Source organism: Carex rostrata, chromosome 13, assembly GCF_964058835.1.
Source record: "Carex rostrata chromosome 13, lpCarRost1.2, whole genome shotgun sequence".
NCBI lineage: Eukaryota > Viridiplantae > Streptophyta > Magnoliopsida > Poales > Cyperaceae > Carex > Carex rostrata.
Window position 1 is genome coordinate 4,674,850 of NC_135930.1, and position 61,449 is coordinate 4,736,298.

Sequence of the window (61,449 nt, forward strand, 5' to 3'; positions counted from 1 at the left end):
TTTGTTTATCTAAGCTTATGATGTTGTCAGAAGCTGGACAGTCAACATTGTTGTAATCCTATCCACACATGCTTAGCACTGTATGTGTGAATAAGCTAGTTGGGCTAATTAATTTCCTTCCTAATTGGATAAATGATTGATCTGTTTGATTATAGCCAATGAAGTACCTCAGCAGATTCAATTTTTTGGTCGGCTTCAGCTATTCCTTTGGAGAAGTTGCCAATTTGTTTGGGATAGCACATTGGAGGAATATCGAAGTAGCTGTTCTGCTTAATGGCATCTTCAATAGACAAAATTGGTGACCCCAAATTATCCATGGAGTATTCAATTACTGCTTGTTTGGCTGCCATGTTGGCAAATCTCTGTGTTTCTGCAATCTAAAGGAGTGTTATTTTTTTATATATATGAATTAAAAAATTAAACTGATCTGGCATAAGATAATGAAGTAATGTAAGTACCACAAGACTAAGTGGTTGACCGGCATATTCAGCAAGCGAATCTGCAAATATTGGTTCAGTTCCAAATAACCATCCAAGACCAACATTTTCTCCTCCTTTCGGGATGTCTTTGGCAGAAATAATCGAGACCACTTTTGTTGATGCCAGAGAAGATTTGAAATTAATTCCCTTTACATGAGCTAGAGGCTTTGAGCTGTAAATAAATGCTCCATAAAGGCAGTCCTTTGGAGTAGGGATATCATCCACATAGACTGCTTCCCCTGCCAAAATAGGTCAAATTTTCATAGGTTTATATCAACTGTAATTAATTCTAATCACTACCAGTAAATTTTGCATCTCTGTTACAGAAAATTTAATTTTTAGATTTCCCCCTGCTAATAGATATGATCTTAGTTGGATGTACATATGAACAAATAGAACGCAATCGTCTTGCATGTTCACCTTTAACTTATTTCATACAACTCGATCAACCAAAGTAAAAGGCTATGAAAAAGAGAAAACTAGTTGCCAATAATTATATATGCAAACCACGTTTCTTTTGTTCAAGGTAAAAGGATTGTAGAGTAATTAATTATGAAACTCTATATATAATTAAAAATTGTAATTAAACCAAAACCTTTAAGAAAATATAGGTGTAGTACCTGAAGCTTGAAGTTCTGCTCCAGCTTTCTTAATTGGCTCACCAACTGGGCTAAACTCTGAGTTTACCAATAATTCTTGCCTTGAAGAGAGAAAAATGTCATCACCATTTTTGGATTCCATGTGTGACTCACCATTTTGGTAATCAACAGGAACAACTTTTCCAGGTTCAAAGAGACCTTTGGCAATGGGAGATAGAAACTTGAATAGAAAACCAACAGCCAAGCTGACTCTATACTCAGGATGAACTGTGCTATTTGTCGGTACAATCACTTCTCTGAGTAACCTTATTGCTTCTAGTAAAATTGATGCAGTGACAATTTTACCCTTCAGAAAATCCTCAACCTTTCTTGCTCTAATTGCATGCTGTGTACCATAGGCACCAAAAGCCATCTGTATGTTATCCACCACAACATCTCCTGTTTTTTCATCGATTATAGTTTGTGCCAGAAAAGCAGAGTTAACATAAGAAACAGCATTACCAAGAGGGCGAGGAGATGCCCGGTATGTTTCAAAACGGATATTATTGGATGAAGCCCAAGATGGGATAAACATGCTCAAAAGAAGTGTTCTATAATCACATGGAGGCCTCTCCAGGAATTCCTCTAGTGTAAGAGTAATCCTTTCTGATCCCTGCTGGATAGAAACATTTGAGCTGGCAGCAAGCAAGATGGTTGCAATGTCCGACTCGAATTGTTTTCTTTGTGCTAAAATTAGATTCCCTCCTACACTTGCTATGTTTCGAACAAATGGGGATGCTACTTTGTTCATGTGATTTGCAATGTTTTTAAAAACTAAAGTAGCAACTTTCTCTTCCCTTAAAACTTCAATTGCTTTTGAAATGGTCACTGCTGAACCCAATTCTACTCCATCATTACTACTCTTAATTATTGAAAGCTCTGGAATACCACGTAGATCAATAAATTTTTCATACAAATCTTGATCCTTGTATATACCACTGCTTGTATTCCCAACAACAAGCTTGACAGTGTTTGCACTAAACAAATTTGAACTAAAAAGTGCATGCAAATGTTCAATACTTTTCGGTCGGTACCAACCATGTTCTATGATTTCAGCCTCCGAGCCATTTGAAGTACTTAATAATGTTGATTTAATCTCAGCTTTTAGGAAATCAGGAAATGTGCACACTCCCCCAATTGAGTAATTTGGCAAGTTTTTTGCACATTCAACTTTGTTCCCTTTCTTCCAAAAGGTATTCAACCCCAAATCTTCCAAGTCAACATCAGCTGCAAAGCTCTTACAAGCATCTACTAAGGGTCGGTAACCAGTGCATCGGCAGAGATTGCCAGAAATAGCCTTCTCTGCTTCGGAAACAGTGATCTTAGAGAACCCTTTTGGAGGCTCTGGCCTACTAACATCTTTGTCGGTATTTACGAGGGAGGAGAAAAGAGACATGGACATGCCAGGGGTGCAAAACCCACATTGTGAAGCATGAAACCCGGCAATCCTTTGGTGGATAGCATGGTACCCATCTTTGATATTACCAAGACCCTCTGTTGTTGTTACCGAATAGTAGTTTATGCTGCCCAGAAGTGTTAAGCAGGAGCTTGCTGACAAGTCGATCACCTCATCTGTTGCTGGGTCATATTTTGATAGAAGAACAACACAGGCCCCACAACCACCTATAAATTAAGGCATAAAAAATTATAGTAAAATTTATATAATTCTGGATTTGTGCTTTCCATATCCAAATTGTATGAAATTTAATACACAACTAGTAATGATATGTCCATATTTTTTTTCTTAATTGAATTATATTATTAAAATTGTTGGCAAATTTAATGTGAATTGATATTACATATAGAAATATTTAATTGTGAATAGATTCAACTCCAGTCAAAAGAAGAGACTAATAACAGTTACTGTATTGCTTCTTTTGTGTTTGTGTGTGTATTGCTTCTTTTGTGTTTGTGTGTGTGTGTCAGTGTGTGTTTGCCTAGATAACTAGTGCACTTCATCCGAAATTTTGATTAATATCCAAAAAATTAATAAATTTTAAATTCTACCCACTTTTGTGCAGGATTTCGAAAATTGCCCAAACAGGTTGACCGGTTTCAAGAAGGTTGACCGGTTTCAAGAAAATAAACCAGTGAGAATCAATTTTGTGTGTGTGTTTTTTTTCTTATACAAAGAAATTTTTTAATTTATTTATTTTTGTATTGAAATATTAGAAATTTTTAATATATTTTTTTTTAAAATAATTGGAATACAATATAATTTAATTTATTAGAAAAACTGTGACAAATTACCAGGATCAACATTTTTCAGGTCAAATTTTTCGCAGTTGTAAGAAAAATTAATATATTTCTTTATGTGTTATTGAAAAAAATAAATATGCTTTGAATTTGAGTTATTGATCGCAGTTTAAAAGTCACTTCTACATAATACATAAAATATTATGATCCTTCTAGTACATTTAATTTCTAAAAAGTTGTATATATTTTGAAAATTCTTTTTGGATAACAATCATTAAATAATTTAAAGTTTTTGTTTTTGTTTTTTTCAAAAAATAGATACAACTTTTTAGATATTAAATTTACTAGAAGGATGACAATATTTTATGTATTTACTTAGAAGTGACTTTTGAACCGGGATCACATAACTCAGAATCCAAGCTTTTTTTTTCAATAACATATAAAGAAATATATTTATATTTTTCTTACTGCTGCGAAAAATCGAACCTGAAAAATATTGATCCGGATTATTTGTTATAGGTTTTCTAATAAATCAAATTATATTGTATTCTTTCTATTTTCTAAGAAATATATTAAAACATTTTTAATATTTCAATAACAAAAATAAATTAATTAAAAAATGTATGTTTTGTAAAAGAAAAAAAAAACAAAAACAAAACAAAACCAGTGAGAATCTCACGGTCTCAATTCTTGAATCGGTGAGAAAATAACAGAAAAGAAGTTAGGAAACTGGTGAGATTTTAACCGGTTTTGGTAATTTTCGAAATCTGCGCAAAAGTGGATAGAATCTGAAAAAAAAAAAAATTGGATATTAATAAAAATTCCGGGCACTTCATTCTCTTCAAGGCAGTGCACCAATTAAGAATGTTCTTTGATGAGGAAGACATTATGTGGCATGTAGGAGACAGGAAGCAAATAAATGCAGTGAATCAGCCATGGTTCGATGGCTGGGCAATGCAAACAACTCATACAAATAGGCAGAGAGATGTCAAGGTTGCAGACTTAATAGACCCATTAATGGGGAATTGGGATGCGACAAAGATTAGAGAAGCACTGAGTGCAGAGGCTTTGAGAAAAATTGAAATGCTGGCCCAAAAACCGAATCCACATCCATTGATTGGTGATAAATTAATCTGGCTGAGTAGTGAAAAGGGTACATACACAACAAAGGAAGGATACGAAAAATTGCGGCAACGGGTGCAAACGGTACCCAACTACACTGACGAACAAGTAAAGGCATGGAAAGTGATATGGGGTAATAAAGGAATTATCCCTAGAGTTAAATTCTTCTTATGGAGGGCGGTACATGATGGGCTGCCAACCATGGGAAAATTACACTCCAGAATACATCACATAAATCAATCTTGTCCAAGGTGTGGTGGGGAAAACGAATACTTGATGCATACGATTTTCTTCTGTGATATATCCCGAGCAACATGGTGGGCGTCAGAACTTGGCCTAAGAGTAAACCACATACCCTTGAGCTTCCCTAGAGCTTTTCTGAAAATTACAGAAGCACTGAACACTAAGGAGGTGATTATCTTTGCAAACACAGCATGGTGCACCTGGAAGGCTAGAAACGAGGCTTTATACACAACCAAGAAACCAACTCCGACATCAACACTCAGGCAGGTATGTACTATGAAAGTAAGTTTGGATACCGGGGAAACAATGGGGCAAAGGAAACAAAAAAGGGGAGACACCACAAAAAATGGAGATTCTACAGGGTACAGAAGTAGTATTGGTAGACGGTTCATGGGACACCACAAATAGGGCAGGGTGGGGGTTAATTGGTTACAATATAGAGGGGACACTAAAGACAATTAAATATGGGGCAGTACAGGCAGTGGATGCCTTGCAAGCGGAGGCAGAAGGGGTATTGCAAGCATTCAGGCATATAGAGGAAATAAGAAGAGCCCAACCAACAACAAAATTTACAATTTTTTCTGATTGCCAAATTTTGGTCAAGGCAGTCCAACAAAAATTTAATTGAAGACTTACCGGCTTGGAGAACAGCGAGCATTGTGGCAGAATGTGGCAGACAATACCAAGCTTGTAAGGAATACATAACTCTGAAAAAAACAGCAAGGGAAGCACTGCAAGACCCTCACCAACTGGCAAATTGGGCTAGAAGAACGCGGCAGTTCTTTTATGGCACCGGAAATGAGGCGACAACACTCAATTTCACCTTAAAGGCAGAGTTAGACATGCAATATTTTGTCTGGAAGGGACCGAATGTAGAAGATAGAAGAATTTGCAACAACCCCCAAGTCTTACTGGCATGAAATTAGGCTCCATTGGAGGGTACAGGGCAGCATAGAACAAAACTGGTAATAGAATACCAGACTGTCGGAAGAAAGGATGGGTTTTCTTACAAAATTCCCCTCATGCTCTTCGCTTTTCACAAAAAAGGAAAAGGGCGGTAGTTTTAATAACTTTACATTTAAGTTTAGGTAGGTTCTTTTAATTTTAAATTAATATTTACTCTTCACTTTTAGTTTTAGGTAGAGGCACTGTAGTGACAGATTTTTTCTTTTTCGCTTTCTACAATGTAAGGTTTCAAGTACTTTGGCTTTCAATAAAATACATAAAATACACCCAAGGGTTTTTCTCAAAAAAAAAAAAAAAAAAAAACAGTGAGTACTGACCGAAACCGTACCAAACGAGACCCCAAATCAACGGTACGTGGTTTGCATATTTGTCTTCGTCTATTGAACAATTCCTCTTGCTTATTTAAAAAAAAAAAAAAAAAAAAAAATCCCTTGTCAATTTGAGATTTCAGTTTCGCAAGAAATAATAAGATTTTGGTTTCTGAATTTTGAAATATAAGAGAAACAGTCTGAAATAGCATGCGTTGCATATGCAACCACACGTCTAGCTACTTCTATATCACCTACTCGAATCACCCAAAGAAGAATAATAAAGAGAAATAGCTCTCAGTACCTTCACCGCAGCCGAGTTTGGGGCCTCTGAAACGGGTTCGGGTCCGGATGAACTCCAGCAAGGACATAGACGGATCTTCATCTGATACCTCGTATCTCTCTCCATTCAAAGCAAAGACGAGCCTCTCCGTTGCCACCACCATTTGTTTCCCTCCTTCACTCTCTTCCACTCTTTCTGGCGATGAGAGAGAAGCTATTCGGGCTATTCTCCCCAGTACTTTGGAAACTGTATTCTATTCCAAATTGGGTGTCTGATTTCCACCTTATTTTCCCTTATGCTTTACCGCTTTAGCCATCTAAAATTGGTCAGTTTCAAGAGAGAGAGAGAGAGCAGCTTTGGCAAGTGCCAACCGAATCGTATCCTCTGCATTAACTCAAAAGGGAATCTTTTGAGTTAATGAATTCTGACCATCCAATTTATTTTAAGATTCGTTCACACTTGATCCACACTAATATTAAAGGACTCCTTATATCATAATCAGGGACCGGATTGGCTCCGTTTAAAATCCGACGGTAACCATGCCAACTTTTCAAAAAAGTGCGAGAGACAAGAGAAGCTTTGGCGACCACTGCCAACTGTCCTTTTTTTTTTTTAACAGTTTAATTTTGGATATATATTGGCCCCCACATGATTCCCATTCTGGTTAATTTATATATTGGCCCCCACATGATGGACATCAAATCAAAGATCAAATAAACTTTGGAGGGGCAAACATTTATAATATAAGAACGAGAGAATAATATGCAGAACACTAAAGAAAATGTTAAGGGAATCTTTCTTCAGTGGAGAAACGCTATTTCACACTCCCAGTCGACAGGGATCACACAGGCGCTCAGCTGTCTGACCCTGATGGATTTATTCATAGTATGAGGAAAAAAAAAAAAAATTAATTGGTGGCAGACATGCCGGAAAGCACCCAAAAAAACTATGAAAAAAATAATTATAATTGGTGGCAGACATGCTAAAAAGGGACTGATCACCGGCCACAACAGCAGTTTATTTTTATTTTTATTTTAAAAGCAAAAGCTGTTTTTTTTTTTATTTAAAATTTGGATTGGTAGAATATTTTATAAATTAATGTAGAAATCTACTTGCGAATTGGATATTTTTCAAATTATAAGTGAAATTATTTGTCAAAATATTTGTTAATTATTTGAAAACATATAAATGTGTCAATTATAATTCTGATATGATAGACATTAATTGCGAGAGTCAATGATTTAAATTTTAGTCGCACTTGATATTAGCTTAGGCATTATATTTTGTTATGTATTCAATAATTAGTTTAGCAAGTTATATGTAGGTCTAAACACATATATTATAGTTTTCAATAATTCATACTTTTAATTTGATTTTAGAAATATTGTTAAGATTATCAAAATAATATTATTGACAAATAATTATACTTCTATTTTTTCTTTAAAAAAATTGTCTAAATTTAAAATAATTAATTCTGAATTTATTTTGTAATATTTTTCTATGTAATAAGCTATACAGTTTACAGTAAAAAATAAACTGAGATGTTATGAATAGTAGTTAGGGGTGTAAACGGAGCGAATTCAGAACAAATAATGCTAATATCAAATTTGTATTGATTTTTCAATTAGTGGATACGAATATGAATACAGATAGTACACGGTTATCAAATTTTAAAATCAAATATGCCTTAAACAAATATATATATATATGAATACAAAGCGGATAATCATCGAATACCGATAAAAAACGAATAATTGTAAAATAATTGACAGAGTCATATTAATTTTAAAATACAAATACTAATTGAAAAAAATGAACTGAAAAGCACAAGTCTCAAAGTTCGATAAAGACTGTAAATAAAGAAAGCCTGCAGCGCTGGAAAAGGGAATTACAGTCCGTAGTTTTCAGGTGTTAATCAATTAGTCCCACTAACAATATTTGATAAACGACTTTGAGACGTTTATTAGTGTTGTGCTAACGGGCCGGGCAAAATCCGTGGCGGGCGACGGGTACAACGGATCAGGCATCACGGATTATTTTTTTAAAAACCCTGCCCATCACGGATTCGGGGACAGGACGGTCCGGGTTCACGAGTAGACCGATCCGGGTTCAAGGGTAGGCGGGTTTTTTCTCCTTTTTTTTTCATTTTTTTTCTTCTTTTTTTGTGTTTCGGCGTCTGTTCCGGCCAGGCACAGAGGTCGAAACAGCATATTTTTTCTTCTTTTTTTTCTTTGTAAACCAATAAATTATAATCAAAATTCATTTGACATGTTTGCATATTTGAACTCAATAATTTTTGTTATAATAAAATATAAATCAAAATTTAATTATATGTATATATTATATGTAACTTAGGTTTTTTTACAATTATATAATATAATATAATTATATAAAAAGCTAAATTACTCTGTATGTAAACTAAAAAATTCTACAATTAATAATTATACTACAAAAACCTAAATTATACTAAGCAAAATATCGATCGTTGTACGTCTACCGTCGAACGAAAACTTAAACTGAGTTTTTGAGGCACTAAACAACGTTTTTTTTAAATTATGATGCTTTCGATACCTAGGAGTGACCCCCTTGGTGATATTTGGACCCGTCTCGTCACCCCCTTTCCGAAAAGTGGTCATACACGCAAATCCGACTCTCCTAGCCAAAGTTATGGCTGTTTAAAGTTTTAAAAAAGCCGAGCGTTTGGAAATTCATAACTAATTCTAGAAAAAAATTCAAATAAATTGAAATTTGTATCAATTATGTGTATTTTTCAATGCTCTACATGCTAGTGTAATCACTTTTACAATTTGGTCCTTGTATCAGTCTAGATTTGCTAATTTACCAACAGATGTCAAATTTGATATTCAAATACATATATTTAGTGTTTTAAATTGCGGTTGCATGCGCCGCATTTGCGGCCTCATCGGCTATGTATATATGTATATATAATATAATATATGTATATATAATATAATACATGTATAATATACGTATATACACAGTGTTTTAAAATGCGGCCGCATATGCGTATGCGGTCGGCAGCCGTGCTCAGAATGTCCATGCGGTTTTTCCATGCGGCCGCATATGCAGTCCGAATATGCGGTCATGCGGATTAAAAATGCGGCCATGTAATCTTCCATACGGTTTTGATAATTTGATTGTATTTTAATTAAAATTTATATAAAAAAATCAAAAAATTATTGTTGGTTATGTTATTATGTAAAAATAAATTCAAATATATGAATATGAATATATATATATATATATATATAGTTAGGCTGGGGTGCTATGGATAGCATAGTGGCCTCTATGCTACGGCTCAATATTTGAGTTTTCAAAATCCAAACGATCGATCCGAACCGTTCATCTTATTCTCCATATTAATATCTGCTTGGAGACCAAATTTTACATTTTTCTGAATTTTTTTACTATTTATTAAGTATTTTACAAAATTGTTGATCCAACGGTGGCTGCACAAAACAGTAAAACCGTTGGATTAGCGATTTTCAAAGTGGCTTAATAAATAGTAAAAAAATTCAGAAAATTATAAAATTTGGTCTCCAAGCAGATATTAATATGGAGAATAAGATGAACGGTTCGGATCGACCGTTTGGATTTTGAAAACTCGAATATTGAGCCGTAGCATAGAGGCCACTATGCTATCCATAGCACCCCAGCCTAACTCTCTCTCTCTCTCTCTCTCTCTCTATATATATATATATATATACATAAATTTTTATTTTAAAATCCACATATATAAATCCGCATATGCGGTATGCAGTGGCCTTTCGCATGAATGAACAAAACCGCATTTTAAAACACTGTATATACATATACATATAAGATGAATGCTAATGATTATTAAAAAAATTTATCAAATATCAATCTAATCACTAAATATTATCTACATATTAAAACTTAATAGTACACCAAATTACTATTTTATTCACATTTTTTGGCTTATTTTGATGAAAGATTTGTTATCATCAATGATATAGAAAACAATTAAAGTTTAACGACGTCAATAACAATATTTGTGGCTATTTTTGAGATGCTACCCGTAAGTTTGTAATCAAATTTAATATGAAATCTCGTTAATGTTTTAGTGTTGTCGAAAAAAAAATATTATTTTTCTATTAAAATGTTATATGTTTATAAGTGAAAAAAAAAGATTATATTGTTAATAAGTGAAAAAGAAATGTTAATTGACTCATTTTTTAAGTTTAAAGAAATCAAGTATTTGAAATTTGAATTTTTTAGAGGGGGGGGGGGGGGGGGGGGGGGATTTCCGAATTTTTCAAAAAAAATTTGAAATTTTTAAGCGGGTACGGGTATCACGGGTACGGGCATGGGTACACAGGCACGGACACGAAGGGCACGGGTTCATTTTCGGTCCGGGTTCCAACGGGTTTTTGCCCTAAGAACCGGGTCCGGCCGTTCTTATACTCGTACCCATGTACCCGTGTACCCGTGCATACCCGGGCACGGGCACAGGTTCGGCGGTCTGAATTTGACCCAGGCGGGTATAATCAAACCACTACGTTTATATATGCATATCATATAAGAAAAACAACAATCTCATACCTAGAATTCAAAACACAAATAAAATATTAATGATACAAACACAATCCATATTAAATATTTTATTTCGGATCATGTCTAATGCTTCATCTATTTGATTAAATTGACAACTCCTTGTTATATGATATGCATAATATAATCATCATTTAATTCAAATGCTGATTTTATACCGGTAATTAATTATCTTTGTTAATTACCAAGATTAAGAATATTTTAGAGTATTTATTAAGTCATTTATATAATTTCACAATTTCAAATCTTCAACCGAATGATCAACAATAAGATACTCAATAAATAAAATGAGAATCAAATCATCAAATTACAAAAACTAAATATAGAATAATTGACTTAATTGTAGATCACATTAACGCAGAAATAATTTTATCAAGTACATCGGAATGTTATTACATCGATCATTATTGCGATCTGCATGAGATTAATTTTGTTTATCCAAGATTAACCGATCTTCCACCGTCAACGCAGATGACTTGGCCAGTGACAAAAGAAGCAGCAGGCATGCAAAGAAATGCCGCAACAGCAGCCACTTCCTCTGGTTCTCCAAACCGTTTTAGGGGAACTTTCTCTAACACTCTCTCGGACAGTTCTTTATCATCAATCATCTGTACAAATGTATATAGCACCATGAATTAATTAGGTAATTTAAAGAATCAGACTTTGCAATTCTCATATAGTTGTTTATAAATTGTAAATGATAATATGAAGAATTAAGAACCACTACACAAATTAATGTCCATAAACAGAATCTGGATTCTCAGAACTTCACCAAAAATGAAGATGTTCGGATGGTTAATATCCGGAAATAAAATTCTCACAGTTGACAATCTGGTAATTAATAACACCATGTAACTTATAAAGCAATCAATATAAGTAGGGGTGTCAACGGGTACGATACGGGTCGGGTGGAGATATTTCCATACCCATAACAGTTATGATAACGAAAAAAAATCTTTATCCTTACCCGTCTTTTTTAATACGTTACGGGTCGGATAAACAGATAAAATAGTGTCATTAACATTTTGATTTGTGCTTTCAATAAAATATTTTTCAAAATAAGAAAAAAAATAATAAATACAAACTAATTTGTGTTATGAAAATTTAATAAAATAACAAACTTTATTGTATCATGTATCATCTTCATACAAATGTATATCTATATATATAATTCTTTTTTTTTAAATTATCTTATACGAAAACGGGTAAGATAACGGAAAAAAACCATTACTTTTATCCGTACCCAATTAGCTAACAGAAAAAAATATCTTACCCTCATCCGTGTTTTCGGATACGATACGGATCGGATAAAAGGATAAAAGGGTGCGATTGACACCCCTAAATATAAGTACATGATCCTTATTTTTTTCTGAAATAAAAAATTACTGCGCTATTAAATAATTAAGAAGCAACTTACCCACTGTGCCAAAGGAGTTCTAGTCGCTCCGGGTGCAATGCAGTTGACACGAATCATATCTTTTGCCCACTCACATGCTAGAGTTTTGGTGAGCTGAATCATAGCTCCTAATAAGGATGAGGATAAAACAAGAACTTTAAGCGACATTATTTATTTATTTTTGTGGAGAAAGTTGCATAAATCAATAGACCAACTTACAAAAAAAACAGAATTTGTTTGTTTGGTACTTATATTTTTTTAATTACAGAATTAGAAGCACATCGATGGTTCTGAAAATCAGAATTAGGTAGTCGACTCTTGATTCAAAATCGTAGAAATTGGTTGGAATCGGTCAAGTCAACTTGGAAAATCGGATTTATTTAATAAAATGTTTGTTTTATATTAATAAAATAGGAAAAAATTGTAAGAAAATAAATAGTTCAAAAATGATGTGAAGTCATTTCTTACACTGACATAATCCACTAATAAAACAAAATATGAACATTCAAAGCTAATCAAGTAATATGATTGATTCTCAAACATAGTAGAAAAACAAACAAAAATAGTTTGTTTTTGTATAAAAAAATATAAGAAAAGCTGAACAATTTGTTCAAATATATTAAAATAATTCCCCTTATATAATTCTTTAGTATAAAAAATGAAAACATAAGCATACAAAAATAATCTTGCAGAATTAATTACAAATTACATAGATATAATAAAATATTACAATCTAATAATAATTAACATACATAATATACATAACATTTAAGTTAGTACAGTTAATTTTTTTTTTTTTTTTTTGCTTTCCTTGCAGAATAGACAGATGTATAGATAATAGAATCGATCCACTAATTTATTTTATTTTGTACATGTCTTGTTTCTGTGACTAGTAATGTGGCAATTAGAAAACATATATAAAATGACCCGCTACAGTGAAGGCATTTAACACAGTAGTTCAAAAGAAACATATGAAAGAACTAAAATTCAATGCGTTCATATATCTAGGCGAACATGGTCTAAATTGAACCATGAAGCATATTTAAAATTGTTGGGGAATAATTTTATGAAACAAGTCTACGCAAAAGACAGATAAACATCTCCTCCAAAATACTCGTCACGTTTTATCCCAAATTGAAAACCTCTAAACAAAATTCCTCCTTCATTCTTCCAATTACTTAACAGACTCGGTGGTAATCGTTAAAATCGACGAAAATTGGGTGCTAACTCGGTTGAACTGGTCGATTTCGTTCCGACTCGGCTGAGTTTTGGAACCGTTGCACATCATTTTAGATACTATTTGTATAATTTCACAAAGAGAGAAGTATTTATGTGTAAAAAAAAAAAAAACAATCACAATTCATTGATGGTAGAAATATACCTTTGGCAGAACCATAGACAGCACCACCAGGTAGAGCTCCTATACCAGCGATAGAAGAGATGGAAACGACATTGCCTCTTCCTGATGCCTTCAAAAGAGGATATGCCAGTTGGCTCAAATGGAAGCATGAGTCAAAATTTAGTGCCATGGAAGAGTAGAATTCTTCAGTTGTGATTTCTACTGCCGGTTTAATATCACCACCTCCTACATTGTTTACCTGGATTTTGAAGAGCATATACATTTTGTTATTATCTTATGATACATTAGAACAAATTACCAGTACATTGATGAAAATTTGCAAAGAAGTCAACAATAGGTCATATTTAGTTACACTATTGTTTTAACTTACCAAGATGTTTAACTTCCCTTCAAAAATGAAGCTAACTTCTTCCATAAGTTTCTCTCTGTCAGTGTGATTTGAGACATCACAAACAGAACCAGTCACTTGCAAATTCATCGTTCGCCATTCATCTAATAAAGTGTTCAAATTTGGTTCGTTTGTGCATGTGTGAACTCTAACTCCAAATCCAGCTAACGCTTCTACAATTGCTCGACTACAAGTAATTAAGACACACAAATAAAGAAACTTAGCGCCTTACTTTGCTAATATGCACAAAAGAGAAAAAGATTTAAAATACCCAATTCCTTTGCTGCCACCAGTGACCAAGGCTGTGTTTCCTTGCAAACTCCATTTCTCCTGTTTTGTTAAGCTCTCCATACTCTCCGCTCAAATGGGAGAGATTTAGGTCTCGTGGGAACAAGCCGAGAGAGTACTGAGTAGCTTAAATTGAAGGGCTCCAGTTTAAAATAAAATAAATTTTGATCTTTCAACTTTTTAAAGTGTGAATCTTAAAGCTCTATGCCTCTCTTAATTTGTTCCTTAAATTCCTAAATTAATTTAAATTGGATTAATTTAAATTAATGCAAAAAGTACTCACATAAAGTGAGAGAGAGAGAGAAAATAAATGTGATTATAATATATACAAATACAAGCACATGGCCACATGGTTCTACTAAGTTTTTGAGGGGTATACATGAAATTTCCCCTTATATCTAAGATCAATTATACATCCTAAACAATTGACCAGGTAATTTGTCTTTATCGGTTGTCGATAGGGTTGCCAGCCTAGTTGTTCATCTTCATTCAATTAAAATACAACAATGAGATCCTGCATGGATGCACTAAAAAGACTTTTGATATTGTTCAGATTTTAACAATCATTCATCAATAATAAATACATAAATATCTCATAAACAATAAAATTCTGGTTTTTCTATCCAAACCATTTGTTGTAGAAGGTTGCCTGTCAGTGTAGTTCATATTTCTCGAATTCAAATATAACATGGAGATATATGCTAGCATGCACTAAAGTCTTTCAATATTATTAGAATATAGCAGTTATTCATCAACAAAAACCTGATGAGATCTAAATCTAATTAGGAATCCTTAATTTTGAGACTACAAAGAACATGGTTTTTTTGTCGATTCGTCCGTTCAACAACGAGCGGATGTACCGATTTTTTTATTTATATTCAAAAATTAAATCAAATTACAAAAAATAACCAAAGCACCATTGAATTTCGAAAACTACCCAATCCGGTTATCCAATAACCGGATTTGGGATAAATGTTCGGTTACCCACTCCCCGGACTCAAAATGCACAAATCCGGTTAATGGTTAACCGGATTTGTGCATTTTGCTTTTTTTTTTTTTAAACAGAAATTTCGAATTTTTTTATTTTTTGTATTAAAATATTAGAAATGTTGAATATATTTCTTTGAAAATAGATGAAATATAATATAATTTGATTTATTAGAAAGACTGCAACAAATAACCCGGATCAATATTTTTCAGGCTGGATTTTTCGCAGCTGTAAGAAAAATTAATATATTTCTTTATGTATTATTGGAAAAAAATAAAAATGCTCAGATTCCGAGTTATTGATCCCGGTTCAAAAGTCACTTCTAAGTAATCTAGAAAATATTATGATCTTTCTAATAGATTTAATTTATTAAAAGTTGTATCTATTTTTGAAAAAAAATAAAAACTTTAATTTATTTAATAATTGTTTTTCAAAAAGAATTCTCAAAATAGAAATAACTTTTTATTAATTAAATTTACTAGATGGATCACAATATTTTCTAGATTACCTAGAAGTGACTTTTGAACCGGGATCAATAACTCGGAATATGAGCATTTTTATTTTTTCCAATAATACATAAAGAAATATATTAATTTTTCTTACAGCCGCGAAAAATCCGGCCTGGAAAATATTGATCCGGGTTATTTGTTGCAGTCTTTCTAATAAATCAAATTATATTATATTTCATCTATTTTCAAAGAAATATATTCAACATTTCTAATATTTTAATACAAAAAAAAAATTCGAAATTTCTGTTAAAAAAAAATAATAAAATAATAACTTTCCGGTTTGTGAATAACCGGTTTTAAAAAAAAAAAAAAAAAAAAAAGCAAAATGCACAAATCCGGTTAACCATTAACCGGATTTGTGCATTTTGAGTCCGGGGAGTGGGTAACCGAACATTTATCCCAAATCCGGTTATTGGATAACCGGATTGGGTAGTTTTCGAAATTCAATGGTGCTTTGGTTATTTTTTGTAATTTGATTTAATTTTTGGATATAAATAAAAAAATCCGGGATGTATCACACAAAAATTAACAACTGAAAGATTATGATGGCTTTCACAGAATCTGTACGTATCCCTTAGGTACCGTACTTGATTGTAGGAAAAAGAACGATCTAGATTTAATCTCAACCAAGTTAAAAAAAATTCGGTGTTTATTATAAGAGAAAAAGTAACATCTCCCGGGCTACAGTCCTTCGAAAATTCCCGTGTATAAAAGCCTTCTCTTTTTAGCTTAGTTCTAACGCACTTTCAACTGCCATAATTTCAAGTACAATATGTATGTTTACAGGATAATATGTGTATGTTTACAGAATAATATGTGTATGTTCACAGAATAATATGTGTATGTTTACAGGATACTATGTGTATGTTCACAGAATAATATGTGTATGTTTACAGGATAATATGTGTATGTTTTACAGGATAATATGTGTATGTTCACATAATAATATGTGTATGTTTACAAGATACTATGTGTATGTTCATAAAAGGTGGTCCCCAACAGCTGTCACACGTTTTCAACAGCTGTCACGTGTTTTTAACAGTTTTCACGCGTTTTTATGTTGACAGGATTTGTTGAATTAGTTTACAGGATTTAGTATTGATGTTTACAGGATTTAGTATTGATGTTTACAGAATTAGTTGAAAATATCTGAGAATTTTTGGAGGACTGGAGTTGGGGGGACTGTTAGCTGCTTCCTTATTATAATATAGAGGGTTTATTTTGAGATCCGTGTCAGAGTTAAAGAACGGTTTAGATTTTAATTTGATAATTATACGCACAGTACAGGAGGTGATCCAAATTCCCTTTAATTTGGGTTAAAAGAACTTCCCTTTTTCTAATTAAGCAATTAATGGAAAAGTTTTTTTTTCATGAGAAAAAATATTTGATATCGCAACGAAGATTACTTTTTCATGTAGAAAAATGCGACCGAAATTTTTATTAATATCCTACAAAAAAAATTCCAAACGTGCCCTTCATTTTTAAAAATTCGAAAAAAAAAAAAATCTTACTGTTGGCATCCAATTTGTGCTAAAAAAAATATTTTCTCCCTCCTATGCACAAATCACTCAACCAAATCAAAAAAAAAAAAAATGAGAAAACAGGAGAAATTAATTAGAGTCATGTAGAAAAATAACTCGATACCAGAATGTGAAAAAACTTAACATCTTTTTTTTTTTTAAACCTTTTCACTATATAGAAATACAAAATAAAACTCAACTTGATAGAAATGCTACTCTTTGCAATACCAAACATATAGAGCTTCGAGTCCGAATAGAATTTTTTTATCTTGACAACATCTCATAAATTGAATTAGAATTCAAAATACACTGCCGTGGTGAAATGGTAAACACAATTCGCATAAATGGTACAAGCTAGTATTCATCAGTCATCACACACAACAAAACCATAGTTTTAACATGCAACCAAGCAAAAAATCAGTAAAACTTTAGATATGTGTCAGCTTCTCCTATCTGATGGCTGTCGCCATATCTAGCCATTATGACAATACATCAAAGCTGTTAACGGCTAAACGTTACAACGGTTGGGTGTGCAATACTTGACCGTTATCTCCATTCTATTATTAAGCACGTTGGGTGTCCGATCCGCCAACGGCTACGATTGAAAGATGAAACTTCGGATTTGATCTCAGCTCTCCAATTACATAATTTGTCTTCTTTTGATTAAATGCATCTGTTTTATGTACATGTATAGAAGTCTAAATTTAGTTAAAAACATACTCACCACATGTGCTGCCACACGACACGTTACAATTAAAATTGAACATACTCTAAAATTTAGCGATATAATTCTCTGTTTCCTTATTTATTTGTTTTCATATTTTTTCCCTCTTCAATTGAGAAGACTCCACTTTCCATTTTCTTATTTCTTTGTGTCCTTATTTCTTCTTCGTTTCTATACGGATCACAATGGAAATTTTTTTATTTTTTTATTTTCTTATTTCTCTTTCTTAGTTTCTATACATATTGTTGTGGGCAATTTAGAATATATTTCCAGTATATAATATATCAATGTGTGTGATATATATTTCTCTTATAATATGTGTGTGTATATATCCTATACATACACATGATAACACTTTTTATTTATGTTTTTTGAGAACATATTATATGTCGATATTGAATTGTTGTACGATATTTTATATTAGATTCGAATCAAGCTATTATTTGATATCATTGTTACCTAAAAATAAAGAATCATCAAATTGTTATCAGAGATCACGATCAAAGTTAATTAAAAATACATAATCATATAAATTTTCTATTAACACGTGTCTTAATTTTTGGATAATTATTATTTTCATTGATATATTTTTTTTCTTATAATATGTCCCCGTTGCAACGCACGGGTATGATACTAGTTAACTGTGTTGTGCATAAATGGAGATTTGGACTACTTGTTGGGCTGTCATGGGCCATTCACTTTATTTTAGTGCGACTTGTACGTTGCATCCAAATTTTATGTAAAAGGTGTCATGTTGTATTTTAAGTTTTGTGTGTTATATTTATAGGATAATATATTGTAATCCTAATTAAGGCATTTATTAGAGTAATGGAAAATTTTGTGTTTATAAGAAAAACTGGAATAATTGTAAAAGAAGGAAAAAAAATGAAGTTTTTCAATAAGTAAATTTATTCGTTCATACGAATAAGATATAACTTATATAAGAAGCTTAGCCAAGATATACCCCGATCCTAGCTAGAATTAAAATTAAAGACTTATGAAAGAAATAAGAAAATTTATAATTGATGATTAGATGTCGATCCGCAGCAAAACCCTACTTTAATTATTTCTACCATAATATGCTTGTATAAATAGTGTAGACTCAATTTATGCTATATAAAAGTAATTAATAACTTTGGTTCAATCTACGTATTACTTTTACATTAGTAAAATCACAAAAAAGAAGAGGAAAAAAAAAGGAAAACAAACAACTGGCAGCACACTTTTTTTTTCCATCCCATGTGATCCTCTCAAAATACTACACTACGTACACACATTCTTTAAAATCTTCTTTCAAGAAATAAATAATTTATTGTTGACTCATGCTTTCAAAAATATTTTTCTAAAAAGGGTAATGTCAAGATCATGCTTTCAAAAAATAAGGGTAATGTCAAGATCTTTCTAAAAAGATTTTTTTTTTTTTATCTAAAGAAAATATTAAAAAAGAAGAGAAAAAAGAATAGAAAGACTGCTGAATAGAAAATAATTAAGTTGATTAAATACTGAATAGATATGGTGTACGAGTGGTGCATTGTTTTGCTTGGAGAATATAAGTTGATTCTTTAATTATGAACTATGTCCATACAAGTTATATATTAAATAGACAAGGGACTGTCTATGCTGCACAAAATATATGTAATTTAATTCTTTGACTAGGATGTAAAACAATTCAATGATGTTGTCTAATGATTTTGTGATTGTACAAAATAGTTTAGTATCACCAATATATATATTGTTTTATCTTCATTTGCATCTATTTCAATGATTCCAAAATTTTATTTATGCACTATATTTTGTTTGTTTTAATACATCCTCCATAAAAATAATATATTTTTTTACATTAATCTTGTCTTAACATTATTTTGGTGACAATTTAATTTATTAGCCTTTTTTTTCCTATTTTTTATACAAAATATAAGATTCCGTTAAATTAAAAAATCCGAATTTCTGAGTTAATTCTACCGATTTACTCAATCTGATTCCACTATCAACTGATCGATTCTGATTCTAATTTTTAGAGCTATAAAAAATGAATTTAGAAAATCATTTGAATCAAATGCAACAGTCCAAAGGCCAAAACTAAACAGTCATTAAATCATATTCTACTATACATTAATTAAAAGGCTGCAACCATGGGCATGGTCATAACGCTCCACCCTTTTTCTGTCCCGAAATTTTTAAATATACCATACTTTTAAGATAAACCAAATCATCATAATTTTTGATAAATTTGAATTTTGACACGGCCACATTTCTAAGGTGCGGCCACCTTTTTGCGAGCCGTACTTAGAAGATGTGGCCACCTTTTTTTTTCGTTCAGATTGAACTACCACATAAGAAGGAAAAAAAAAAAAAAAAAAAAAAAAAAAAAAATGGGCCACATCCTCTAGATGCTGCCCGCAGAAAAGTGGCCGTCTTTAGACGATACGGCCGTATCAAAATTCGAATTTTTCAGAAAACCTAGTTATTTGATTTATCTTTTTTGAAGTATGATGTATTTAAAAATTTCAGTCTTCTGTCGGTCATCGATTTTGCAAAATTGTCCTTTCCGTGCAGTGCCCGGGTGTATTGCATCTAAAGGAAACACAAATCATCTTTCGTTTTGAGAGCTGCTCAATTAATGAGGAAAATTAGGGACACTTTCATTTAAAATATATTGGTCGGTATATATATATATATATATATACTAGTATCGTGCCCGTGCGTTGCAACGAAGACATATTATAAGAAATTATACAAATTTTCAAAACATGTTTTACCATATCTTGATGCATGATAAATGTATATATTGGTTTCTGCTATCAGACTATTTCAAGATCTGATAGTTTTTAAAATATTCTATGCCAGTTTAATTCAAATGAAATTTGATGTGTATTTAACATATATCAAGTGATTTAAAATTTCAATAATATGAAATTAATTCTCCTTGGCATTATCATTAAATAGTACAAAAAGTATATTTAAGTTCATGGGAAATTTTATAAATAACCATTGTGAGTTACCCTCTTATTTTTTATTAATACTACAACCAAACATAGGCGTTATAGGTATATATATCATTCACCAATTAATTTATATTGCTATTATTTGATAATTCAAGTTCTTTGCTTGCCATGGATCTGTAAACACTAACACTAATTTTTTTTTCCCTAATAATATCAAGGATATAAATGGGCTGTGGCTAATTTGCTGCCGGCAGTGCTACCGCTGTTTTTTTTTATTTTGTAATGTCCAAACAATAAATCCAAACCATTAGATTTTAATCTATATTATAATCTACTTGGAGACCAAATTTTACATTTTTTTGAATTTTTTTACTATATATTAACCTGGTTTGAAAACCGCTAATTTCAATACTGCAGAAATTTACTGAAATCAGCGGTTTTCAAACCAGCTTAATATATAGTAAAAAAATTCCAAAAAATGTAAAATTTGGTCTCCAAGTAGATTATAATATAGATTAAACATCTAACGGTTTGGATTTGTTGTTTGGACATCACACGGCTAAATATAGCCCCGGCAGCACCTCTGCTGAAATGCTGCCAGCAGCAATTTAGACAGACCCGATATAAATGTTATGAAAACTTAATTACACTTCTTTATCATAATACAATACACTATTTGAGAAAGTTTTGATCAATATCATTTTAGCAAACACCTTACCAGCAAGCCCAATCTGCTTCAATGCACAGAGCCCCTTGATCAGCGAGCCGAACATGATGGTATCAACACAACATCCTTCTCTCGAGGACTAACCAAGCACACAAAATGGAAGATCTGCTCGACCCATACGACACCAGCAATCCACGATGAGGCCCAAGGTACGGATGGTGGGAGAGACAATGTACAAGCATACCACTGTCAAGGAAATAAAGATAAACCACTCATGAATAGTAAAGGAAATAAAGATAAACCACTCTCATGTTGATAAACTTAAGATAGATTAAAATTATTTGTGGTAGAAATTAAAAGTTCAAGTACCTCTATTATGGTTACCGGTAAAAAAAGTAAGAAGTGAGAATGATAATATGAAACCTACCTGACAAAATAAAGGTCAATTTGCAACAGGAGAGCCTGCCCGATTTCTCAAATCCAACTGGGTCAAATTGTATTTTTTAGTAGAGACAGATCCACTGACCATAGTCAACATTCTTGTCAACCACCACAAAATGGTCGTTGCAACTATAATATGCTGTTGAATCCCTTGCTCTAACCTTCAATTCAAATTGAAACAAGCCATTATTAAATCCTATAACATGGTTTTGATACTGCCTACTGCTAACTTTTTAAAATAAAACAAGCCATAAATAAGAAATGTACGAATTGATGTAGGATTTCTTGCTCTTTACCTTAACTATAAGATAAAACAATTTATAAATAATTAATCAATTTACATGGAAGCCCTTTTGGAAGGAATATTTACATGTAAGCCCTTTGCAGTTGTATCAGGGACCCTTTGTACCAGAAAACCTAATACACTCACCCCCAAATTTACAATTTACATAGAAGCCCTTAGGAAGGAAGAATTTACATAGTTGTAGCCCTTAGGAAGGAATAATTAATCTGGATCGATTTCTAATTTTAACGTGGTGTGGAAGAGAGCTTACTCCTGTAACCAATTTCTGATTTTAATGTGAATTTGGATTGGATTTATTCTTCTTCTTCTTCTTTCCTTTCTTTCTCTACACCAAGAAGCACTGCTCTAAGCTTCTTTGGGGAAAAAACTCCTCCCATAAATCAAATACACCAACTCCCTAAACAATATTACAAATAGAAACAATATTTGAAAAAAGAATAGTGGTAAGATGCCAAATCCCAACACACTGTGACTCTTCTGTTTATTTTTTGTACTAAAGCCAAATAAAAAAAAAATTAAAATGTAAACCTAAGATCAAGGAAAATTTACTCATTTACCAGTAGAAGGTTAGTCTAGCACAAATAAAGCTGGTATATCACATTAAATTGCGAGCAGGTGGATGGCATGTATGTTACTGTGTTGCTTTACTCGGCAAACTACAAATGAAGAATTTATTATCTACATGTTTACTAATTTCAAGTGAAATACATTAATAGCAAGTTCTTGAAAAGCCCTTTGCACTATTGTTCAATACAAATTGAATAGAATAAATAATAATTCATTTGTTAAATTAAAAATGTAAAAGGATCAAAGAAACAATTGATATAATTCAATTACTCGATTGATTTATCAAAAAATTCCAGTAAAAATAAACAAAAGCAAAATTAGACAATTCAAGTCTAACCCAAGCAAAGCCGTGAGTGATAAGAGTGGCCGGTCAATCTAGTTTGTACGAACAAAACACAGATTAAGTAATCATAAACAATTAAAAAGAAAATTAATGACTACTATATCTGTTGCTTTTCTACACTAATTACGCCTCTAGCAGTATCCTATCAAATAAAAAAAATAACACTTTAAACCATATCTCAATGGCAATTAAAAACTTCCCAATGCATAATAAATTGTTTAAACTCAAATCTGATGCCAGGTTAGATGCCCTTTGACTTCTTGCTTATAGAAAAATGATTATAGAAAATGTAAATTATGGTATTTGGATGGTTTTAGCCATGTATTATCTAGTTCTTTACTTGTACAGATTCTGGTACAACAGAGCACCTGTACAAGCATGCATTTTTATGTCTCAAGAAATTTAACTTATTTTCACAAATGACAAAGATTACCTCTGGATGCAACTCTGCAACTCCACAATGGCACCTTTGGCAACTTAGCAGATAGGTCCCACACCTCCACTTCCCCTCGTCATGTAGTATCACTGATTTTACGCCAGCAAGCACTATGTCCTTTGTTGTTACAATGATTCAAAATTTATAAGTAATAAAATTATAAAAATGGCATTCAATATCTGACACTACTGACCAGGTGCACTCCACTGTTGAATTGTTTCTTACCAGTCTATGTACAAGCAAGTTCTTACCAGTCTAAAAACCAAGGTCTATTTTATAAACACAGTTTAAATGAATATTGGATACAAGAACAACACTAAATTTACCTAAATTTTCTATATTTACATCATTTAAGTTCAATTTCAGTAGCGACTTCATGTTTTAGTGGACACACCACAAACATTTCAATTCATATGTTACCATTCATAGTAAAGTAGTCCTCTTTTTTCATGTCAAAGCAACGCTTCTCTCTAACCTTCTCTTACTCGCCTTACTTGAAACCTGTCTATTAAAGTACCAGTCCTTAGGCCGCCCCATCTGAGAAGGAAAGCCTTAGATGGGACGATGAATCCATGGTCGAATCCCTTTCTTGACCTGCCCTAGGCCTAAGTAAGGGGTGGCTTTCCTAATTGACAAGTACAAAGCACCTAGTAGAGTATGAGAAGAGGTTAAATTCGTCCAGACAGATCCACCAAAACTATTGAGTATAAGAATGTGAAGAGACAAACGCAGATGCCCGGCGCTTCTGAAATACCACTAAAAGTTTTAACACATGAGAATAAATATTTTCCCGGCATTTCTGAAAACACCACAAAAGTATTCTCATATAAAAAAATTAAATTTATTAATGCATAAAGCCAGCATAATGAAAAGCAACCAAATCCTCTAAACAAATAAAGAGTTTTGATTCAATCTAACAAATTATAAAAGTCACCCCTCCTTTTGCCTTCATGGAAAGTATCTGAAAGAAAAAATGAACTTAATTATGACGATGGTATGCGGTAGTGACGTGCCGGTAGTGACACGTATAACATGTAGTTAATACCGGCATAGCTTGAAAGTAAGTCAAGGAGAATTTCAAATTATTGCTCCTTTTGACAGTCACAGTAAGACACCCCGACAAGCAATGCAATAGTATTATTTTAATCCTAACCATTAATTCAAAGCTAGTTTCACAAAATTTCAAATTCAATGGCTCAACTCTAACTCTTAATTCTCAATAAATTTAAATTCATGCTACAATTATATATACAGAAGCTATTGATGGTTAGAAATGAACATATAAATGATGAAAACAGATTCAATTGTTAACATATGGGACCCCAGCAGATGCATGTTCATCCTCGAGAGCTTTACCAGTGGGTCCCACGCCCTAAGATCTTGACACTGACTCATACAGATCCTCAATATCAGAGGCAACTCGAGTGAAATGTTGTTCCATAATTGTATTGAGGATTCAGCACAAAAAGCAAAAAAAAAAATTTTTTTGGAAAATTCAAGTTCTCAAAATATAAAAATAAGAGAACAAAATATAACACGTACCTTGGTTATCTCCATGGATGAGGCACCTATAGCAGCGTCGATGCAGATCCAGGTGCGGGGACCGGTGGTCGATCGCCTTTTGTGCGTTAAGGGGTTGAAGGAGAAGCCGGGGCAGCGGTGCTCCCGTACTCCATAGGGGCGAGATAGGGCGAAGGCGATTCCGGTGGTTCTGACACTTCTGACATCGGTGTCCGAGGCTGCACTTGAGGCGGCGACCACCCGAAGAGGCCGCGTGATGCCATCACGCTTCTACCTCATATTGTGTTTCTTCCCTTTCGCTCTACTTCTCGCTACTGGTATCGATACAGAGATGTAAAACCCTAGGTCGGGGCAAAACCTAGGGTTTGGTAGTGAGAATTGGAGAGGTCGGGGTGGGGGCATTGGTTGAAAAACAAATCGATCGGGGAGGGGGACTGGGAGAGGTGCCTCTGATCTCCGGCGAAAAAATTTACAAATCTCTCCATCTCTCTCTCTCTCTCACCTTTTATCCGATTAGGTTTTTTTTTGGGAAGAAAGGGTCGGGGAGGGGACGGCTCGCTGGGAGAAATTATTTTTAACGGATCAGCGAAAACAATTATGTGACGATACGTGTGGCGGGTATAAGTTTCACTAAATTTAGACTTCTACACAGAAAAATAGTGTATTTAATCAAAAGAAGGCAGATTATTTGTTTAGATGGTCTAGATTCAAATCCGAATTCTGTTGGATAAATCCCAGCCACATGACTTTCTGTCATCCAAAGTAATTTAAGGTGCATAATATAGAGGAGAGATTCGGTAATCTTAATTTAAAAAAAAAATAAAAATAAAGATCAAGTCTTCAAAATTTGTACCTTGTAATTTAGGATTTCTCTATCCATATTCGAGTTCATGACTTCCTCTATCACAAACCATGGTCAATTTAAATTTTAAAATAGTTAAATAAAATGTTAATTAATTACAGTGTTTTAATTTAATGAAGATATTGATTATTTTAAAAGTTTATATATGTACACTATAAATTTTTCTTAAAAAATAAATAAATATGAATATAAATAAACAAATAGAGGCTTTGCAGCCTCGCAGACCTAGTAGGCTAATATATTAACAATTGTCAACATCTCATACATTTCATCGTTGTTGTTTTTTTTTTTTTTTTTTTTTTTTTGATTTGAAACCCGTAGGTGATTTCGTCGTTGTACATCAACATCTGTGGCAAATCGATCCGGACAAAAAGCGTAGAATCAGCAAAGGAATCGGCCTGGATTCCTTTTCTTTTTCAGTTTGACGTTTGATGTTTCTTAAATGTTTCATGTGATTTTAAAGATCTTGGAGGAGAATTTGGAGAAAAATAGGTTGGTTTGCCAAACAGTTTAATTTATTTCGTAGCGGTCAAATAAACGGCTCTGATCTCTCCACGTCGAGCCATATTCATACTTTCCATTTATATCGTTATTGAAGCTTTGAAATGCTAACTCACAACAAATTTTGATACAAGTATTAATCTCCAAATATGTTGTGTCTTAATTAAATTAGTGATGCATATATCTACATGAAAGCACCTCTAGGATTATTGTGTTGAGATCTACTTGAAATATAAATGTGAAGAGCTGAAACCACCTTCAAATTAATCTGATCTATTTTGTGAGACCGATACTAAACACAACATGATTCGTGAATAGAATGTAGATGCATGGCTTCTGTTGATGCATTAGCATCAGTCATACACAAATACTAAACCATTGATCAGAAATAAATCTCTAGCAAAACCAATATTATTCAGCATATCTAATTTTACAGGATAAACTTCCACAGTACTTATTTAATTAACAAAAACACTTATTGATAATCTAATAATTCGAAAACTATATATGACAATCAACATAATATTGACCATGTATTTTGATGCAACTAGAAATGATGGACATCAGTTGCACTAATTTTAAGTACTTCAACATGGCCAATATATACAAATTGTAAACTACATATTTAGGAGTTTATTATTTTTATAAATAAATATCACGTTGATTGTCACATATATTAAAAATATTTTAAATATAACGACATAATAAAATTAATTAAAGTCAAATTTTGTAATAGCTTAAAGCGGTAGTATTGGGTTTCTTTGAGTGGTGGGTCTTGTTATAATCAGAAATAAGAAACTCCTTGTACAGTGGAGGATTCTCATCAGATACTAGCAATTTCGAAGGCCCAAAAGGTTTCTCCAAATCGGAAACTGGAGCAACAAAAGTTGCAACTGAGATCCTGGGTCCTCTTTTGCTTGCTAATACATGGTGCTCAGCGCTCTTGAACTTCTCATTGCTATAACACTAATTAAGCAAAACACAAAAAATATTTTATTAATTAAAAAAGATCTAATTTATCCAATAACCACTTGGTATTTAATTTGTACTTTGATTTGGGGAGGTCATATAAATTACTATATGAGGAGGGTTCAAATGCACCCAAATTTTTGTGCACCCAAATTTTTGTGCACCCAAATGCACTCTATCTTTCAAATCATTTTTCTCCGTTTTCAAAGTCCAAATAGTCAATCCGAACCGCTAGATGCCATCTATATATTAAGATGTGCTTGGAGACTAAATTTTACATTTTTTGGAATTTTTTTACTATTTATTAAGCCATTTTGAAAATCGCTGATTTTACATTTTCTGGACCGTTGGATCAGCAATTTTCAAAGTGGTTTAATAAATAGTAAAAAAATTCTAAAAAATGTAAAATTTGGTCTCCATGCACATCTTAATTTATAGATTGCATCTAACTCTTCGGATTGACTATTTGGACTTTGAAAACGGAGAAAAATAATTTGAAAGATAGAGTGCATTTGGGTGCACAAAAATTTGGATGCATTTGAACCCTCCTCTTACTATATATAACATGTCCAAATAACTTATCCAGAATAGCTACTTCACCGTGTGATACTATATATTTTCATTTCTGATCTCATCAAATCGTATTAAAGTTGTTCAAATTAAAAATGGAAATACATTAAATACATATAGCTACTGAATCCAGTACCTAAGCAAACAGAGATCTCCATTATTTCTTTCCAAAAACATTTTATAACTTTTCATAATAATCTTCTCCCCTCAGTTTTGTTGTTTTCTTAACCAAATTCAAAAGAACATTTAAATCATTATTAGTCTTTTATATATCTTTTTCAAAGGAGATAAAATTTCTACTCCCGAGGGGAAAAAAAAAAACCACACTCTTCAATCAGAAAGATCAAAAAATTTTGAATTGCCCAAAATATAATTAGCTCTTAAATATTTTCTTTTTTTCTAAATCATGTTATAAAAAGAAACTATTAAAATTCTTTGTTTGAATAAAATTGGAGTAGCTCTTATTTTTTTTCTAAATCATGTTATATAAAGAAACTGTTAAAATTCTTTGTTTGAATAAAATTGGAGTGCATAGTTTTGAAGATTCGTTGAAACTTTTGTGAAGCTCAAAGTTAATTTTCTTCATTTCTTCAAAAAGAGTATAGACATTTGTGATCTTCATCTCTTTCTTTGTTTTGTTCTCATGGCTTCATGCACGTATAACAAGTGGGGAGATAGTAGTATAGCACTGAAATGTTTCTATTTTCTATTTTTGTGTGTTTGGTTTACATAGTAAATAATTAAGGAATAAAATTTAATTCCTTATAAGTTTCGGGGACCATTTACAAACTCAAATAGTCAAAACAGTAATATTAATCAGATGGATAAAAAATACTTTGGACGGTGATATAGTCCAAATGGCTTCGGACATAATCCCCCTCCCCAATTATTATACTGAAAATTGAATTCAGATGTTGAAAAATAATTACGAAGCCTACTTTATTTGTAAATCTACAAGATATATGCATAATTTTGTACCAACTTAATTTAGAGAAGATAATTATGATCATATATATGTACCTGAAGAAGATCACCAATATTGACAACCAATGCCCCGGGAATGGGCGTGACATCAACCAAATAGCCATCATGAACTGCTTGAAGGCCACCGATATCATCCTGGAGGAGCACCGTGATGAAGGATATGTCGGTGTGCATGTGAAGACCCATTGTGAGCTCCGGCTGTGGACAAGCGGGATAGTAGTGTGAAAAAATTTGTGTGTTTGCATAGTCCATGCTTTTCATGCAGTCTGGAGGCAAGCCTAATGCCACTGATAACAACTCGTACAATATATCTACGACTCGAGATATCCTTTCTTTGTACTTCATAATTGCTTCCCTTAAAAAAAAAAAAAAAATCCGATGATCTCGATGGTTGATAGAATCTCAACTTGATATTACTACAGATATATATATGTATTTCATGAATCAAATGATGCCATATCTCATGTAGAGTTATAATAAACTGTTAGCTATACTTGTTGTACCATTTTTAAGAAAATAGCATATACTACAAGAACCTGTGAGTATCTGCGAAGGTAAAAAATAACTGTTTTTTCCGAATAAGTCGATAAAAATTGCTATTTCCAAGAGTAGTACTATTACCGATGTGACCAAGCTTATTGAATACTTTTACATTCACAGATACTCTCCGATTCTTGTAGATATCCTGTTACATATTTGTACTTGTCACCTCAAGATTTTTTTCTTTTTGTCGCTGGGGTTGAAATACTAATTTGTTAATTATGTACCCAAAACATAACTAGAATTAGAAAAACAAAAAGAAAAGAAGGATACGCATGATTCAAATTGGTATACGTATACATTTCTCTTGGATAGTAAGAAGTTTTTACCTACATTCCACCGGTATTTCAGTAGGATCCAGCGATCCCTCAAAGGAACAAACAAGCGTGTCGCGCCAAATGGCTGCACCGGACTGTAATAGGTTGGAGAGGAACCTCACTTTATTTGATCTATCGCGGCTGTAGAGCTTCTTTTTCACCTCCTGATTTCCCTCATTAAACTCTTTTATTTTTTTGATGACATTGTCTAACTCATCTTTCAGTATCCCATGATTCACCACCTGGAAAACTCCCCATGAAACTGAAGCTTGGTGTACCTGTTAGAGCAATGTTACAGTGTGCCCCAGGCCACAATAGTCAGTACCAAATATACGGCAGCTGACACAACAGTACACACAAGTGATATATAGGATCATTTATTACTATTAATTATTAGTGTCGTTGGTACCTCTTGAACAATCCGTTTATAGGAAGCTTCATCTTTGTCGATTGATTCAAGGTCTATGATAGGGACTTGGAGGCCGGGAGCAGCCTCTAAGGAGACTTTACGATGATGAACAAAAAGTTCGGGAATCTTGCTTATGCCGGAGTCGATGAGGCCTTTCACACCTGTTTTTCTCTCATCAAATTCCTCAAAACTTTTCGGAAGACTGTTGGCTTGAATGGGGCATCTATCATTTGTTGGTGGTGCCATAATGTTAGAGCTGATGAGTTTTGTGAGAGCTATGTATCTGGGGATTGAATTTATAGTTGCCACAAGAAGAAAGTGTAGTTAGTTTAACCTGATCGATGATCTTGTCATGTAAAAAACTTATATCACATGGCTAATATATTATGAGTTGATCAAGTTACTTGACGTGATAAGATCGACTAGACTAATATTTTTTACATGAAGTGACACACTCACGATTTTTTCCGAGTGTATATAAGCTGATTTACAGGAAAAAAATACTTAGAAGTATGGAAAAATTGTTGTTTGAATTTACAATATGATCGATTGAGAGAAAAAAAAAAAAATATTTAAGTTGATTTACCATAGTTCTATGTTTTCATACTTTACGCTTACAGACATGTACATAGCGAATAATAAATCATGAACCAAACAAACTCGTCACACGGAATAATCTGCAGACAACAAAGATACTGTAAAGAAAGGGAATTAATATTTTTCTTTTTTCACACCCCAACGAGCCGCACGCCTGCACCCGCAGTCTCATTTCCTCTACTCAGGCAGTCACGCATCCTAATTTGGTTTTAAAAAATCAATTAATTGACTATACATATGTGAGTATCATGCATACCTACACGTGCAACAAGAATTTGTTTTATTTGGGAAGATAATTTTTTTTTTTTTAAATCAGTATACTCGTAGATTCTTCTGTTGATAAAATAATAATATTTTCGATACTAATATTTTTTGTCTAACTTACTCTAAACAATAGTCAGTTTTATCCTTGCGGATAAAATAAATTATTAAATTGATATATCACATGTTGTTTCGTGATGTGTCCTGTCATATTTGGTCGACAAAAGACGTACTAGTCACGCCATGTGACCGCTTGCCAGTTGCCATCATATGGTTTTTGCCAGTACAGCATTTATTTGTCTACAATATGCATAGTATAATTCATCCTTTTTAAGTCAAGTTGGCATGTGCCAACTATCGCAACCATTATTAGAAAATTTAGCTCAATTATTTCCCTCTCGGCACGTACACGAGGGAGTTCACATGCCACATAATGTGAGCTAAATTAGCTACATGATACGGATAAGTATAGTTTTGGGTATTCGACAGTGAGACTCACAATTTTACAAGCTAGATTTACTTAATCCGATGTCTATTGTAGATGTTGGGGTTAACTTTAAGATTCGTGCAAGGTTAAAAGAACGGTCGGAAAGCTTGATAGTTTAAATTTGTTAAGAAAGATGAGTTCCAAAGAAAGAACAATTTAAATTTGTTATGTCCTTTTCTGTGTATGATCATTTAATTGGATTTGTTGTTCCCACAAGAAAATACTGTAGTTATCCCACTTGGCCATAATTAAATGAATAATCATTTCTGTACCCGCGCTACAGTATTCGCGTTACAGTAACTACATTTAGAGGAATAATGTATTATGGTCCCCACTAATTATATTGTGTCCACTAATTATATATTATTCTAAAAAGATATTATATAGTATCAACTAATTATTATTCTAAAATCCCAACAGTACCCTTTCAAAGCCTCGGCACTAATTCCGCGTCAACATTTCTCTAACAAAAATAGTTGACATCATAAAAATAAATACTTCAGTGCATAGATATAAATACTTTCAGTACTTAGATATTAATACTTTCAGTGTCATATGTAAAAAGAGGAGGGATCTAATTACAATATTATGGCAGTTTAGGTCCCCACAAATAGTTATGTAAAAATTACAACATTGTTTATTATATAGATATAAATACTTGTGTTCTTTGAACTATATACTTCAAGAGTTGACTATTAATATTAAAAAAAAAAGTTATAGATCTGGAACGATTGCAGTCCCCGCAAGCAATTATGACAATTTAGGTGCGGGTACGACGTCAGAAATTTCAAAAAAAGGTGCGGGTACGATTATTTAAAAATAATTAATTTATCATTTACATTGTTTACTTGTGTTCTTTGAACTATATACTTCAAGATTTGACTATTAATATTTTCAAATAAAGTTACAGATCTGGAACAGTTGCAGTCCCCACAAGCAGTTATGACAGTTTAGGTGCGAGTACGACGTCAGAAATTTCAAAAAAAAGTGTGGGTATGATTATTTAAAAATAATTAATTTATCATTTACATTGTTTACTATGTAGATATAAATACTTGTGTTCTTTGGACTACATACTTCAAGATTTGACTATTAATATTAATAAAAGTTACAGATCTGAGTGCAGTTATGGCAGTTTGGTCCCCACAAACAGTTATGACAGTTTAGGTGTTGATATTGTAGCGCGGGTACTCATATCAGCTTCCTAATTAAATCAAATTTTCGTTGTCAAGAAAAGCATTTTTATTATATCACAAAAGAAATAATATGTGTCTTTTGGTAAATATTGCAACAGTACGCACTTGAAAAACTATCTAGCTACCCGTTGTATATATTAAATGCAGTTACATAAAATTGATTTTACTCTTGAAAACCTATAGATGAAATTAATTTGAATGAGAATGACTATTACAAAACTGTTAGCAATAACTTCAATTATTTTATATATATGAAATATAATTTGAAAGGGAATGACTAATTTAACCCTACATTGACCTGTCAAGGAAGATTACATGGCGTGGTGTTTCTACTATTTTCAGCTGAGAATAATCATGTCATATAACATATGAGTTACATCACACTGATTGTCGCACATGACATGACGTGACGTGTTCTATTGAATCACGAGATGATTATTTCCTTCCTTATATGCCATATTAAAGTCAAATTTTGCTTCTTATTTCAATCATTTTTTTTATTTTTCATGTCATTGTCTTTATATGTAATGATTATATTTAATATTGTTCCCTCAATTAAGAAGATACTGTAGTGGGCAGAGGTGGAATGGTTAATTGTTATACTATTCTTTAGTTTGGCGTTGTAAGCAGTAAAATCGTAATTTATCTAGTTGTAAGAATTTTAATGCACACAGAGATGAAATGGTTCTTATACTATTTTAGGATACCTAGCTAGTTGTAAGAAAATTAATGCACAGAGATAAAATGGTTGTTATACTAATTTTTAATTTTGTGTTGTAAGCCAGTAAAATCCTAAATTAGCTAGTTGAGAATTAATTTATTGACATAGATGATATGATTGTTATACCAAGTAATTATAAAATTTTGCATAACTTAATAAATAGCTTTCATATTTTCTCAACACGTGGTACGTTTTCGTGGTAGAAATTATAAACTTCAATATTACATAAGTGTGAACCGGCCTCTCTGAAATCCGGATGGAAGAATTCTCGTGGATATTAAATAGTTAGGTGATTTGACCTAATCAAATATTTATTCACAAAAAAAAATTACATATATTAATGTCACATATCATTTTCAGCGTTTAATCAAGTACTATGTATATCAATAAAAACGTAATATTTATATGTGCTTGATGTAGTTAATTGATAAGCTTGAGTATAGGAAACTCATGAGTTAGGAGCAAGATTCTAAATAATGATTATAGCGGTATAGCGGGAAGATAAAATAAAAAAAAACTATTGCGAATAGCATAGCTATAGCGGAAGCTATCATGTATAGCGATTTTCCCTTTCAAATTTTATATTCTATATTTCTACTAATTATCAACATAATCAATATTAGAGAATTGATGTAACAACAAAATGACAACTAATCTAAGTTTATACTTTCTATCAATTACGCAAATAAGAAGGGAAAAAAGATCTAGCAAAAACGTAACATTATTTAATAGTTCATACTTCATAGTATTACATATTATAATAGACAAACAATAATTAATTTTATATGGTAAATGAAGTCAATATACATATTTAAACATTTTATATATTATAATAACAATCAAAATCAGCTTTCAATTGAAACGAACAATAATAATTTTACAAATAAATATTATTCGAAGAGCAATCAAAATGAAGAATTAATATTTGAATATTTCTCGATATAGAATGATAGAATAAATCACAAATAAAAATAGAAACACATAGTATGGTTTAATATACTTATCGTAGAAAACCATGTAGCATTAGAAATAAGAATAGAAATATAGAAGTCCATAAAAATTACAAAAAAAAATCCATGTAGCATAGTGGTAGCTATAGCGGATCGCGTATGGCGGTAATTGCGGTCAGCTATTATAGCTATAGCGGTCGTAGCTGAGTTAGCGCACTTTTATCTCATAGCTTAATGTTTATGGTCTGAAAAAGCTATAGCGCTGCTATAGCTAGCTATTTAAAACACTGGTTAGGAGTGATGTCATTATTATTATTGGACTGTTTTGTTACATTAGAGATTGTTTCCTGACTCTATCTAATAGATGAATCAAAGATTTTGTATAGTGGGTAAAATGTAGAATGAAATATTGTACAACAAAAGAATTGTTAACTATTAGTTGTTCAAAGAAGATAACTCAAATTCAATGTACTTTTATATAGAATTCACTCTTTTATGAGTTCCACTGTAATTAATTTAATTTTTTATTTCTGTTCTTTAAAATTTCTAATTTTACATTAACTAATATTATTTAATTCTCACAAAATACAATTACATGGCACCTTTTATCTAGCTAGCCTTCTAATATTAAACCTGTTTATATATTTAAAATTATATATCAAAATGTGTGGAATTCACCTTTTTGTAATTTAAAACTATGTTTATAATCTTTAGCCAATTACTAAATGATCATTCTCTGAATGAGTGTTCTCATTTCCCATTGTGAAACTAATTGTTGGGGAAAAATTTTGTGTACGTATACGCATTGCCTTGTATGCAACAATCAGGGTCAAATCAATAATTTTACAACTAAACTTAGATGGTAATTAGTACACTATATTTTTTAAAGTATATTCCAAGCATTTCAAAAAAAAAATTTAAGTATATAATTGTTATGGGGCAAAATATGACATCTTAATGTGGATAAAATTAATTATTTCGATAATTTATATGAGGGCTTTTTTTTAAAAAAAAAAAACCTTGGCAGTGGCTATCAAGTATACACGTATAATTTTGTAATGAAAATTATGAAAAATTAAGTCAACAAATTTTATATGTGATTGATGTAGTTGATAAGCTTGAGTATAGGCAACTGATGAGTTAGGAGTAATGTCATTATTATTGGACTGTTTTGTTACATTAGATATTGTTTCCTGACTCTATCTAGATGGATCGAAGATTTTGTATTGTGGGTAAAATGTATAATGAAATATTGTATAATAAGATAATTGTTAACTATTAATTGTTCAAAGAAGATAACTCAAATTCAATGTACATCTATATATATAATTCACTCTTAATTTTATGAGTCCCACTATAATTAATTGAATTTTTTTTATTTCAGTTCTTTAAAATTTCTAATTTTACATGAATTAATAGTATTTAATTCTCACAAAATAAAATTACATGTACTTTTTTTTTAATCTAGCTAGCCTTCTAATATTAAACCTGTTTATACAATTAAAATTAGGAAAAATTTCTAGTGCGCCTATACAAACTTTTTGACAATTTAATTTGTTATCACTTTTTCCATTTTGTTATAAAAATAAGATCCTGTCAAATAAGTCTAAGTTTCCGACCTGATTTAGTTGAAGTCTGATTCCGATTCCACAATCAAATAATCTATTCCAATTCCGCTTCTAATTTTCAGAACCATAGAAAAAGAAATTTATAAAATCATTTGAATCAAACCTAATAGTCCAAGAGCCAAAACAGCTCATGAAACCCCCTTTATGTTATCTTTTGTAAGAACAAGACCAAACACAACAATATGATTCGCAAATATAATGAATGTGGTGGCTTCTGTTGATGCATAGCATCAGTCATACAAATTTCAACAATATAATTTTAAATGTTAAAATCTCTAGCTAGCAAATTAAACCAATATTATTCAGCAAATAAAATTTTACATGGAAACTTCCACCGTTATTTAATTAAGAAAAACATTTATTGATAATGTAACAATTCAACAACTATATATAACCATCAACGTAAAATTTCATCAAAATAAAGAAATTAAATATTGACCATGTATTTTGATGCAATAACTAGGTATAATATGATGGAGATCAGTTGCACTAATTTTAAGTACGTACCTCAACATGCATGGCCAATATATCTAAATTGGAAACAATATATATATTAGGAGTTTATTTATTTATTTTATTTGATAAATATATTTCACGTTGATAGTCACATATTAAATATATTTTAAATATAACCACACAATACAATTAAAGTCAAATTTTGTAATAGCTTAAAGCGGTAGTATTGGGCTTCTTTGAGTGGTGGGTCTTGTTATAATTAATCAGAAATAAAGAATTCCTTGTACAGTGAAGGATTCTCATCAGATACTAGCAATTTGGAAGGGCCAAAAGGTTTCTCACAATCGGAAGCTGGAGCAACAAAAGTTGCAACCGAGATCCTGGGTCCTCTTTTGCTTGCTAAAACATGGTGCTCAGCGCTCTTGAACTTCTCATTGCTAAAACAGTATTTAAACAAAACGCAAAAACATTTGATTAATTAAAAAAGATATCTAATTTATCCAAATTAACCACTTGGTATTTTTACTTTGATTTTGAGAGCATATTATTTACTATATATAATATAATTATTTTACTGAAAATTGGATTCAGATGTTGAAATTAAACTACAAGATATATGCATAATTTTGTACTAGAGAAAAGATAATTATGATATATATGTACCTGAAGAAGATCACCAATATTGACAACCAAAGCCCCGGGAATGGGCGTGACATCAACCAAATAGCCATCATGAACCGCTTGAAGGCCACCGATATCATCCTGGAGGTGCACCGTGATGAGAGAGATATCGGTGTGCATGTGAAGGCCCATTGTCAGCTCAGGCTGTGGACAAGGGGGATAGTAATGGGAAAAAATTTGTGTGCTTGCCTAGTTCATGCTTTTCATCCATGCAGTCTGGAGGCAAGCCTAGTGCCACTGATAGCAACTCGTACAATTAATGTCTCTACGACTCGAGATACCCCTTCTTTGTACTTCATAATTGCCTCCCTGAAATAAAACCATCATTGCTGATGACCGGGATGGTAGATTTATTACATGTAATTCATAGATTAATGACGTACATATATATCTGACATATATATATGTCAGATATGTATGGCATTAATCAAATGATGCCATGTGTCTTATGTGGAGTATCAATAAACTGTTAGAATTACATGTTGTACTATTTAAAAAGAATAGCATCCTTTTATATATTTGTAGTTAATTATCACCTCAATATTTTTCTTTTTTTATCAATAGGGCTGAAATACTAATTTGTTAATTTACGAAATTTCCTTTACCAATAAAGTACGCGTACAAGAAATATAACTAGATTAACTAGAAAAACAAACAGAAAATAAATTTGTTAAACTAAAATTGGTATATACATTTATTTTGGATAGTAAGAAGGTTTTACCTGCATTCCTCAGGTATTTGAGTAGGATCCAGCTAGCGATCCCTCAAAGGAACAAACAAGTGTGTCGCGCCAAATGGCTGCACCCGACTGTAATAGGTTGGAGAGGAACCTCACTTTATTGGATTTATATCACGGCTGTAGAGCTTCTTTTTCACCTCCTGATTTCCCTCATTAAACTCTTTTACCTTTTCGATGACATTGTCTAACTCATCTTTGGCTATTCCATGATTGACCACCTGGAAAACTCCCCATGAAACTGATGCTTCAAGTACCTGTTAGAGCAATATATATATATGCAATAGTCAGTACCAAATATATATATGTAGCTGACACAACAGTGATATATAGGCTCATTTATTACTATTACAGTGTCGTTCGTACCTCTTGAACAATCCGTTTATAGGAAGCTTCATCTGTGACAATTGATTCAAGGTCTATGATGGGGACTTGGAGGCCGGGAGCGGCCTCTAAGGAGACGTTTCGATGATGAATGAAGAGTTCGGGAATCTTGCTAATGCCGGCGTCGATGAGGCCTTTCACACCTGTTTTTCTCTCATCAAATTCTTGAAAATTATTCGGATAACTGTTGGCTTGAATGGGGCTACTTTCATTTGTTGGTGGTGCCATAATGTTAGAGCTGATGAGCCTTTTGTGAGAACTAAGTATCTGGGGATTGATTAATGGTTCTGAAACTAGGAATCAGAATCAAAATCGGATTTTTGACCGTGAAATCAGAATCGGATCGGTAACTCGGGTGCTTTTGACAGAAGTCTTGTTTTGTAGCCAAAAAGTAGGGAAAAATTGATAAAAATAATTTGTAAAAAAATTATGTTAATTAAGACAATATTTCAATCAAATAATCCATTAATTATATAATTATACTAAGAAAATAACATAGAACGAAAAAAAAAAAACTAAAATCTAACATTAACTATCTATGATAAGAAAAAATGTACTATATTTAATGTGTAATTAAATTATAGAGAAAAAAAAATATGAGCTAAGTACTTGAGCATCTGAATTAGTAGCGAAAGAATTTCTAGCTGTTAGTAGTGTGCAACGGGTGGAATTGATATTGTTTATGAATTGATGAATTGATCTTGAATTATAATATTGGATGAAAGTAGAGTTTCTGTTACAGGAGTCTTAAACTCGCTGCTATCTTTCCTTCTTCTTATGAGCTTCTCTAGTAAAGAAAAAAACAAAAAATAATGATGGATGCTGAAGAGGGAGCATATCAAATAGTATTTTTAATCACGGATGCACAGTATTTTAACTTTAAATTTTTGAAACTTCAAATGAGTCCAAGCTAGGGGTGAAAACGGAGCTGATACGAAGCGGATAATGCTGATACCATATCCGGATCCGTCGGATAATGAGCGGATACGAATACGGATAGGGATAGTAAACGGATATCAAAATTCAAAACCAAATCCGCCTTAAACGGATACGGATACGAATTCGAATACGGATACGAAACGAATAATTATCGGATAATTGAATCATATGAATTTCAAAATACAAATGTGAATTTACAAAATTCAAATTTAGTATGAAATCTTGATACAATATATAAAAAAAATAATCTATTTGGAGTACTCAGATCTTCATATGAATCACAAAAGTATATTATAGCGAATCCGTGAATGTGTGAATTTTTGCGATTTATAAAATTACATATTTTTCTTATATATTGAAATTAAGTAGGTTGTTTAATATTAAATTTAATTAAAAGGATTAACAAAGATATTTAAACTTAAATAGCTTTACATTTACAGCTTTGATCCATAAAATAGGTTTACCGTTTACCATTTACAAGTTAAATAGGTCCAGTAAAAGTAGATTGGGCTTGGCCCAATATCACAATAGTTGTCCGGAATAACAATTGATGAATAGTCCCACAAGATTTATTGTTCAAAGCAATAGATCATTAGATCCTATATAAACCAAAGACATGAACTGTCAGCTGCACGTGAGCTGACTTGAGAGACTTAGTGGGTTAAGAGTTGGTCCCGGATAGGCGGGGATACTGCGGATAACCGTTCATATGGATAACAATTTGGATTATTATCCGTATCCTAATCCGGTTAGTTTGGCTAGCTTAATAAATTATCCGCAACTATCCGCTCCGTTTAAATTCAGATACGGATTGTAGTCGGATTTGGAGCGGATATCCGTCGGATAATCTGCATCCGTTTATACTGAACTTATTTAATCACAGATGCACAATATGATTTGGGAGAAAATATTTAAGAGTGAGTCTATGGTACTATGCATATTACGATTTGTTACCGTGCTACGGCTCTATATTCGAGTTTTCAAATCCTAACGGTCGATCCGAACCGTTCATATGGAGAACAATAGTAAACAGTGATTTTTAATAAATCTAAAAAAATAGTAAACAATTTACAAAAAATGTAAAATTTGGTCTCCAAATACATATTAATATGGAGAACAAGATGAACGGTTCGGATCGACCGTTAGGATTTAAAAACTCAAATATAGAGCCGTAGCACGATAACAACCGGTGATATGCATAGTACCATAGACTCACTCAATATTTAATTACAAACTTTACACGTGTTGGGCTACAACTAACTAAATGGAAATTTCGTATATTATCAAACTAAGTAATAAAGCATGACCACATCTTCTGAACTTACCAAATTTTGAGAAAAAAGTAAAAGAGTGGGACCCACATGCAAATAAAAAAGGCACAGAGGATCGATTTTTTTTTAAAATAGAATTCGTGATAATTCCTTTAACCAAACAAGCCTTGCGCGGGCTAAAATTAGAAAAGTAGCCTCCACCGATCCCTAGGATCGGTGGAGCAAAAAAAAAAAGTTCGACACCGGTCCCTAGGACCGGTGGAGCATGCCACTGCCATTACACCATGCCACACAATCGGCTACAAAAATGCTATCTCTACACCGGTCCCTAGGACCCGTGTAGCTCATTTCTGCAAAATCAAACTCTCTACACCGGTCCTAGGGACCGGTGGAGCTAAATTATGCACCGCCACCTGTACATTAGTGTTGTATTTAAACTCTACACCGGTCCTAGGGACCGGTGGAGCTCATTTCTGCACCGTTTCCATGCATCGGTGTAGGATTTATGTTTATTCACACCGAACCTTTCTTCTTCTCTCTTCTCTCTTCTCTCTTCTTCACTTCCTAGCCGCCATTGTTCTTTCTTTTTTTTCATTATTTCGTTTTTTTCAAATTCAATTGAGAAGTGCTCATATGAACAGATCGCCACCACCATTGTACTCAGTATCATCTTCTGATTAGTGTTGTGAGTTTTTTTTACTCATATGTTTATATTTAGTGTTGTAAAATTGAAAAAAATATTTGAAATTAATTTAGTGTTTGATTTTTGTACAGCAAAATGTCATTGCTATTGATCAATGTGTATTATGGTGGAAATCTCCAAAATACTTCAACAGGTATTGGTTATGACATAGGGGCTGCATTTACCTTTACTGTATCTGATTCTACCAGTTTTGCTATTATAAGACGGCAAATATACGTTGGACTTGAATTGCTTCCGAGTCGAGTCAAATTGACAATCAGGGTACGTATGAACACAGCACCGCCCGGATCGTACCATTTCTCACTATTTCGGATAGAAAATGAGGAAACTTGGGATGTCATTAAACAAACTGCAGCTCAAGTGGCTGGATTTAAGGTTATAGAATTGGTAGCTGAGGCGCACCAGGCTAGAAACCAAACCAGTTATGATCCGTGTCCAGATAGTTTGCCCGGAGGTAGTAACACACCGTCGGTTCAGACCGGCTTTGATCCTAATTTGGGCAGTGTGCCTGTACCCACCTACACATATCCGGTTCAGGCCGGTGACGACCTTTGTGAGCAATCAGATCAAGACACAGAATCTGATAGAAGTTCTTTTGATGATGATGATTCGGATGAAGCATGGAACGCAGATATGGACGAAGCGGAGGCTGAAATGAACGACCGAGAAATATTGAAGGATTGGCACAACTCGATCCCATTTCTCAATCGAGGACCTAAGCATCCATGTTCCTCATTCCATGATGAATTACCAATGTCATACGCGGATCGTGCATTTTTTGCGAACCCCCTCAGGTTAGATGAAAAATTTGCTGAAGGTCAAATGTTTGAATCCAAAGCCAAACTAATATCAGAACTTGCTGATTTTCACCTACCAAGAAACACAGAGTTAGATGTGCTAAACAGCAACAAAACTAAGTATAGAGTTAAATGTAAATCTTCTAAATGCAAATGGAAACTGTATGCAATTGAAGTACCAACAGGTGCATGGACAATTTCGACCAACCCGTTTATTCACACATGTTTTGGAAGTGCTGAAAGGTTGGATAGTCATCAAATGACTGCTAGAGTAATTGCTGATATTATTAAACCGGCTTTGAAAGATGATCTGGAGTTAAGCATTAAAATCGTTAAGGATCTGGTTAAAGTTAAATTTGGGACAGTAGTGCCCTCGTATAACAAGTTGTGGAGAGGTAGGGAACTTGCAATTGCGGACTTGTTTGGGAGTTGGGAGAAGTCTTACGAGGTGCTGCCATCGTTTTTGGGTGCCATCAAAGCGTCTAATCCAGGTACACAGTACCTAATAGAGCATGAACCATCAACCAAGTTTAATATAAATATTTTCAACCGGGTTGCATGGGCATTTGGGCCATGCATTGAAGCATGGCCTCATCTTCGACTCATTATCAGTGTTGATGCTGGGTTCTTATCTGGAAGATACAAGGGTAAACTTTTTATGGCTTGTGCTTACGATGCAGAGCAACAACTCTTGCCACTTGCGTTTGCAATTTGTGAAAAAGAGTCTATAGAAAATTGGGGTTGGTTTATGAATTGGTTGCGTACCAATGTTGTTGGGCCAGGGAAAATATGTGTTATTTCGGACCAGCACCTTGGTATACGAGGGGTGTTTGAGGCTCCTAATCTGGGATGGTGTGAGGAAAAAGGTGAAGCTGTCCACCGATTGTGCTCACAGCATATTTGTGAAAATATTTGGAAAAGATATCCTAAAAAGTGGATCAAAACGGCATTCAAGAAATATGTTGCGAAGAAAAAAATCTGGAGATTTGAAGAGGGGATGGATAGGATTTTGCAAAGAGATGCAGCGGTACATGACTATATTATGAAATTTGGTAAACGGCTCCGCAACTCTGATGCAGAGCCTTTGGCTCTGCATAAGTGGGCACAAGTGCATAACGGATTCCTCAACCGATGGGGTATAATGACAAGTAATGGTTCTGAGGTACTAAACAGTGTATTTAGGATTGCCAGACAACTACCTGTGTGTGCAATTGTTGATAAGACATTTTACAAGTGCGTCGACTGGTGCCAGTAATCGGGTCACCTGCAAATTAAAAGAATTATACAATCAGTATGGGTTCCAATCAGTATCGCTGGTGCCAGTAATCGGGTCACCTGCAAATTAAAAGAATTATACAATCAACAATTCACCTTAAAAAAATAGGGATTTAAATTAACTGATAAACAACTTTAATTAGTTAATTACCCTTAATCGGTAAGCCCCATAGACATGCAACATCTTCCAGCGTCACTGTCATCTCACCGACAGGTAGATGAAATGTATTGGTCTCCGGCCTCCACCTCTCAACCAGGGCACTAATCAAATGCGGATCAATCTTGCAATCATTAAGGTGAGCAATTTGATACAACCCTAATCTCTTCAGAGCATCATCCATCAAATGAAAAGGAAGGCTGCCAAAAAGAAATAAAACATTATAAACCCTTCAAATACTTCATATAATATTTATTTGCAACAAATAATTAATAGATATAATCAAAATTATCATATCACGAATTTTCCATGCTCTGTGGTTTTGTGGTGCTAATTTCAACAGCTCCGGATAATTCACATTATCCATTGACTCTGTTAGAAAATTTGATAAACAATATTTTTGCAACTCATGAGAGTCATCACGCATAATTATATAAACAAACATTTTTTCAAGCATATGGCTACAATAATCAAAATTTATGTAAACAACATATCATCTAATTTTGATTTTAATAATAAACTTCATGAATATTACTAATTTTACACATTTATAATTTTATCTAATTTTAAACTTCATGATGACTCACACATTTATCTAATTTTACACAAATTATAATACATATTACTAAAAAGTTACATTATACTACATGAACACTTAATTACACAAATTTATAATACATACACTAAATTACACTAAATTAACATCAAATAAACTCTAAATTAACACTACATTACCACTACATTACACTAAATTATCAACAAATCAACTCTAAATTAACTCTACATTACCAACAAATTACTAAATATACTCCAAATCAACACTAAATTACATCAAATATACTACATTTCACAAAAGAGAAACTTAATTAAATTCAATTAGTTATTCATTAAATTTGGCTAAAATAAGGCTAAATATACTAAACACTACAATTTAACATGACATTTCACAAAAACAATCTAAATATAATAAACAAACTAAATTAATTTAGTTATTTATTTAAATTCGGCTAAAATTAAAAATTAAAAAAGAGCAATATTTACCTTATCAAAATTGTAGATCTGAAGAGTTTTCCAATCTCTTAAACAATTTCAAAATTTTGAAATAATTGGATTCAGAAATAGTGGAATATATTGAGAGGATAAAAAAAAAAAAAAAAAAAAAAGAAGAAAGAGTTCTAATGGTTGCTGGAAGGAAGATGGGCTGCGTCGGGGGTAAATTAGCAGAAAAGGTCTCCACCGGTCCCCAGGATCCGTGCAGCCCAATTTTGGATCTTCTGTGGCGTTGCCTCTACCGGGTGTTTACGGGTGCAAAACAGAGTAAAAAAATGCTCCACCGGTCCCTAGGACCGGTGTGGGATGGAAATTTTTAGCTATACCGATCCTAGGGATCGGTGGAGTTTATTTTACGAAAATTTCGTTTCACTGGGCTGGTTCTATTTAATTATTTGATACGAATTCTATTTAAAAAAAAAAATCCAGAGGATCTCACTCGCCGCTCACCCTCCTATTTCGTGATATATCTTTTTCCCACATGCAAATAAAAAAGGCACATGTAAATCTACTGAGGATCTCACTCGCCGCTCTCCCTCTTATTTCGTGATATATCTTTTGCAAATACTAAACAAAGTGAGGGCCTATCTGTAAAATACTCTTTCTTTTTCCCCAAATCAGCGTTCTTTCTTCTTCGACTGAGACTCGGTCCAACGACAGTTTCTTCGGCAGTTCCTTCTGAACGACAGTTCCTTCGCAAATGCTGAGACTCGGTCCAGGTCAGTGAGAATCGCTATTTTTTTTGCCTGAATCGGCGAGAACTCGGTTGACTCGGCCTAAAAATTGGCTAACTCGGCCGAGTCAAGCACTGTTCATCCGAGTTTTGCCGAAAAACTCGCACGAGCAAGAAACTCGGGTGAAACTCGGATTGGACACGGCCGATTCCGAGTTGATCAACTTGGAATCGGCCGATTTCCGGAACCATGGGATTGAATTTATAATTGCCACAAGAAGAAATTGTAGTTTGTTTAACCTGATCTAGTGATATAAAAAGTAATGTGATATAACATGACTAATAAATTTTTACATTAAGTAACGTGACATCATCCGTAACTTATTGTGTTATTTGGTAGCTTAGAGCATCTACATCCCTAAAACTCAAAATGATTTCTAAATAACTGTTAACTATTTTTTAGAAATTATGGTCTTTAAAGTTTCTAATTCTCACATCCCTGAAACTCATTTTAGAGTTTCTATTAAGCCACGTCAGCAACAAATTAAAAAGGAGAAACAATTTGAGTCAATCATTTGGCCAACATAGAGTTTATAAACAGTTTCTTAATAAGAAACTTTTCTGCATAGTTTCTAAATAAGAAACTCTCTCACATCTCTGAAACTGGATTAGAAACTGCCACGTCAGATTAGAAACTCTAATAGTTTCAGGGATGTAGATGCTCTTATGCATATCAGGATCAGCCCTCATAATAAATAGCCCTACCTAATTATCTGATTACTATATACAATCCTGATTGTTATCGATCGGTATATATATCTCGATTATTTTCGATATACGATTCTGATATGGTGGACGACACCAATTAGCCAATTTGTACTATTTCTTTTTTTTGAAAGTCTTAGTAGCGGCTACCAAGTAAACCAATTTGTACTATTTCATGACTAAAATAGTGGATGACACTTACTGTATACACGCTCATAGTCACATTTAACTATTTATTTTGATTGAAAGTTAGTTTATTGCAAAAAATAAGAAAAAAAATACTATAAATATCGAAAGAATTATTTTTGAATTTATTGATTTTTTTAGAAAACTTCTAAAAGGTGGAAAAAAATAGAATATTGTAAAGAAAACCAAAGAAAATATTGTAAAGAAAGCGATTTTTTCTTTTTTTTTCTTTTTCACACTACCTCCACGAGCAGCAAGCGCCGCACGTCTCGCCGTCTCAAAAGAACCAAGACAGTGCTTCCTTCATTTAGACATTTTAATTTTTAATTTGTTTAAAATGAATATAAATTCCTCCTTTCCTCCGGTCATGCATTTCAATTTGTTCAATCTTTTTTAAATTAATTAATTCCAAATTATCCATCTAATCAATGTCTAATGAATATGGGGAGTGCTATTTTGAGCTAACTTATTATAATATTTATTTTATCATTCTATTTTCAAAACCAAATAGCTAATTATATTCATGTTTATTGTCTATTCTTAACAGAATTAATTGAAAAAAATGGAATTGGAGAAATGAAAGATTTAGAGAATTCTCGATCGGATTTCATTTGATAAAGGTTTTTTGGAAAAATGAAAGATATCATGTTAAATTGATAGAATTTGTCTAATTTAAATATGAAAGATTTATACAATGTGTGACGACTCTCTTCATTCTGAGATATCTTTAAGTCAGGAGATACCCTTGCACAAATAGTCAAATACAAATGATCGAAGAGTGTACATAGATAACGACAATGGTGTCCACCAGCACAATTAACTTCACATGTTTAGCAAACAGGGGTGGAATTACAGCCTTGGCAAAGGTGCTTAAACATTTTTATAAAAAAATTAATTATGTATATTAAAATTTAATTGAAATTTATTTTTTTTCTTAAAGTTTTATATAGTTCATTTCTTCTATTATAATATTAAATATGTGCTTGTAGTTTGGTGATTAGAATTTCATTTTGTAACTATATGCAAAAATTTGGATTTCACATGTTAGTTCTTCTGATTATTTTTTTTTTTTTTTTAATTCCGTCTCAGCTATTATCCACGACAAATGAGACTCATAGTGTGGGCCTTATTTTGTCAGCTGTCCCTAACCGGCCCATTTCTCTCTCTCTCTTGTTTTTTTTTTTGAAATGTTGGCAGTAGCTGCCAAACAATTTGATTAAAGAAATAATAATGTTTTACATATTACATTACTCTCCAAAAACTACAACCTCTTAACTGAAAAAATAAAAGTAAAAAACAAGCAGTGAGCTACTTGCATGTACGACCTATTTAGGGAAATTAAAATGACATTCTCACCGCAGCTAGTTTGCCTTCTTTGTAACCTAATCCGGATCAGGAAGTAGGTTTGTACCCATGAGCCTTCTTCTGCCCTTGTTACAGAATTTTAACCATAGTCTCGCATCCATCATAATCCTTTCTGCCAATCGATTGGAAGCAACAGTCCCTCCCGAAAAAACACGTTCATTTCTCCTTTTCCATACATGTCAGCATGTACAGGCAAAATAAACTCCCCATTATTTACCAATATTTTCCCCCCTTCTGACTGCTTGTTCTCTTGATTGCATGTATATATCTTCCACTGTGATATGCGGCACCATCAGTCTATACCCTAATCTAGCCCCCATTTCATACCATACTTCAGTAGCATTAGGGCATAGAAAGATTAAGTGAAGCGCTGATTCTACCGGGCAGTTTAAACACATTATACAACCAGAGTTGATTCCCATATTCCTTCGGTGCATTACATCCTGCGTTAATATCTTCTCTCTCAGTAGTAGATAGAGAAAAATACGTACCGTTGGTGGTATACATAACCCCCAAGTGTGATGCAGGAGTGCTTTGATCTTCCCCATTCCTGCCATGACTCGGTAAATAGAGCTTGCCGAATAAATCCCTAGCTTGGTCAATCTCCATGCCATTGTATCCCTTTGCCCAGTGAAAGTTATATGTTCCCCTGGTTGTAGATCATGTAGGGTTTCCCTAATCGGTATCGCATCCCTAAGGGAAATTCTGGGGTGTCTGGGTCTCTCTCCCTCTTCTAACTCATTTACCAATGGATAACCTTGCCATGGGTCATACCAATAAGAGGTACTTGCACCATCTCCAACTATCCATATGATGCTTCTCAAGAACAGAGGCAATAATTGAATCAAGTTCTTCCAAAAGAAAGTACCCAAAACCGACCAAAAAACCGGTCCCTTTTCATACAGTCCTGTCCATCTAATTTTCGTGATAATTACCGTCCACAAACAATCCGGATTATTGTATGCTCTCCACCACCAACGTATGAGCAACGCCATGTTCTGTAGGTGTATATCTTGCACACCCATGCCTCCCCACTCAATAGGTAGACAAACTGCTTCCCAGTTAATTAAAGAAACCCCTTTCTTATCAGTTTCATTTCTTCCCCATAAAAAATCTCTTCTGACACGATCAATCCTTTGTAGCACCCATTTTGGCAATTTGAAACAAGACATGAAATAAATAGGCATTGCAGATAGGACTGATTTCACTAACTGCAGCCTACCTCCCCTTGAAATCAATTTACCCTTCCACCCATCCATTCTTTTTTCTATTTTCTCAATTAGTGGCATAAAATCTGCCCTCAGAGGTGTTCCCACCGTCATTGGCATGCCTAGATAAGTCACTGGCAAAACTGTTTTGGAGAACCCTAATATTGCACCAGCCGCTAATGTCTCCTCTCGATTCAGATTTAAAGCCACAAAACTACTCTTGGTAAAGTTGATTGAGAGGCCTAACACTTTCGCAAAAACCCGTAAAATTAATTTTAGTGTGATTAAAGTTTCCGGATCTGCATTTGCTATAATTGCCGTATCATCTGCGTATTGTAGCGCCACCACCCCTTCCGTAAACCTTTCTGAAAGTGCATGATTGATAATAGAGTTGACACCTTTGATAAATCTTTGCAAGACATCTACTGCTATGATAAACAGCATAGGTGAAATCGGATCCCCCTGTCTGAGCCCTCTTTTGTGCCTAATGAACTCAGTCTCCTCCCATTAATTAGTATCCTTGAGCTCGATGTGTTTAACAGGCTTGATATCTATATTATCCATCTTTCCGGGAACCCTCTCGCTTTTAGAACCTCGAGAAGGAAGCCCCAATTTATAGAGTCAAAAGCCTTGGAGAAATCAATTTTTGCGAATACCGCGTTCTTACCCAAACTCGATATGTGTTGTAATATTTCCCTAGTTGCAATGAAATTTTCCGCGATGTGGCGGTTCCTGATAAATGCAGTTTGTTCGGGCGAAACAAGATCCGGCAGATATCTTCTAAGGCGATTAGCCAACACCTTCGTGATCAACTTTGGGACAATATTAATGATACTAATGGGTCTGTACTCACCAAGCCCCCGTGGGTTGTCATTTTTGGGGATCATGACTACATTTGCATGATTTATCATTTCCAGATTGGCCCTATGATTATAAAAATCTGAAAAAATTCTCATAATGTCTCCTTTTAGTGTCTCCCAGAAATTCTTTATATACTCATGTGGCAAGCCGTCTGGACCAACCGCTTTGTTATCTGCCAGCTGTGTCACTGCTCTATGCACTTCTTGTTCTGAAAACTCGCATTGTAAGAGGGTCAAATCAATCTGACCTGATCTATATAGAGCCGTACAATCAAGGTCAATCGTGTCAGCTGCTATCCCAATGGTTTGCTTGAGATGGTTTTGGAAAGCATCTTTGTCGTATTTCTCTCTCTCTCTCTCTCTCTCTCTCTCCCTCTTTAATTCAACGGTAACAAAGCGCTCAATACAATTCGCCCCAAATTGGAGTCTTGTTATCTCTAATTTGTATATCAAATGAATTTTAGTTGATCTAGGACTATAGGGTCTGATAGGTCGGTAGCTCTTGTTGTTCGGTCCGTTAATTTGATGTCTCATAAATGGATGTCATTTGATATATCTCCGTGGAGAATTTTGAATTAAATAGGTTGGTTGGCCTTGTTTAGTTCAAATCAAAATAACGGCTCTGATCTCTCCAAATTTGTTTAGTCCAAATCTGTTTCTTTTTTGTGAGAACGAAATTAATTAATTACACACGATATGATTCGCAAATATAATGTAGATGGCTTCTGTTGATGCATTAGCATCAGTCATACATACAAATACTATTGAGGAATCAAATTTCAAGCAATACGGATATTATTTTATTCACAAATATCATTTTACATGATAAATTAACTTCCCCCGTTTATTATTAAGCAAAGACATCTATTGAAAATGTAAATTATTAGACAATTATGACAGTCAAACGTGAATATTTCATCAATTAAGAAATTAAATTATTGACCAAGTATTTTGGTGCAACTAGAAAATGATGGAGATCAGTTGTACTAATTTTGAATGCCTCAACATATATAATTAATCAACTGATTTTCATATTGCACCAAAATTCAAGATCATATTTATGTGTTTATTTATTTTAATTAATTTGATAAATATTAGGTTGATTGTCACATTTATTAATTATATTTTAAATATAACACTTAATATATTACTCATTTAAAGTCAAATTTTAAAATAGCTTAAAGCCGAAATATTGGGCTCCTTTGAGAAATAGGCCTCCACATAATCAGCCATAAGAAACTCCTGGTAGATTGGAGGATTCTCATCAGATAAGAGCATTTTCAGAGGGCCGAAAGGTTTCTTATCACTGAAATCTGGAGCAATAAAAGTTGCAACAGAGATCCTGGGTCCTCTTTTGCTTGCTAAAACATGGTGCTCAGTGCTCTTCAACTTGTCATTGCTAAAACACTATTTAAACAAAATGCACAAAAAAAAAAAAAAAACTGATTAATTCTTATATATAGTTTAATTGTTACATTATTTAATGAATTCAGATTTTGAACAAATAAGAAGCCTATATTATTCGTAAAGCTACAAGAAGTATTGTTGAAATACTTGATCATTTTGTTTTATTTAAAGGCCCCGGTACACCCCCAGAATATTTTATATGCTATTCTTGAGAACTGAACATCCATAGGGAGAGACGGGAGCTCATGCCACTGTACTAAGCCTGTGGTTCTTGAATTGTTTAATTATATCTAGGCACAATTGGGTCAAAAATCATTTTTGTTTTGATATTCAATATGCATACTTCTGTACCAGTTATAATTATGATATGTACATACCTTAAGGAGATCACCAATATTGACAACCAAAGCCTCGGGAATGGGCGTGACATCGACCAAATGTCCATCATGAAGCACTTGAAGGCCACCAGGATCGTCTTGGAGCAGCACAGTGATGAAGGTTGGATCGGTGTGCATGCGAATACCCATTGTCAGCTCCGGCTCTGGACAAGGGGGGTAGTAATGCATAAACATTGGTTTTGTGCCGGCATAGTTCATGCCTTTCAGGTAGTCCGGAGGCAATCCTAGTGCCACTGATAGCAACTCATACAATATATCTACAACTTGACATATGCCTTCTTTGTACTTGAGAACTGCCTCCCTGAAATTTAACCATCATTATATATAATCTAATGTCGATCATCGAGATGGTACACATAATAAATTTGTTTTAAATTGTAAAAACTTTTAAATTACCTGCATACCAGAGGTATTTTATTAGGATCCAGGGTTCCATCAAAGACACAAACGAGCGTGTCGCGCCAAGTGGCGGCACCCGACTGTAAGTGACTGAGGTTGGAGACGAACCTCACTTTGTTTGATTGATCGCGGGTGTAGAGGTTATCCTTCACCTCCTTATTTCCTTCATGAAACTCCTTTATTTTTTTGATGATATTTTCTAACACATCTTTCGACACCCCATGATTCACCAACTGGAAAACTCCCCACGAAATTGACGCTTGGAATACCTGTTACAGCAATTAATGTTAGGGAAAGTAACTGACGGTGGTCGCTGGGTCCCGCAATATATACGCAATGGCTGCTCGAACAGTATGTATGTATACAAGTGATATATAGGATCATTTTATTAACATTATGGTGTCGTTCATACCTGTTGAACAATCCGTTTATAGGAAGCTTCATCTTTGTCGATTGATTCAAGGTCTATGATGGGGACTTGGAGGCCAGGAACAACTGCTTTTAAGGAGACCTCTGGACGATGAACAAAGAATTCAGGAAGCTTGCTTATGCCAGAGTCGACAAGGCCTTTCACACCTGTTTTTGTCTCATCAAATTCCTTGAAATCTTTTGGAAAACTATTGTGTTGAATGGCGCTACTTACATATGTTGGTGGTGCCATTTTGTTAGAGCTGATGGAACTTGTGAAAGTTCTGTATATATTGATTCAATTTATAGTACCCAAAAGAAGAGTTCTTAAGAAAAAACAATTTAAATTTGTTATGTCCTTGTCTGTGTATGATATAGTTAGATTTGTTGTTCCCCTTTTTTGATATCACAAAGGAAGTAATATATCTTTTGGTAATTAAGGATTGCAACAGTACATACTTGAAAAACTATCGAGCCGTTGTATTAAATGCAATTACATAAACAATTTTACTCTTCAAACCTATGAAATTAATTAGAAAGAGAATGACTATTATAAAACTGTTAGCAATAACTTAAATTATTTTATATATATGAAATAGAATTTGAAAGGGAATGACCAATTTAGCCCTACATTGACGTGTCAAGGAAAATTTGCATGGCATGATGTTTCTACTATTTTCAACTAAAGGTAATCACGTCACGTAATACACGAGTCAGATCACAGATGGATCCGTATCATAACTTGATGGATCTAATAATAACGACATCATTTTTTCCCTTCCTTATCTAGTCATATTAAAGTCAAAATTTTCTTTTTATTTAAAAAATAGTATTTTTCATGTCATTAATTGTCTTTATATGTAATGATTAGATTTAATATTGTTCCTCAATTAAGAAGATACTGTAGTGGACAAAGGTGAAATGGTTAATTGTTATACTATTCTTTAATTTGGTGTTGCATGTAATTAAGCAGAAAAATATTAATTTACCTAGTTGTAAGAAAATTAATGCACGGAGATGAAATGGTTGTTATACTAATTTTAAATTTTGTGTTGTACCTAAGCCAGTAAAATCCTAAATTGGCTAGATGTAAAAATAAAAAAATTAAAAATTATTGACATGGATGAAATGGTTGTTATGCCAAGTAATTGTAAAATTTTACATAACTTATTAATATGCTGTTCATATTTTCTCAACATATATAGTAATAGAGGAGGGATCAGATGACACCGTTTTTTGGTGACATCGGATGACAATGTCCATTTTCGAAGTTTCAAAGTCCAAATAGTCGATCCAAACCATTCAATATGATGGATATATTAAAATCTACTTGCAGATAAAATTTTACATTTTTTTTGAATTTTTTTACTATTTATTAAGTATTTAACAAAATCGCTATATTCGGACCATTGAATTTTTGTACCCATCTGAATAAACCCAAAAAAAATTCAGAAAAATGTAAAATTTGATCTTCAAGCACATTTTAACATATCCATAAAGTTAAATAGTTTGGATCGACTGTTTGGACTTTGAAAATGGACGGTGTCATCCGATGTCACCAAAAAACGGTGTCATCCGATCCCTCCTCATAGTAATATAGTGTTCATATTTTCTCAACACGTGGTTTTCAAGGTAGAAATTATAAACTTCAATGTTACATATATTAATTAATGAGAACTAGCCTCTGCAAAATCCGGATGATAATATTTTTGTGAATATTAAATAGTTAGATGGTTTAACTTGATCTAATCTTTACTCACAAAAGGAAAATATTACATATATTAATGTCACATCATTTTCAGCATTTAGTCAAGTGTTATTTATATCAATAAAAACGTTCGAGACGCAAACATGAGATAAGGTAATATATACTGATTCACGTACTGTGGTTTATTTTTATATGCTTTTGATGTATTTGATATATGCTTGAGTATAGGTAACTCATGAGTTAGGAGTAATGTCATTATTATTGGATTGTTTTGTTACATTAGAGACTGTTTCCTGACTCTATCTAGATGGGTAAAAGATTTTTTTTATTGTTGGTAAAATGTAAAATGGAATTAATATTGTATAAGAGATCGAATTAATTGTTAACTATTGCTCAGAGAAGATACCTTAAATACTCAAATTCAATGTACTTCTATATAGAATTCATGCATGTTTCGCACAAAGGAGGTAGAGGACGGCTAAGCCGCACTGTAATTAATTGAAAAAAAATTCTCTTTTTTTTTTTTAAATTCTAATCTTATTAATATGCTGTTCATATTTTCTCAACATATATAGTAATATAGTGTTCATATTTTCTCAACACGTGGTTTTCAAGGTAGAAATTATAAACTTCAATGTTACATATATTAATGAGAACTAGTCTCTGCAAAATCCGGATGAGAATATTTTTGTGAATATTAAATAGTTAGATAGTTTAACTTGATCCAATCTTTACTCACAAAAAGAAAATATTACATATATCAATGTCACATCATTTTCAGCATTTAATCAAGTGTTATTTATATCAATAAAAACGTTTGAGACGCAAACAGGAGATAAGGTAATATATACTGATTCACGTACTGTGGTTTATTTTTATATGCTTTTGATGTAGTTGATATATGCTTGAGTATAGGTAACTCATGAGTTAGGAGTAATGTCATTATTATTGGATTGTTTTGTTACATTAGAGATTGTTTCCTGACTCTATCTAGATGGGTCAAAGATTTTTTTTATTGTTGGTAAAATGTAAAATGGAATTAATATTGTATAAGAGATCGAATTAATTGTTAACTATTGCTCAGAGAAGATACCTTAAATACTCAAATTCAATGTACTTCTATATAGAAATTATAAACTTCAATGTTACATATATTAATGAGAACTAGCCTCTGCAAAATATTTTTGTGAATATTAAATAGTTAGATGGTTTAACTTGATCTAATCTGTACTCACAAAAAGAAAATATTACATATATTAATGTCACATCATTTTCAGCATTTAGTCAAGTGTTATTTATATCAATAAAAACGTTCGAGACGCAAATAGGAGATAAGGTAATATATACTGATTCACGTACTGTGGTTTATTTTTATATGCTTTTGATGTAGTTGATATATGCTTGAGTATAGGTAACTCATGAGTTAGGAGTAATGTCATTATTATTGGATTGTTTTGTTACATTAGAGATTGTTTCCTGACTCTATCTAGATGGGTCAAAGATTTTTTTTATTGTTGGTAAAATGTAAAATGGAATTGATATTGTATAAGAGATCGAATTAATTGTTAACTATTGCTCAGAGAAGATACCTTAAATACTCAAATTCAATGTACTTCTATAATTCATGCATGTTTCACACAAAGGAGGTAAAGGACGGCTAAGCCGCACTTTAATTAATTGAAAAAAAATTCTCTTTTTTTTTTTAAATTTCTAATTTTTGAAATAAATAATATTATTCACTCCTCACAAAATAAATTACATGACACTTATTTATCTAGCTAGCCCTCTAATATTAAACATGTTTACACATTTAAAATTATATATCAAAATGTGTGAAATTCACCTTTTTGTAATTTAAAACTATGTTTATAATCTTTCGCTAATTACTAAATGAGCCTTCTCATTTCCCATTGTGTTGCAAATCTTTGCACAAGCTGTGAAGTCGTGAGGGGGAATCGAACTCTCGACTTTTGGGTACAACAACTCTAGGATTTTTTTTTCTAGCCAATTATGCTACCTCTCCTTTCTCTTCTCATTTCCCATTGTGAAACTAAATATTGTGGAAGTTTTTGTGTACGTACGCATGGCCTTGTGCAACAATCAGGGTCAAATCAATAATTCAAAAATGAACTTAGATAGTAATTAGTAACACTAAATTGGTTTTTAAGTATATAATTGTTGAGGGTTAAATTAAGGATAAGATTTTAATGAGGATAAAATTATTTCCATAATTTTCATATGAGGGTCTTGCATTTTTTTAAAAAACCTTGGCAGTGGCTACCAAGTATTAAGTATACGAGGACTTATTGCTACAAACATAATTTTGTAATGAAAATTATGAAAAATTAAGTCAATAAATTTTAAAATGAATTGAGTAGTTAAGTTTAAGACATCACGATTTTAGTGTGTCGTGTGATCGATCAAGTCGCTGACTGCTTTAAGAATAGAAGAGTGACATTATGTACAGATTTAATTAATGTATCATTCGTGAAGTAAATCGGTTTCATCAATTTAAATTAAACATCTAATTATAATCCTCGGCAAATTAATTCAATTTTTTCTGATAACTAATCCAAACCCCGATTGCTATAACTCAATTAGCATCACATTGCGGACCTTTCATGAGTGCCTACAATTTGGAGTATTCCCTTCTTTTCTTTTAGGAGGAAAAATATGGGTGTTGACCGCATTTGATTAATAATTGCATTTACAAAGTTTGTATCTACATATTACAAAAACCACAATTCGCTCAAAACAGTTTAGCTGAAATTAAAGCAAAATAAAATAGAATGAAAATCAGAAGAGCATAAAAATTATTGGAAAATAAAACAAAAAAAACAACAAATTGGAGAGTGAGAGCGGTAGAAATTTGATCCAGCTCAGCGCATGTCCGTGCTCATCTGTACCAGTCCGGTATCCTATTCCTTCATGCCAGCATATCAGGTCTGATCCATATGTCAAGCCCTCATGCCAGTGTACCAGTCAGGTATGGTATGCCCTCGTGACAGCGTACCAGGTCTGACCAGTATTCTATGCCATCATGTCAGCGTAACAGGTTCAGCTGCACCAGTCTTGTATGCTATGTCCTCATGTCAGCGTGCCAGGTCTGATTAGTACCAGTCCAACAATTTGCTATTTCCCTGCACCCATGCACTCACAGACTTGTTAACCAAAGAGTATTTCAATGAAATAAATTTTAGATTTCCAATAAGGGCTGACTTCTCATCCTAATAAAACTTGAGCTGTTCTTCGACTTCCTCTGCGAGGTCAGGTCAGAGTTTTCAGGCTATCTAATCCAACTTACGCTATACTGGTAATTTTTTAAGAAATGGACTGATCAGTGTTCATTTTGAATGAATCTAGTCTGTGCCTATACACTGCATGCCTCTGAAATGTGAAATCTCGTTTTGTGTCCAATTGTGGTTTTGTCAGTCTTTAGTTAAAAATTTATGGTTTGGAATATTTTATAATGTGTATTTGGCAATCTTAACAAAATAATTTTTAAATTAAATTTAAAAAGGAAAAAGAAGTTTATTGATATGTTAATAGACTTGTGAATTGATCGTGCATAAAATTTCTTGTGATTTAAGTGTCATTTGATATTTCATAATTATTAAGTTCCTTGATGAACGATAAATCTTTTTATAAATTTCAATCATTTTTAATGTGTATCTTTTTTTTTTGATAAAAATGGGATAAGGACCCTCTGACTCCCCCACACACACAATTTCATTCAAGAAACCAGCCCCAAAGTTCATTACAAAGCAAGTTTTTCCTACTACAGACCTATGCATCCTACTGATTCTGCAACATAAAACCAAGCTTATACATAGCATAAAAACACCAAAAATGATAACCTGCCTTATTACATGCATATACCTGAAACGAATAAAGAAATTGAGAGAATTTTATGAATCAGAAGAGTTTATTCATTCTTGATTGATTAGTACAAGATACAAATGCCTTTTTATAGAGAATGGCTACTCTGTGTTACAATGGCAGTTACTAACTACCTTCATAGTGATTAGTAGCTAATCATCACTTTAACTAACAACTAACTCTCTAACTGTCCAACCACTCTAACTACTGTTCTGCCTTTGACTGGCTTGAATCTGTTGCTGACTTGTAACTGCCTTATTAGTCCCCCCGCAAGCGAAACCGGGGAATCCCACTGTGAGCTTGGAGCTGAGTAACAAGAACCAGGGTGAAGCCAAGGGCTTGGTAAATATATCCGCAATTTGGTCTCTTGATGAGAGAAACCGAAGTTGGAGAGATTTGGATGCCACCTTTTCACGGACAAAATGGTAATCTATTTCTACGTGTTTGGTTCTTGCATGAACAATTGGGTTGGAAGCTAAGAAGGTGGCTCCAAGGTTATCACACCATAGAATAGGAGGAGAAGCAAGGGAGACATGCAAATCGGTCAAAATGTACTGGAGCCAAATGAGTTCGGAGCTCGTAATAGCAAGGGCTTTGTATTCGGCCTCGGTACTCGATCGAGCTACGGTTGGTTGCTTTTTAGAACTCCAAGAAATAAGGTTATCGCCAAGATATATACAAAACCCCGTTGTAGACTTGCGGTCATCAATAGACCCAGCCCAATCCGCATCACAATACGCATGGAGCATGAGGGAAGTGGCCGGTTTAAGAAAGAGACCATGATCTAATGTTCCTTTGAGATAGCGAAGGATCCTTTTCACGGCTGCCCAATGAAGTGTAGTGGGAGATTGCATAAATTGAGAGACGCGGTTCACCGGAAAGGAGATTTCGGGACGTGTGAGTGTAACGTATTGTAATGCACCCACAATAGATCGGTATAAATGCGGATTATCAAAAGGATCACCTCCAAACCGAGAAAGAGATGTATGGGGCGCCATAGGAGAAGGTAATGGATTGGAGTGTTGCATATTGGCTCGTGTTAGGACCTCATGAATATATTTGGATTGAGAGAGGTGAAGACCGATAGAGATCGGTTTGACTTCTATGCCAAGGAAGTAGTGAAGATGACCCAAGTCTTTGATGGCGAATTGTTGTTGAAGGGAGTGGATGAGAGCTTGAATCACCTCAAAACTGGATCCCGTGACAATGATGTCATCTACGTAGACGAGCACAATGAGAGATGCTCCTTTAGAAGAAAAGGTGAAAAGAGAAGGGGTCGTAGCTTGAAGCTTTGAACCCTTGAGATAGGAGAGCCGAGCTCAAGGCATGGAACCAAGCACGGGGACTTTGCTTAAGGCCATATATCTCTTTTGAAAGTCGACACACATGAGTCGGGCAAGATGGATCTTCAAAACCGGGAGGTTGTTGCATATAGACGGTTTCTTGTAAATCGCCATGGACTACTGATTCTGCAACATAAAACCAAGCTTATACATAGCATAAAAACACCAAAAATGATAACCTGCCTTATTACATGTATATACCATGAAACGAATAAAGAAATTGAGAGAATTTTATCAATCAGAAGAGTTTATTCATTCTTGATTGATTAGTACAAGATACAAATGCCTTTTTATAGAGAATGGCTACTCTGTGTTACAATGGCAGTTACTAACTACCTTCATAGTGATTAGTAGCTAATCATCACTTTAACTAACAACTAACTCTCTAACTGTCCAACCACTCTAACTACTGTTCTGCCTTTGACTGGCTTGAATCTGTTGCTGACTTGTAACTGCCTTATTAATACCACGTGCTAAAGAGAAAAACAAGAGTTGATACAAACAACACTGCAATCACAAAAGATATCGTACAGCAATGCACAAAATATATACGTAACTCTTCTGATTCTTCAATCTTTCTGTATCTCTTGAGTACCAGTACAGCCCTCTACCACTTCATCTGATCCTGTTCCAGACATTGGGTCTTCCTCTGCCAAAGTCATCTCTGTACCTATCTCTATCAAATCCTTACCATCACAACGTAACATCAAAGACAATTTGAGTAAAGAATCATTTGTGTGACTTTGACACCAAAATTTGGCCATAGAAATTATCTGTAAACATAAATGTTGTGTTATTTTACATGTAACCCCTTGGAAAGTTAATTTATTACGTTCTAACCATAATGACCACATAACCACACTTCTAATGAGTTCTACTAATAGCTTATCCTAGCACACAAGCATCTATAACCCACAAGTCTTTTTCACTGTCTCACAATCAAAATGGAAGCCATTAAATGAAGCTATCCATTTCCATATCCTTTGAGCAATAATACATTGAACAAAGAGATGATCCCCTGTTTCTCTATCTCCACAGAACACACACTTATCATCCCCTTGCCATCCTCTCATAATTAAGCAAATTGTCCTTAGTGAAAATTCTTGTTTTCTATTAATCATCCAAACGAAATTTTTATTTTTTAGTGGTATATGTGCTTTCCGTATTAGGACTGCTTTCAATTTAACTCGTATGTTTGTTTTTAATCTGATAATCTGAAATTAGCAAAAACAAAATCCTATAATCTAATATTCAAAAAATAAGCAAGCGGGCAAAGGAGTATATATGGACAAATATTTTGTTCAGTTTTTCTCAATTACAGCATGCATAATGGTTTGTTGACAACAATTAGACAGCTATCGCCTGTGATTTGATCATCAGCCCATATAGGCACAGCCCAGAATGAAGATTAAGAGCTCTGGACCAAGAAAGCATCAATATATTTGTTATTGATATGAAGAGCATGCGCGACCACATTATAATAGTTATTGGGCTCAAACCTGCCTTAGTATCTCGTGCCAGTTCAAAAAACCAAAGATTATTTATTTATTTTGAATAAGAAAGGCAGAGGTTTAATTTATCAATTCCATTTAATTTAATATTTATAGAGAACTTTTCATCCAGATTTCGAACTAAGGATTCTCCAATCGGAGAATTTCCTAAGCTTGAAAAACTGGAGCTTCTAGAACTGCAGAATCTATATATGTGACTGGCACAAGAGAGCTATGCCCATCCTTAGTCACCTCGAAATCAATCATATCCCATATATGTGTATAACAAGGTGAGATCTCATGTTTCTTTGATTGTAAAATTTCTTTACAGTTTCCCATCTTGATTTGTTGTTCATATACTTTTCATGGCTGCACGGCTTTATTTTCGATTGTCAACACTTTTCCATTCTTTTCATTGTAATTTCTCTGCTCTTAGTTATTGCATGAATTAGGTTGAAGATATAATTAACCATAAAAAGAGTCAACATGAAAGAATGCAAGTAGAGGATATTGCATAATCGTACATACCCTCTCTAGAGACCAACAGTTAGATTTCGAGTTTCTTTTCAGTTTGTTGTTCCTGGGTTGTTCAAGTTGCTAGGTTTAATTTTCTATAATATCTGTAGCTTTCAATTTTTGTAATTGTAATTGTACTCCTAAATTTTGCACGGATTTGGATTGGGTTGGGTTGTTG

General features: G+C 33.2%; 4 protein-coding genes, 1 long non-coding RNA gene and 1 pseudogene across 11 annotated transcripts in view; all 6 read right to left on the reverse strand.

The window, feature by feature from the left end:
• LOC144564256 (indole-3-acetaldehyde oxidase-like) overlaps window positions 1-6,524 on the reverse strand; it is a 9,885-nt gene extending 3,361 nt beyond the window's left edge. Inside the window, exons 1-4 of the mRNA XM_078313840.1 lie at window positions 6,257-6,524; window positions 1,100-2,740; window positions 459-718; window positions 168-377 (exon numbers count right to left, since the gene is read on the reverse strand). Coding sequence (XP_078169966.1) covers window positions 168-377; window positions 459-718; window positions 1,100-2,740; window positions 6,257-6,398 — 2,253 coding nt within the window. The 5' untranslated portion in view covers window positions 6,399-6,524. The remainder of the gene's footprint in view (window positions 1-167; window positions 378-458; window positions 719-1,099; window positions 2,741-6,256) is intronic.
• Window positions 6,525-11,166: 4,642 nt separating this feature from the next.
• Window positions 11,167-14,348, reverse strand: LOC144564180 (noroxomaritidine/norcraugsodine reductase-like). The gene is made up of 5 exons (XM_078313723.1): window positions 14,244-14,348; window positions 13,955-14,159; window positions 13,606-13,822; window positions 12,246-12,352; window positions 11,167-11,436 (listed from the first exon to the last, which is right to left on the reverse strand). The coding sequence occupies exons 1-5, from the start codon at window positions 14,321-14,323 to the stop codon at window positions 11,263-11,265; spliced, it is 783 nt and encodes a 260-aa protein (XP_078169849.1). The 5' UTR covers window positions 14,324-14,348; the 3' UTR covers window positions 11,167-11,262.
• A 6,174-nt stretch (window positions 14,349-20,522) lies between these two features.
• On the reverse strand, window positions 20,523-25,757 carry LOC144563826 (uncharacterized). Of its 7 annotated transcripts, none has more exons than XR_013514482.1 (6): window positions 25,247-25,757; window positions 23,702-24,665; window positions 22,609-23,014; window positions 22,041-22,215; window positions 21,665-21,859; window positions 20,523-20,610 (listed from the first exon to the last, which is right to left on the reverse strand). It is a non-coding gene; the product is annotated as an uncharacterized LOC144563826 (long non-coding RNA). The 7 variants fall into 7 exon arrangements; XR_013514486.1 differs by lacking the exon at window positions 20,523-20,610 and having other exon boundaries at window positions 21,018-21,859; window positions 23,702-23,821; window positions 24,125-24,665; XR_013514484.1 differs by lacking the exon at window positions 20,523-20,610 and having other exon boundaries at window positions 21,018-21,859; window positions 22,609-22,755; window positions 22,916-23,014.
• Window positions 25,758-27,198: 1,441 nt separating this feature from the next.
• On the reverse strand, window positions 27,199-30,688 carry LOC144564278 (1-aminocyclopropane-1-carboxylate oxidase homolog 1-like). The gene is made up of 4 exons (XM_078313865.1): window positions 30,378-30,688; window positions 29,981-30,246; window positions 29,148-29,466; window positions 27,199-27,554 (listed from the first exon to the last, which is right to left on the reverse strand). The coding sequence occupies exons 1-4, from the start codon at window positions 30,621-30,623 to the stop codon at window positions 27,309-27,311; spliced, it is 1,077 nt and encodes a 358-aa protein (XP_078169991.1). The 5' UTR covers window positions 30,624-30,688; the 3' UTR covers window positions 27,199-27,308.
• A 6,244-nt stretch (window positions 30,689-36,932) lies between these two features.
• LOC144563851 (1-aminocyclopropane-1-carboxylate oxidase homolog 11 pseudogene) lies at window positions 36,933-37,486 on the reverse strand (annotated as a pseudogene).
• A 13,347-nt stretch (window positions 37,487-50,833) lies between these two features.
• Window positions 50,834-52,630, reverse strand: LOC144564277 (1-aminocyclopropane-1-carboxylate oxidase homolog 1-like). Its single transcript, XM_078313864.1, has 4 exons — window positions 52,340-52,630; window positions 51,925-52,196; window positions 51,508-51,829; window positions 50,834-51,130 (listed from the first exon to the last, which is right to left on the reverse strand). The coding sequence occupies exons 1-4, from the start codon at window positions 52,586-52,588 to the stop codon at window positions 50,885-50,887; spliced, it is 1,089 nt and encodes a 362-aa protein (XP_078169990.1). The 5' UTR covers window positions 52,589-52,630; the 3' UTR covers window positions 50,834-50,884.
• Window positions 52,631-61,449: the final 8,819 nt, after the last annotated feature.

What these genes read in the sequence shown, in the direction of transcription:
- LOC144564180 (XM_078313723.1), bottom strand. Translation starts at nt 14,323, where the DNA reads ATGGAGAGCTTAACAAAACAGGAGAAATGGAGTTTGCAAGGAAACACA. An exon ending in TGTCTATGGTTCTGCCAAAG is followed by an intron (nt 12,353 to 13,605) that starts GTATATTTCTAC and finishes CATCCTTATTAG; the next exon opens with GAGCTATGATTCAGCTCACC. An exon ending in GAACTCCTTTGGCACAGTGG is followed by an intron (nt 11,437 to 12,245) that starts GTAAGTTGCTTC and finishes ACATTTGTACAG; the next exon opens with ATGATTGATGATAAAGAACT.
- LOC144564277 (XM_078313864.1), bottom strand. Translation starts at nt 52,588, where the DNA reads ATGGCACCACCAACATATGTAAGTAGCGCCATTCAACACAATAGTTTT. An exon ending in AAAATACCTCTGGTATGCAG is followed by an intron (nt 51,830 to 51,924) that starts GTAATTTAAAAG and finishes GTTAAATTTCAG; the next exon opens with GGAGGCAGTTCTCAAGTACA. An exon ending in ATATTGGTGATCTCCTTAAG is followed by an intron (nt 51,131 to 51,507) that starts GTATGTACATAT and finishes TTGTTTAAATAG; the next exon opens with TGTTTTAGCAATGACAAGTT.
- LOC144564278 (XM_078313865.1), bottom strand. Translation starts at nt 30,623, where the DNA reads ATGGCACCACCAACAAATGATAGATGCCCCATTCAAGCCAACAGTCTT. An exon ending in ATAAACGGATTGTTCAAGAG is followed by an intron (nt 30,247 to 30,377) that starts GTACCAACGACA and finishes TTGCTCTAACAG; the next exon opens with GTACACCAAGCTTCAGTTTC. An exon ending in GAAATACCGGTGGAATGTAG is followed by an intron (nt 29,467 to 29,980) that starts GTAAAAACTTCT and finishes TTTTTTTTTAAG; the next exon opens with GGAAGCAATTATGAAGTACA.